The following is a 54,275-nucleotide window of genomic DNA, read 5'->3' on the forward strand; positions in this document are numbered from 1 at the left end:
CTGTTCTGGGCACAACATTGACTTGGCTTAAAAAAAAAAAAAAAAAAAAAAGCGGGTGATAAATAAAATAGGATTGTGTAAGAGAATTTGGCATCAAGAGGTGATTGATAAGATCCTTAGACTATTTCAGGACACAGGGCACGTCTGCGAGACCTTTTGGCTCGAAGGAGCCACTGAGGGAAGAGCGTGGGCGTCATTTTACCTGAGGCAGAGACCATGGTGCGATGGCAGGCAGGCCAGCACCCAGCCCTTCTGACGCCTGCAGCCATTCCTCGGCACAGCACCCAGCCCCTCGGCACAGCCAGGCCGCCACGGTGGCCAACGGCCAGGGAAGGCGTGAGGTGGCCAACGCCCACCCTTGGCCCCTCCAAGATGGCGGCCGGCCCTCAGGGAGCTCCTCCCGGCGGGACGGCGCGGCCGCTGGGCGGCGATGGCGGCTGCCGCGGCGAGGGGGAGCGGGCGGCCACCGCCTCAGGAGAGCGGGCCGTGGCCGCGGAGCCCGGCGACGTTCCCCAGCTGCCAGGCGGCGAAGGCAGCCGGGCGAGGCCGTGAGCGAGCAGCACCGAGCAGGGGCGGCCGGCCCCGAAGCGGCGCCGCGGAGGTCGGTCTCGGCGGGGGCGGGCAGAGGCGTCCGGCGGCTGTCGGCGCGACCGGGGAAGCGCGGCGAGAGCTCGCGGAAAACGGATGGAAATTCACGGAGCTCCTCCTCGCAGGATGGGAAGGAAGGAATTCCCATGTAAAAGAGGGATTTCCCATGTAAAGGAAGGATTTTCCAGCGGCGTCGCCGCGCGGAGCCGAGCGGCTGGAGGGGAGGGCAGTCATCACTTGGGTTGGCGAAAAACCCACCACTTCGGAAAGAGCTGTGTAACAAAAAACAAAACAAAAACCAAAACGAAAACAACATACTGATCTAAACGTGGGGAATAACTATTTTAACCTAGTGCTGGAGAAGAAATTAGCTTAGTGTTTCACATATTTACCCTACAGTCAAAACAGTCTGGCCTTAGGCTGCTGGCAGCAAAGCTCAAGAACAGTTTTTAATCAAAGGTTTTGTAAAAATACAATATTGCCATTAGACCCCTGATTTCATGCTAACAAAACACGTATTTTGTAACCTGTTCTTTCAGCACCTTAAATGGTCGTGTCTGTTTTCCAGTAACACAACTTTGTTACACGTCTGTATTCTTTACAACATTCAAACGTTTTTTCCCAAGCCAAACCAAATCCTCAAATTCTGGATGGCTGATGTTAGTACTGGGGACGAGTTTTGTCAAGCTGTCAGTAAGATCTTTTCCAGGTAACGAATGCCCCAAAAGGTCTTTCTGCACTGTTTCCTTTTTGAAATGCAGCTTGTTTTATCTAGGGGTCTACATTAAAAAAAACCAACAAAGTCTCCACCAGGTACAGTGACTGCTCCATAGCAAAGTTCCCAGCCTTTAAAATGTCACCAAATAGTTCAAAAGAATAATTTTAAAGTGTGACAGTTCACAAGAACCTTTTTTTGGCTAAGTATATATTTTGTTCCCATCAATATTTATTTTGTGGTACACAGCAATTTAAATATGATTGGGGAACCTGATGTGAATTTAGCATTCACTTCAAAGTTTTTATTAGTAGACATTAATTTCGCACGAAGCAGGTTGTGTTGATTAGCAGCATGGTTACCACTCAGCCTCAGTTACACCAAAGACCCATTTACCTTGAGTGATGCAAACACCTCTACCAAAGCGGACAGACTATTAACTTCATCAGGTTCCTCCTCTTATGCCAAGCAGAATAAGAATTAGCTAATTACAAGTGAAAGGCTCTGTAAAACAAACAGAGACTCTAATGGGAGCACTAAGATTTGCTGTGATACTCCGTTTTAGTGAACGTTAATAAAATTAAATGTGTAACTTAAGTCTACGGTCCTAAAAGCCATTATTCTGTCCAGGTAGAGAATCCCTTTTGCCTAAGCACAAGTGTTTAATAATTCATTTTTAATTAAACTGTCAGATTCTGATATCATAGTTTTCCTGTTTTTCACGTAATTTTATGTATTCCACAGAAATGTGTGTTCATTTATATCAGAAAGATTTTACATTAGATGTCACACAGTCTTTTAAAGCACAGGCAGTGCCAACATTAAGAAATGCCCGACTGTTGAAGACTCTCTACTCACGTGCTGTAGAGCTTTAGCAAAGTGTGTAAAGCACTGGAAATATTCGTTACAATGATTCACAATTACAGCAGTCATAGCTAACTTTTCAGCTGCATGTTTTAGTAATAGTTATTCATATTAATCATTCCTGTGGAGTGTGTACCAAGACTACATTTCTTACAGGGTTTTTTTTGAGTACACTCTGATTTTCAAGAAGTTACACATGCCTATAAAATTCACAACCCTCACAGGACCACAGCCCTCACCCAAACTGTACGGACAGTCAGCGCAACCGAATCGAGATTTTGCTGCAAGGTGTAAAAACTACACGTAGACTTTATCTGCAACAAATGCTTCTGCCACAATCCCTTCAGGTTGTTACCAGCTGAAAACAGGCAGAGACAAACAGTATATTCATAGTACATTAACACTCAGCGCTGCAGCTTAACTGTAATAGCAGATTCAAATCCTGTTGTATGAAGAACCAGGCAGATATGACACATTTTGGCCCTTTGATGCCAAAAAGTCCAAAAACAAGGCAAAAGAGATGCAGGCCATATATAAGATGAGGTGTAAAATGGTATATAAAAAAAATAGTAGATGAAAGCCAGTATTATAGCTCTTTATCAAGTTAATTATTAAATTACCTGCAAGAAAGCACAGATGAAGGCTAAATTGGATAAAGACTAGATGGTGATGTACTGAATTCTTATCTCCCTGTCAGCGCAGAGCCCACAAACCCATACGCAGTAGCTGCTGCTTCTGCTCAGGTATTGTGCTGGTGAGGCCCTCACTGCAGGTTAAGGGTGTCCCAAGCTAATTTATGGCAAGCTGGCCACAGAGCACTCGCTGGAATATATCTCATACTAATTTCCCCTGACAGACAACTAATGTTTCAACTATTCCTAGTAGAACTGAGCACCAGTTGAGTACAGTGATCTTTGCAGGCAGAGCTCACCACCAGAGCAAGAACTAGCCCTGCGGTACTGACACTACGCTGCTGCTATGCAGCAGAGGATCCTTCCTCCTACTGAAAAAAAAAACAGGAAAACAAGGTGTCAGCATTTAATTTTCCAGCAAGAGGAAGTACACCGTTGATAGCGTTACCGGGTGTTCCTGGTAGAGCTGGAGGGATTTTGCTGGGTAGTTACTACTCCCTTGCTCTGTACTCCACCAATCCGTGTATTCTAGACTTTTGTTGCACTTCAGTATGGGAAAACCTCACTGCTATGGCCAGGTCTGTATTAGAGCTGCCATTTGCCCTTTCCATTTATATTTTCCCCTTCTTCACTTTCCCACGTGAAGTGCCCAAGAGCTTCTCACACATGACGCAACACAAAATTCCATCATATTTCTTTTTTTCTTCTCCCTCAAACTTGCTCTTTCAGAAAGAACAACAGGGAAAATGCTTCTAAACACAAATGAAGTTACAATGAAGTGTCTTCAAAGCCCTTATAGATAAAGTTTATGTCACCCAACATGTCCCCTGCTCACCGCTCAGCTCACTTTAGGAAACAAAAGCCCCACATTTAACATTACCCCCATACCCTCTTTCTCCATCAGATAAATCTTAAGTATTATTACACTAGTGTTTCTCAGCTTCAAGATCAAATGAGCAATGTAACCCCCTCAAAAAAAGGAACAAAACCACAGGAATAAATGGGCGATCTCATATCACGCTGCTAGCGGACAATTAGCAGGGAGAAACAGAAGGATGAACGTGATCTTACTTTTCCTGGGTAAACAAAGTTTATCTGTAACATAGATTTATTGCTAAAGGTAGTTCAAAGTATCAATAGAAACTGTGCATGCCATTTGGTCTTTCATTTATTAAGGACATTGATCTTTGAAAATATGATTCTGACTAACGAGCTGTGTTAAGTGGCTCTTGGATTCCTATTTTGTTGCTATTCTAGTGGAAGATCTGAAGTCACAGAAGGTGATGAAAGAAAGAAAAGCTTCAGCGCTTTTGCACTCAGATATCAGCTTCTCAACCTAATCTCTAGGCCAAGTCTCAATTTATTTATTTACTTACTTACTTAAAGATTACAAGCTTTTTAAGAGCTTGCCTGAAGTAGACTTTGTCATCACAAATGGAAGAAGGATTGGGATCAAGGATGCAGAGTTCCCAGTCCAGTCAGGGAACTTCACTATAAAGTACTCTTCAAAAGTATTTTGGAGTGCACCAACAAAAAGACTTCACCACTTCCAGCCACTCAAGTATTTAATTCAAATAACACATCGTTTACTTGCTCTAATAAAGCAGACAGCATGTCAAAACACGCAGAAACAATAGATTCAGTTTTTCTTGGAACTTTCACTTGAAAACCTTTGTGATTAAGTTTTACCAGTTTACCTGGGTCCATCCAGCTATTGAAAAATACGTAAAGTTATTCTAATGAATCTTTCAAAATAGATCACAAAATACAGCTTTCTTCCAAAAACAGGTATATGTACCAATTTCAAGATTGAGTGTCAACAATGGTTCTTACAACAAACCGTAAAATTCATTGTAGAATAGGCACCCTTTCTTCAAAAGATTCAAGATCGTGTATTTTTATTTTTTTTAAGTGTTTTGTTGCTAGGCAGAACAGAAAAGTCATTTAAAAATAAGGTGAATCCAGCAGACGCCCAGAGAAACAGTTCCATCACTGCACAAACCAACATATGATTTAATACCAAATCTTCTGAATTCAGAGGCTTGCTCAGGACTTTCTGCAGTTTGATAGCAAATTAACAGCTCTTGTAGGCTAACGAGGCAACTTGATTAACACAATACTAGTTGATTTGCCTAACTGAAAGTCAAGTTACACCTTCTTTCACTTCAATGTGGGTTTCTCTTCAACAGCAACAGTCATAACTTGACTTCATCTTTGTACCACAGTATGTGGAAGAACTATTTAGCTTGTATTTTTGGCAGCACTCCTCTTCAAAAAAATCACTCAGCACGCATTGATTGTACTCAACAAAAATCAAGGCAATGCTTTGTAAATCCCTGGAAAAGTTCCATGCTGAATTTCTAAGGCCGTGCTTGCTTTGGGTATGATGAACAAATTGGCTTACAACGGTCCACGCTGTACATACGGTTGAAAGGAAGGATTTTTAATCTTCTCAGTGAAAGATGGTAGTTTCATCATTTCAGCTCAAATAAAAATACTAGAACTCCAATTATTACTTGATAGGTAATTTCCAATTTCAAGCCACATGTGTTTAAAATTTCTTTTTGCTAATTCGTTTATGCAGTGTCATCACAACACTACAAAGAGTGATCAAAAAGTCATTAGGTGTTTTTCAAGAATAAAATAGAAAAATACAAGATGAATGAAAAAACTCTAAACACAAAGAAATAAATCGAACTCAACACAAGGTAGGGAATATAGCAGCCTTGAATACATAATTCTCCACACACACTGATTCCTCATTACTTAACAATCATAACAAAACTATGCCAGAACAAAGACTTGCCACAATAGTTGGGTTTTTCAGAGGTCAAAAATTAAGTTAAGTTGTGAGTGATCATTTATTATTTATTTTTTTTCCACATTGTTTGCCTTCCTGGGAATGAATATGTTTTAGGTGCATTTGTTTTTTCACCATTTCACAAACCATATGCTGAGCATTGGTGATGGGAAAGTATTCTGTCAACTTTCAACCAAGTGTCTCTGTTGAGATGCAGCTGTCCCAAATACAGTACAGCTCACTTCTCTGAGTTTTTGTGAGCATTAATTATCTGCCGTCGTTTCGCCTGGTTCCTGGCCCTGTTTTCTTCATACTGGAAGACAGATAAGAAAATTAAAAAATCAGCTGTTATCACTGAACAGATCAGTCGCATTTAAAAGTGCAGAGAGCGTTTATTACTCAGGAACAGAAAAAATATCTTTGAACTGATGCATTAGAAATGCAGTTCTTGTTAATATCTACATTTTGGTTCATTTTTACTTTGGAATTAACATCTATTTGATTAAAATACATGCTTCTAAGTTTGACGTTATTAAGCTAAAGACTATTAGAACATTCTAATAAAGCAGATTCGTTTAATTTTATGGAGGAACTTATACAGCCATCTTATGTACAATAGCTACACTTCACACATGAACTAGGAAAAAAGCTGGATCGGTGCTAGTCTAGAGCACAGGTCAGGCTCGTTTCCTTTTAAAAGATAGTGATTAATCTAAATGTGTCTGCCTTCTGAAACATGAATTTGTCATCACAGACTTGGTCTATTTTTGATCCTGGTCATCAATTATACGCACAGATAAAGTAGTATACCAAGATGAAAGGAACAAAGGCAAATTTTGGTTGAATGAGAGTAACGCATTTTGGGTTTTTTTTTTACAGTTAAAAAAAAAAAAAAAAGCAACAGAGATGGGACTCCAGTGTAAAAGGGAATCACTAAAGCCTTCACAGTTTAGATACATGCATAAGATGACCGTGCTTTCAAGTATGCCCCTGTGTTAGCAAAAGCCTGAAGACTGACGAGCCTAACCTTCTTTCATTGCAGCCAAAAAGGAAACCTTTTCATGGCTTAAAGAAATGAAAAATTAAAAATCAATGCATGATTTGCTATGTATTTTATGAGAAGCAAATTATTCTTGGCCTTAAGTTAGAGAAAAAAAAAAATTGTTCAATTTTTTTAATAATTGGTACCAAGAATAAAACCCAAGTAACCCACAAATATTCAGTTCTCTATATAATATAATAAACTACTAAGCAGATTGATTTTAGAAAGGATTTGCAGTTTTTTCACTCATTATACTGATTGGTTTATAACTGAAATAATGGCCCAAAACATTACTTAATATTTACAGAATGCTTAACTTTTTCGCACGCCAATATTTCATTTTTCAATAACCCATCCATGTTTTTACATAGAATGAGAACAGTGGATCTTTAAAAGCTACATCTGTACTTATTCTATACTTGTGAACAGCCTTTCAAGGGCTTCCTAGTAATGGCATATCAATGTAGCCATAATTTAAGAAGGCAGACATGGAAAGAAACTTCATTATTTTCCAGGTCTGTGGTACAGTTTTTACGGGGGGCAGGGAATGGTATTTGACACAAGCAGATGAAATTAATGCCCACAGACTGACAGAAGGAAAAGAGGGAACCCAAACTGTCCTGGCTACCATGCACTTGAAGTTTCCCTTTTTAGATACGACTATGAAATTTATATCAAAATTATTAAGTATAATTTCAAGTGAAAAGGTGCATGAAAAGTTCATTTATGTGTTCTGTCTTGTAGGCATGACAACCACAAATATAAAGACCCATTGATACTCTTCTGAAAATGTGCCCATTAGCTAGTCAATCTACTTAAACTCCTAGAGTCTTCCATTCCTTCCCATCTGCAGATGTAGTAGAGCAGTGAGCAGGTTCTTAGCAGCAATATTTTCATTTAGGGCCTAACTCAGCAACTCATCGAGTGGTTTCAGTCAGCATACCTGACTTCAGTAATAAGTGTTACTCATGCAGAAGTGACCATTACTGCCTTGTATTCTATTCTGTGCAAATACCACTACTAAAATAAATTAAGAAAAAAGATCAGAAGCAACCTGTGAAGTGTCCATTCCTATTTGCAGTATTTGTTTTGTTAAGATGTGTTTGCTTATTTTTGTATATCCAAAAATAGACCATGCCATTTGTTAAAGCCAGATTTTACCTGACAAATTTATCAAAAAAAACTTTAAATTCGGTCTTAATTGCCCACTCCAGAATGTGCTTACATTTCAAGGCCTATTTATTGATTTGTACTACTTAGTAAAAAGCAACTCTATTTCTATCTAATGGACTTTTTTATTAAGCATTTAACTTGTAGTAAATTTGTCTCTTACCTCTTTCTTTAAGCACTTCCGCATCTCACGGTCAATATCATTGCAATGGCCAAAAAATTTCAAAATGTTGTGCTGATAAGTTAGGGAGAGAAAAACAGATTTACAATTCAAAGGCTTCTTCCTCTGAAGCTCTAAATTTCTTAGAAGCCACTTGCATTTTGCAACATATCCTGGTCTTCTTTTCCTTTTCTCTTTTTGCAAAAAATTATGCTTTGTAGCTTTTTTACCGAGTAGCTACAAGTTAGAGCTACTCCTGAACCTCATATGAGCCACTCCCACCTTGCTGAAAGTTGAAGGTACTCACCACGTTGTGTAACCAGACTAAAATAGGATACCTAAGCAGAAGCTATTAAGTCTAAATGTAGAACATGTATTTTATTGATCTAGGAATCAGTCTTAACAACTTTCACTCACGCTAGCTTGAATAATGTACAAAAAATAAATATTCTGAACTCCAGTTTGTCATACAGAAAGATGTAAGGAGATCTACAGGCATCCTGGAGGCAATGTCCTCTGTGCTTTAGTTTTCATTGTTTCTTCATGACCTAGAGAGGCAAAGGACTTGATGCTATATCATCCCAGCCACAAGAAAAACGTGTTGTTGGTCCAAAAGATGCAGGCATTAGGCTTAAATGACTGAAATGTTAGAAGTAGTATAAAAAAATGGGGGGATTAGGTTTCTCCAGATCGTGAGGTTAATAAGTAAGATGCATTTACCATCTTTGTGGCACAGCTCAACTGTGGGCCTTATCCATACTTAAGTGTTATTCAGTTCCTGAAAAACTGCAGGCATTGTCCTCACGAAGACATTCCCCAGCTAACCTGATGATATTCACCACAAAAACCTGCCCTCTTAGCCAGGATTTCCTGAAGCAATTTCATATTATCAGCCACCAAATCACTCTCACAATGCATCCTTCTACAAGCACTATTTTTTTCAGGGTGATGCTTGCCAACATGCCACAGAATCTGGTAGCAGAGCATCCAAGCAATTCAGAAGGCCTAAAGGAGTGGAGATTTTAGTAGATATTTACAGTTATGCAATCAAAAGAGTCAATTTGACCAATCTTTTAGAGAACTAATGAATTTAAAAAAAAAAAAAACAACAAAACAAAACAAACCTGGAAGAACAAAACTGATGAGAATGAAATAATTTCCATATTTTAGAGGAAAACCTATGCACATTTCTGTAGCTGATGAGAAGCTAGGTGGATTTATACAATACAGGAACACTATTAAGAATTCAAACAGGGGACAAGATTTCAGCCAATAGAACACGAGTGAAAGTAAGAGTGGGTTAATAAAGATTATGACAAACACTTAACTATAGCAGTGCTATAATTAGCTTGTTTATACCTCTCTGCTTTGTAAAGGGCATCAGATGACACTCTGAAGCAGTTGCATGTGATAAATGGTCACTTTACTACAAGCTGATCTTGCTTTTACAACATTTTAATTTTAGATAATACAGATTTAATTTTGTATTCTACTCCCATACCTGCATTCAGGTATTTCAAGGGTGAGCGCCCACACTTCAAGCTAACTCCACTCTTACTAGTGCATTCAGTGAGTTGAATTTACATTTATTTAGCCAGATTCCCAAGCTGTCAATTTTTTAGTACAGATTATGAGGAAAAAAGAATCAGTTTCTCAAAAATAATTACACCAATTACAGTGATATGATTGCAAGACAACATGCAATAATATTTCTTTCAGCTGACAACTATAAAAAGTCTCTTTAAAGCCTGCATTTGGCCCCAGAGTGGTGGTGGTAAAAAAAAAAAAAAATCAAAATAATAACATCAAATAGGAATCCCAGTAACCTCTCCTCACTAGATGCAAAACTTGATACAATACTTGATACAATAGGCATGTTCACAACAATCAAATTGACCGTTGTGAAAATGCAAACACAGGACACCCAATTAAAAAATAATGCTTTTCTTCATACTAATTTAAATTGTACATCGAGGTTCTTAGGCCATTTTGGCATTATAACAAAAAAGCAGGTAGTCACTGATAACTGATGAAGATCACTAACTTTTCAGATTTCAGTGACTTCAATTTTAAAAGAATATTTCAGTACACTCCCCTTGAATTTTAAATGAAATGGTATCGCTTCCTTTCAACTGAGTGTGAAAGAAGCCATCTTCACCCTTTCTGTGCTGAGACTGTTAGCACAACAGTTGAGCACAAGACTGACAAAAGTAATTCCTCTTCATGTAAAGATAAACTTCAAACAAAACCAAAAGCATATAATCCTGTGCTTGACTATTACTGCTGCTCCTAGGCCCTTCGTAAGTCAAACTGGCAATAGATTCCTTTGAATCACTTGCTGCCAAGGAATTCAAATACACCTTTTAGTTCCAGTTGCCTCTTCAATGCTAAGTAGTCTAATAAGCTACATTATACAAAAAGCTTATGATGCTTATACATTAACATTCATTTTTATCAAACAGTCAACCATTACTTTCAAGTAGTAAATTGTTTTTTCTGGATTCTCTGGTCAAAGCATAGAATGCCCAACTACGTACATACCAAAAGGCAGGACAAATCTGAGCCTATTTTCTTTCCTGATTGGCTTTGTTTCAAAATGATGAAAAATGAATCACAACATTTTAATTTTATATTGCCTATAGAAGTTTTATTCTCCACTTAACTGACAGTCATTTTATTTGGCAATCCTTTTGATACCATAGTAGTTAAGGTACAAGGAAAGCCTTCTCACTTAATTCTAGCTACTGAACACTTGTAGCTATGTTACAACCTTCCAAGTTTCCAAAATAAATTAAAAATTAACTAAAAAAGAGAAAAAAAAATAAAGTCTCTACAATCTCTCAAATTACTTAACACATTTTTAGGCAAATTAAAATTTCAGAACTCAGAAGAAAAGCATAACTCTTACACTTAATAAAACTTTCAGTTTTAAAGCTTGAGGATGTTCTGCACAAGAACTTTGTACCTTAGGTTTAAAAAAAATGTAGACAGTGCATAGGAAGAGACAAGCAATGGTATGGGAAGTACCGGATAGGAGATGGCATCAACAGATTCCAGCACACTTAGATTTCAAGATACTGTACTACAAGTGCCAACAAAAAACAATTCAATGTTGCTGAAGAAACCCAGTACAGTATATTCATTGCAAGTGAATTTTAGTATTAAAACTCTGCTCCCTTCATTGTTGTAATATAGAAATCATAAGAAAGTGTGGTAATGCAAGGTTTTTTTATATGTTATTTCAGCTACTTTAAAATCTGCAAAAATGTTTCATGCAAAATATCTTCTCTCACATTTCATGTACTATCAGCCTTGGTTTTCTTTCTGTTATGACTTTTGCAAACAAAAATTTAGAGTTCTGCTCAAAAAAGTGAAGCTGTTGTATGTATTGAATAAGAATTTGTGAATAACTGCACTATAAAAAAATTATAAACATCACACCTGAACATGGAGGTGAAAATATTGTAGATTGCATGTAACGCAGTCAACCATTGTTTTCACATTCATATTCAACATTTAAATATATTTTTGTCTCAGTGGAAACTATGAAATTGAATTTTTTATGCACTAATACAGAAATATATCTGTACAGAACATCTATTTAGAGTACATGAGAGAACTGGAAAAGTAATTAACAATATTGCAACGATGCTGCAGATAGCTTAGCTTCCATTGCAGAGCCTGACTCTTCTACATCTATAGGTTTACTACAGAGCAAATTAAAAAAAAAAAAAAAAAAAAAAGACTTTTAAACAAGTGAGATGAAGATTCTATCTTCTTGAAGCAATGAAGAGCCTTGAGAAGCCTGAAGACAGTTTGGGATTTTATATCTTTGGGTAGGTGCCTACTAAGAAGATGGAAGTCAAACAGTCATTCACACTTAGCTCTCCAAGCACTGAATGTAAGGCATGCTGCATGTCCAGACCCCCGTCAACACATCTGCTTATAAATAGACTGAAGCATCTGCCCAGTGGACAGCTGGAATATGAATATGCTGCAAGCGTACAAAAAGAGGGCATTTGAAGTTGCTCTTATGATTGTTTTTTGAGGCACACACAGTACTAAAAGGTGCAGAAATTATTTCTGTTCTTAAAATAGGTCCATACTTGTCAAGCTGTAGCAGAGGAAATTTTAAGGCATGTTTTATTTCCTAATGAAATCATTGGCAAAATTTTACACACAGTTGTCAGATACCTCTTCAGTGAAAACATACTAGCTACATTTCATGGCTGTTCTGTCTAGAGGAGGTTTTTCTCTCTATGATCATATAATATTCTCGCTAATTTATCTGACACTCATTTCCCCAACCCACCCACTCTTTTCTCCGCTCAAAACTCCTTACCTCCTTGTGACACTTCTTGAGCAGACTGATAATTAGATTACATTCTTCAGTGTGCAGATGAGGAGACAGGTCTGGATGCATCTTTAGTTAGGGATAATTTTAGTAGTACAAGGACAAGAATCTGAGAAAACTTCCACCTGCCAACATTAAAATGCAAAAGTATAACTAAAAAGTTTGAGTTAGCCACTTAAGATATTATCACATAGTATTATTTTTTTAAAAAAATATTTTAGATCAAAATGCAGCTTAATATATATATAATTTATATTACGCAGTTAAAGTAATTAAAACTAGCACATCTGTTCTTCTACACAGCCCAAGTGTTAAAAGTTAATGATAACTTTATATTCTTTGCTGTCATGGACAGAAGCATGCTTTTGGGATTTTAATTTTCAGGGACTCCCTAGTAGCGTTAATCTTTCTTGAACTGCAGATTATCTTTTCACATTCCTACTTCAGTTTTTTCGTTTCTAGCTTTAAAAAAGCTAAGTATATGTAATTTTCTTTCTACCTTCTACAGATGGATCAGAACAGGAAGCACAATGATATTTCATTACAGCACTCTGAGAACTGACATTTTTGTTTAGTTATCTAGATGCTTTTTAAAAAATCCTGATCCAAAGCATTGATGATGCTTTAAAAAACAGTACTTAATGAAAACAGTAATGATGTTTTTCTTATTTATGCCCAATTGGAATGTCCCTTCCTGCAACTTCACATTGTTGCCTGTTGCCCTTTCACTGTGCTCCTCTAAAAAGCATCTGGATGTGTCTTCTACATGAATCCCTCACTGCTTCGGATAGTGGAAGGCAGCATTTGGGTTTCCCTCGAGTATCCTATTTTGAAAGCTGCCTAGCTCCTTTAAACTTGTCGCATATACCAGCTCTTCCACCCTCCTGACCCTCTTAGTTTCCCCATTGCTGGACTCGGTTTTTTTTATCATCTGTTAGCCTTTGGGACCCAAAGATGAACACTGTATTTCAGATGTGGCCTCAAGACTGCCACGGAGAGGGGAATAATAATTACCTTCCTTGACCTGCTACTATACTTCTAGAGTGACCCAGTATGCCATGAACCTTTCTTGCCGCAAGGGTGCACTGCTAAATCATGTTTTAACTTCATGTCAACCAGAACCCGCAGGTCCTTTTCTGAAGGGTTCTGTCGGACAAGAGCAAAATTTCATTCTAGAAATAAATTTTTATATTACCTCCCATTAAAAATTATATTTTTATATATATATATATATTCCCAGAAGTAATTTTCAAGATCTTTTGTTGAAACGGATGAAAGCATCTTATGATAGTGGCTGAAATAAGATGACATCTTTGTTGTGGAAGATTACTTTACCAGGGAGGGAAGAAAAAAGTCCAGTTCATACCAGGACAAATGGGCTCACCTTGACAAAATTCTACTTGTATGACCCATACTGCCATGGAATTAAAGAGATGCCTTTTTTGGTTGTTTACTTAGTATTTTGTGTTCCCCCTCCTCCCAAAGAGATCACCTTTGTAGCTGCAATACATCAGGCAAATACCACTACAGCTTGTACAAAGTATTAACACTCCAGCTAAATAGGCAAGCTAAATACTACTAGCCAGTGGTCAGATTTTACAATTGCAAAATCCCAATATTCAGCTGGCAGCTACAATCTACACTGCTATTCCTAGAACACTCAAGTAATATATTTGGCTTGAAGAGGTATGTACACTAATTTACCCAGTATTTCCCATCACGTGTGCAGCTTAACAAGAGTTACATTCCCACAAGCAAACAAAATTTTAAAAATCCAAACAGATTTGAAAGACTCTTGAGACCCATGAGAATATGTTCCACATTGTGTTACAAACACACGTAGTGATTTCTTTCAAAAATCTCCCCCATACTATCTGGAAGTCTAATATTACGCTACATATATTCTTAGCACAGAAGAAGTTGGAAACCGTACAAGTTGCTTAAGCATTCCATTCAACAAATTAACAAATGAACCTTTAGAAATATGACAGCAGGAGCACGACTGTAACAGCAAAGTGATTAAGAACCCTGCTGTGTTATTGCCACCAGCTTTTGATTGCATGCCACACAAAGTCAATATGTTTTAAATTTATCAGTAGATTTTTTTGATAGCAGTAGAGTTAGCATTCCCTTGAGAGGGTGACCTGCTCAATGACTGCGCATTACTTTAACGTCTGTGAACCCAGCTGATTATTAAATCCCTCCATCATTCAGCCTCTGACCGCTCTTCCTAAAACTGTCATCTGAGATGGCTGTCTCGGAAGGAGCAAGCAAGACTAATGTTCTAGTGACATAGGTAGCATGCACATCAGCACAGGCCAGAAAGTCAAAGGGAGCATTTCAAGGAAAGATTAATTCTTTCTAAACTAAGATTAGTAATTACTGCCATCGTTTACAAAATTATTCTCAGATAAAGAAGATAAAAGCTACCAATGCTACAAATAGATAGGTGGCAGCATATTTCATCAATTAAAAGTCTTTTAATAACACAAGTGAATTTTCCAATGGCACTTCTTGCAGGACAGATGCTACAAATCAGAGGTCCTAACTGTCACACCAGTTCATAGATCAGTAGTCTTGAAATTCATTTTCAAATAACATTGAATAGTAAAATCTTGCAAGTTCAATTACCAGTACTGAGCTCATGTAGGCTATGATGGATTAAAGTAACAAAGCCGTGGTCATGGAAGACTTAACTGGAGCCTTCAAGTACTTTTGAAGTTCATGACCAGTGTTATCAGTGCTCAATATTATATTTATATTTAGGAGTGTCAGATTAGACAGTGATCTATAAATGATCAGAGAAGGCTAGAATATTTTTGCTGGAGCAGAATGACTGACAAACAAAAGAGTTTCAAGAGTAACAAAAATATGTGTGAAAAAAGGACAGGATGAGCTATTGGGTTCCTTAGTTTCTTTTAAATAATGTTTTAATCTAAAATAAAGATAGCAAGTTGCCATCTCACCAGAATTTAAGTCCACATGGACAGAATTTTATATAGGTAGTAGCTCATAGGGAATCTGAGTATGAAAAAATACTTGGGGGGGGGAGGAGGGAAATAGCAAAAAAAATTGGGAATAAGCAATGTAAATTGCTCTGAGAAATCTACAAACAGAAATGCTGGATAAAGAATGTCAAGGTAAACATACAATTGTTGTAGAAGAAATACTAGCAGTAAAGTAGAACAATATGAAGAAAATGCAGGAATTGCTTTATGAGTAAAACGGACTGCAAAATGCTAAGCAAACATTAATATCCGAAGCAAGTATTTGGAGAGAAGTATTTAGATGAACTCTTTACATAAAGGCACTGACATATTTCACTGGGTTGCACAAAAATGGTCTGCCCTTTAATGTGTTTTATATGAGATTTTGAATTCTTTGCGTTTTTTTTCTTCCTTGTTAAAAATTACGCTACACGTGTATCTAAGTGTTTTGGTTGAAATGCCTTAAGAACTAACTGCAAATTTCTATAAACTATTAGCCTCTGAAGGTAGAAGACATGGATAAAGATGATTGATCTTTTAACTTCCTTAACCAGTTTCTAAATCTATGCTATCCTTCAGGGAAAAAAAATAATTAAGAAATTGCCTCATTCCATATCATGTTCTGTGTAGTTTATCTTAAAGTGGGAAGAACAGGGGATGTTTTAGCTTTTATGGTTTCCAACATAAACCAGATTAAAAAAAAAAATCAAAATAACAAGAAGTGATACTCATTCCTTATCTAAAAGCCAATCTATACACACATTCAATACATTAAATATTTATATAATACGAATGTGCAAAAGGAACCTATGTATTATGGAATTTATCACAATGAAACTGCAGATATCTAACAAGTAGGCAGAAACCAAAAGGCTGTCCCAAAAGAGCAGGCAAGAACACTTGTACGCATTCACACTCCTGTTAAGACACCAAAATCCAGCTTGTTTCTCTCCATGTGCTCGTTTCTCCTCCTGACCTCCTTATGGCAAATAGCAGTAAAAAGACCTAGCTGTGTGGAGAAAGGAGGTGTTTGGTACATTCCCACTTCTTTCCCAAATGAAGCACGAGATCAGTATGTCAGGAATCCAGAGAAGCTCCCTTCTTTTCTCAGAATCTCCCATAAATATGAACTAAACAGTTCCCTGATGCAGAAGGAAAACTAAATTAGGTTGCTTTAGTCTTGCTGATTAGCCAAAATCTTAATATTTACATGTTTGGTAGACAACAATGAAAGGAAGGTTTGAATCTAGATCATTGCTTTCCCAAGATGCTTTTTTCCATATTTCATTAAAACATGTTAGAAGACCATTTCTTAAACCAAATTGTTCTAATTTTTTCATTTAAAAAGTTGCACACAAAAGTAATTTTTTTCAAGTTTTTGAAGTCAACAGCAAAAAAACCCCACGAAACATGAATTCACATATTGCTCAGAAAAATGACTTCTTAAAACAAAATGCAAATCCTTGTGTACCAACCCTGAAGATGAAAAATTGCATATGAGCATCTACATTGCTAATCATTAGCTCCTTAACCAGAAACACGGAGCTTTCTACAGTACAAAACATTTGCTTTTTGTTTGCTGCAAACATTCAAATAATACCCACAAGGCGGCAGCATGACCATGCAAACGAGAACATGTACTAACAGTGGAGGGCAGGGCGAACAGATCTGCAAATTCCTATAAAGCCACTGTATCACTCATCATGTGTAACATTTACTTCTGCACTTCATTTCACTGTCTAATTTGAGTAAGACCAGACAGTTTGGTTTTCTCAATTACATAGTATTGTTCTGTTTGGATTTGGAGAAAAATACCAGCTCGTTGTTTGCTCAAGTCATGGGTATTTTCTGTAAGATTATACAAAGTTTTAGCATTAAAAAGGATTCAGCTCCACACCTCACTGGTTGGTGTTACCTGAATATATCATTCATGTCACTTCAGCAGAACTTTCGCGTTCCTAGTATTATCTTTCATACACAATTTATAAATATTTTTCATGACAACAGCTTAGAATACTCAGATCGTTCATTCCGTGAAATGAGAAATCACAATTTATGAATGCCATTTCAAAAACCGAGGGAACTCTGAACTAAGGACTTTGTTTCTAGCTTTCAGTAACATGGTTAACATCTTCCAGATCAGGATATTACAGTATCATTCAAGACTGCTTTCCTTAAGGTTGTCATTAGGCACACTGAGAACGAACCCAAACTTTACAATGTTTCCAAAAAATTTAGCCAGACACCTTCACTTTATAATAAACCAAGTTTAGCTAAATCTTACAAAAATTAGTTCAAACCTCTTGAATTTCAGTCTTCAAAACTATGCACTAGTTTTCCAATATTACATACTAGAGCAGGGGCAGGGGGGAAATAATTTAGATACATATATATGAAGACTTGTAAGTAGTAAGGAAACGTGAATGGGGGAAGAGTTTATGTCTACTTTTAAAATGTTTTTATATTATGTAGATTGTATTTACTTTCCCTGAACCATCCTGGTTTTAACTGTTTTTTCACATGACCACTTTCTGCCAACAATTCAACATCCCGCACATCAGCAGAATGAGTGCTCACCTGCTACGTTTAGGAGTAAGCAACTGATAAAACTACATCATTCCTGATTACATACTTGGTAAAGTAAGTTAAGAAGGTGTCAGTCCTACTGAATAAAGAAAGTTGAACAGCAACTTGAATATCAAGTCATTTTTACAGCTTTATTTCTGGCTAAAATAAATGATCAAGTAAAGTACAACAGGGCATTTTCACCGCCTGGCAATTATTTAAGGTCATATTCATACAACAAACACCACCATAGTTACAGGACAATTAGTGTAATATTTTAATTATAATACGCAGCAAGTCACACTGCACAATATAACATTACATTACGAAAGATTACTGAAGCAGTCTCTCTCTATTCCTGCTGTCTCTGAAGATGAGAATACACGGTCAAAGCTTCATTTTATTACCGTTGCATTCATTTCTTGATCTAGCAGGTAAGAACACTATAAATTTAGTACTGCTAGCAGAATTCTTGCTTACTGTAGAACTGCTTTTTCCCTTCTGAAAGAAAGGGATCAAGGGGATCACAGTCTCCTGATGGAAAAGACAGGACTTTATCCCTTGAGCAGCAAGGCCCCTCATGAAAGGCAGAGAGCACTGAACAGAAAGTAAACACAGCGTAACAGAGCTTTGCTACCAGGTGAACTGTTATCAACAGTTATGGCAGGAGAAGAGGCCCACTGAATTAACCGACATTGTTTTCAGAGTGTAGTTTCTCAGTGCTCCCAGGAGTCCTTAAAATAGCGATGGGACACACAGAGACGCAAGGAAAAGCAAGCTTACAGCAGTCGCGATGGAGAGCCCCGTGGTCCCCCTCAGAACAGCCCTTTTGAAAGTCCTCCTTGAGGCCTGAAGGAGGATGCGAGGCAAGGAGGGGGTCCCAGAAGCCGGCCCCGAGCTCGGGTAGGGCAGGGCAGGGCACGGCTCCTCCAAAGCCAAGCGGTGAGGCCGGGAGGGAGAGCGGCGGGGAAGGCACCTCCCCACAGGCCCCTCTTTTCCTTCGGGGCTAGGAAGGAACAACGCCGCCCGCTCGAGCCTAGACAAAGCCTCCCCTCACCGCCATCCTCGCACTTACTCCAGTCCCCAGAGGACGCAGCCGGCACCGGGAGCGACGCACCGGCCGCGCAGAGCGGGGAGGAGATGCGGGTGACCCAGGCAGGCCCCACCGGAAGCCACCTCACCGCACCGGGCAGCAGCGGGAACAGCCCTCAGGGCGCCGGCGCGCGGCGGGGCGGGGCGAGAGGCGAGGCGTCTTGTGATTGGGCGGCCGCGGCACCGTGCAGAGTCTGATTGGGCGCTTCGAAAGGCGGGCAGTGGTTGGTGGGGCGCGCGGCGGGCGGGTAAGGAAGAGGAGAAGGAGGGTGGCGGCGGCGGGAGAGTGGGGTTGTTTCCGTCGTGGGCAGGTAGAGTCGCCGTTCTCCCTTCGTCTGTGCGGCTTTCTTGGCGTTCGTGCCCGCTGTCTGAGCACCCGCACGGACATCCGTCGAACCGGAGAGGCAGTGACAGGCCGGGGTGAGGGCCAGTGCCCTGTCCCTCTCTAGAAGTTCGCACGAGGCCTTGGTCAGTGAGGGAAACTTCTTAGGGCTTGGGGGGGAAATTATTGTAAAAAGCGTTTTAACGTGCTCCCTGAAATCTGTGATGGTAATACGCTTAGGACCGATGCCAATGTCCTACTAGTCGTGCCTAGGTGAAGCTTTGTATGCCATCCAAAGGGAGCAAGTCTCCTGAGCCTGCTTATGCCTCCATTTCAACTTCTTTAACCATTCAGCTTTTCAGGTGGCTTCGTCATGGATGAAACTGTTGCTGAGTACATCCGAAGAACTGTACTAAAAATCCCACGAGATGAAATTAAGATGATGCTACAGAAATGGGGCTTTCTCTCTGAGGCACAGCTGGAAACCATAAACTTCCATCAGATAAAGGACAACATTTCTCAAGATGTGGTGCAGCTTTGTGAGGTAACTGCCTGTCAGTGACATACAGAATGCATGTTGAAGCACCAGGAAAAAAACATTCTTATGAAGAAATAAATCTTCTTTGGCTGTAACACATCATCAAATAGCAGCTTGCAGTCTGAAAAGCGTAAAGCTGAACTGGTAATACCATCAATTTTGCCTGATTGATAGGAGTGCAAGATTGACCCTTATTGAGTATGGAAGTGCATGTTTTGAGCTCTTGGCTTCCACAAAGTAGATAAAATTCAGTGTGTTAAACCTTTAAGAAATGTGTGTATTTCTAAATTGTAAAATAAAGGCATTGATTGAGATGTCTACTCATTACATAGTGCTAATTTAGATCTATTTAGTATGGATAACGATAGCACTAGCATATATCTTAGACTTCTTAGATTTTTTTTGAAAAACTTCCTTGGCCAAAGCTACTTCATTCTGCAAACTGTAAGTAAAAAAGGTTTTCTGATCGCCTCCTTAAGTACTCTGATTTTGGTGCACCAGGAATCTTTATATATACTAGGAGTCTTTAGATATGGCCTAGATAGATACAGTTATTACTAATAGCTCTTAAATTCTATAGGTTTTCTTGTATCATTCCCTTTGAATTTCATACCCAAAGATTAATTATATGGAGTGTAGATCAAACTGCAGGCAAGAAACTGTTAAGTTATTCTTGTAAGATAGCAAATGTTTCTGAAACATCTGTAAGAAGTAGTATCATAGTTTCTTTAATATTTTTTCACACTGTAAATGATAAATAAGGAGGAACCAAGCATGTTAAAATTCCTGACAGTGAAATACTAGTCAGAGTTGCGTAACGTCATGAATACTTTCTAATTGCTCATACATCATATTATAAGGACAGCGTTGTTCTTGCTGCCTCTGCAGAAACACTTAAACCTTGCTGTAATAGCTTTTATTATTGATTTCTCAAAACTGTATTGTGTGCACATTGGGACCAGGTGTGGTGTCTCTGAGGAGACTGTACGTGCTGTGGACTTCAGTGCAATGTAATTTAAACTACCAGTACTGAGGTTTTTTTGCTTACTAAACAGTATGATAGAGCATTCTGGACTTGCAGTTCACCATGCACTGTTATTCTTCTTTCCAGGAAAATTCTGCAGACATAAAGCAAGCAGCTGTCCTAGACATAATTTGTAAGTAAAAAATGAATAAAAAGAACATCTTTATACCTTTTTCTGAGTAACTTGGTAATGCCCTTAATTACATAGCAATTGTCCTAGTGAGGTACAGCTGCATCTGGTGCACACAGATTACATTTCAGATGACGAATCTTATTGGATCTGATCTTTTTAAAAAAATTTCAAAAGCTCAAAATCAACAAAAGCATGTTTGCTTCTTCTGGCATCTAAATAGATGTAAACTGTAGTAAGCCACATCAGCACACAATTATAAATGTAGAGAGATATGTTTGTCTCCAGTATGCACCAAACCCTAAAATCAGTAATGTCATGCTCCTATAAGGAGTGACTTGGGCAAAATTATAGGCACATACTCCAGGGGGAACTCTAACTGCAATATTAATTTGCAACTTGATTATATAATAGTTTAAATTGCAAGACTTTTTAACACTCTACACTTCTTAGTTTGAGTTTAGACTGGATTTCAGTCAGTTTAGGTAAAATCCTTCTTTAAACGTTGAACCTCAGAGATACCCTTTATTAGTTGTGTAAATGAATTAAAAAAGATCTTCCCATCTCTTTTAATAAAAAACTGTGTTGCTATTAGATTTACTGTGAGTGGTAGTTTAAGAATGCTGAATAAATTGTATTGTGTTACCAGAAGTAATATTTTGAAATAACCTGGTCATAAAGGTATTGTAAAACTATTTGTTCCTTTAATTACCATTTGACAATACACTATGTTATTGAGCAATTCCTATTTTTCTTAGACAATAACATCTACCCAAACAAAAGAATATGGAGTGTTTACCAGATGAACAAAACAGGTAAAATGCCTTTCCTTGCTGTAATCTCACAGTTCTCAGAAACTTACTGCAATGCTGCCTCATATACCTTTTAAACACAAGGTCTAGTTTTCAGTATAAATATCTTAAATATTTAGCTGTAGTCTAATACGGATTTTTCAACAGAGCCGTCTTTAATGTTTTTAGAATGCTTTTGATTAGGTTCTTATTATTAGAAATCAGAACTGCTAATTAAATATTAACCTTTTCGCTATATATCGGTCATGAGGCTCAAGTTTAATATACAGCTTTTCGTATAAGGCTATGGAACTTCAGCTTTTTCTGCTTAATTTTGTTTCAGCAAAACTGTAAAATCGTCTCGGAACTATTTCTTGTAAACACAATTGTAGTTTTTTTTTTCTTGTGTAACAGGGGAAGAAACGGAATTTTTTGACTTAACAGATTTCAAAAAAAAATTTAAAAGACTACTTCGGTCAGCCTTGAAAAATGTAAGAATAAATCCATTCTAAACTTATTACACAGCTCTGCTGTCAATAGATTGTTTTCATAACTTTAGGGAGGTATTTTTCTTTCTACAGTCTGCATCAAAAATTAAATGGAATTATTTATTTGGGAATGGTAGGAACTGCATGTGAAATAGGAAAAATGTATTGCATATCTGTTCTAGCAACTTTACAATTATGCTGGAATGAAATAAAATGTAAATTTGCCTTAAAATGTGACAGCCTTCAAGAAAGGCAATATGTTCATGTTTTCTATCAAATCTTTGCCCTATTTGAGTGTACACGTTGCCTAGGTAAGTTGACATTGCTTTGTCCTGTTACACAAACAACCAAAATCAGGTCAAACAGAGTACAGAGGGAGTTCGAAATAGCCAGTAAGCAAAACAAGGAAGTTCAGTTACTATGGCTTAGATTAGTAGCAACATTGTATCCGTTTCCTTTTAGTTCAGATTTTGAAATTATATTTTGTGATGTCTGTGAGAACTTGGCTCTGGTATTTCATTACGTTATAATGACTGAAAGACCACTGTCAATAGCAAGAAACGGTTTCTAGGCTACATAAATGAGCATGGGAAGAAAATAAAAAAAATGGGAGGCATTATCATGTCACTCTTTTACTAAACAATTTGCAGAAGCCTTTTCTTGCTTTAGTTCGCCAGCTTCATTTAAGCAAGGTAATAGAAAATGCTGCTGGCTGGTTAGCTAGTTCACGCAAAGGATTCCCACTGATAACAGCAGAGGGCAACAAATACAAATCAGACAAACAGATAATTAGCTGCAGTTCATATAAATCTATTGTATAAGGTTTTGCAATATTTTCATTTAAAAAAAAAATCCACAAAAACTTTGAGAAATTATGTTGGTCCAACAATCTAAACGGTTTATGTCCTAGTTGGACTAAAAGCTTGACTACATTTGCCTCAGTCAAAGGGAGGGTTGTTTGGGGTTTTTTTAAAGGAAGTTTTCCCATTCTAAAATCACCCAGATTGAGTAAAGGTAAAAAGAAGTAACTGAGGAGCAAATCTACAAGAACAGGGAAGGGAGTCGTCTTCAAATTTCTCATTGTGTATTCTTGAGCAGCAATAAATACTATATTCAGGTCTAAAATCACAAGTTGATCAAAAGTTTAGTTTCTCAAAAATTGGACATATTGGAAATATTGCCACTAGCCCTCCATCTAAACAGATGCTTTTCTGTTGTGTTGTTATTTTCCCAAAAGACAGAATCAGGTTTTTGTAATAAGCTGTTTTTATTTTCACCCTTCAGAAGAAAATGTACATCAACAGGAACAAAAGTCATGTTAGAGTTTGAAAGGTGATTCCTCCCCGCCCCCCCCTAGTTTGTGAGGAATTTGTTTCAAATACAATTGTGACCACACTACTGGGATTTGTTTCTTAGTCAAGCAGTGGTGTATTAAATTCTGTTTGGGTCTTACGAGCGCAGGGTTAAGAGAGAACAAAATCTTTCTGGGCATTTGAATGTGCTGGTAAATCAAAGCTTTTCTTTTTCTGTTTAGGTCACCATCAACTTTAGAGAATATGAGGATAATGCAATCTGGATTAGAATTGCCTGGGGAACGCCGTATACAAAACCAAACCAGTACAAAACCAGCTATGTTGTATACCATTCACAGACTCCCTATGTCTTCATTTCTGCCTCAGTGCTCAGGAGCAACTTGCCTCTGCTGTGTCAGGTAAAGAATAAGACTCTGTAGACCCTGATTTCACTGCAGTCATGCAGAGCTATAATTGTGTTATGTTTTAAGAGAATGGGTAAAGATTTGTCACTTAAAGTAATTTAGTAATTTACATAGTAATTTTTTTCCCTTAGCTCGTGATAAAATTGGGGCAAAACCCAATCTTTTAGACCTTTGAGAGGGTGCATTGTGAATAAATTCAGTTCATTGGGATTTTTGCTGATCTTGAATTGTTCTAATTTCTTAACCAAGCATTAGGCGATATTTAGTTAAATTGTCTCATAGAAGTTGGAGAATATTACATCAACACTGTTAACTTCAAGAACTAACTGTATAAGCTCATCAGAGAATGCTATTAATTAGTTTTAAAGGACATTTTCTGTCAACTTATGGTGATCAGTGTTGGTAGTCTTTAATTTTTTATCTATTTAGCAGACTTCCAGACATTAATTATTTTATTAATCTGTTTGTTTATTTTATTTATTCAGCTGATAGGGCTATAGGCTCATCTGGTTATCCTGTGAATTCTTTTAAATATTAACCTAAGCTTAATAACAGTGTATTCAACTTCTTTTTTCAGACATGATAATCCTGCTATTTAAAGGACAGTTACTGACCTTGAAACAAAAACATCACAATGTCTAGAAATGTTATATTTTTTCCATATTATAAACATAGTGATGATTAAGACTGATGTTAAAACAATTTCAATTTCTATTTAAAGGCCCTGGTGGTTGCTTCCAATTACCAAAACATCCGTGAAATGGAGCTTCGAAGTCATTCTTTAAACTCCCTTAAAGATATTGTATTTAAGAGATATAGCCAGGTGAGCCACTTCACACGTACGTCCAAAGATAAGCATTGCTTCTTGTTTCAGGCCTAGTTCTCACCCCCAGTAGGTGGGGAAAATCACCTCTTCCAAGAGACCATCGAGTTAAAATAATATTGAACTATTGTGGTGGGTAGCCTTTCATTAAGGTAACATTACAATGGGGATGTAATTACTTGGTATCCTGCCTGTCCTCTATTATTGTAATGGTTAATTCAGTCTAAAAATTGTATGAACAATTCAATCCCAGGATTTTCTAGTATCATTTCACTAGGCTTCCTAGAGCAATGAGTTGAAGGCTATTAGAATGGGCACTTACTCTGCTTGTCCATGTAAAACTTGTAAATAGGGAAATGTTCACAAATATCATTGGACAGACATTCTATTCTCAAAATAAAGTTGGGCTTTCTGACTTCTAGTAACCGTCAAAAATTGGAAGAATACTGACTTTCAGAATGAGAAGTAAAAAATCTGGAAAGTTGTCTTCAGGTACAGCCTCTAAAAGTGGAAGTGAAATAAAACATTTTTCTCCCCCCCGTCTCTCCATTTAGAACTTCCAAACTTACTGTCCGAGACCTCTGACAGAAAGCAATGTAGCACCAGAAACCGGTACGTATATTTTAAATTAAATGGCAGCTTGAATGTCATTACTGCTGGCTTATGAAATGAGGTTCATAATAGGAAATTTACGTATGTTACATTGATGTTACATTATCCATCCCTGGTGGGGTGCCATAGTACTGGCTGTCACTAGGAGGGGTAATTATTTCCCTGTGACTGTTGTTGGACACAGTTACGAAACTAAAAATACTCAGTGCCAGGTATCTCCTTTTATATTTGCTTGGGTTTTTCTCTTGGTAAGAACTGAAAATATAAATGATGGAGACAACTAGCTTATGAATAAAAGATTATGATGAATTCTTTACAATTTATTTTCAGAATTTCACTGGAGTAATCACCTGGTTAGAAAAACAGTATCGTACCAGCTGTCAAAGTTGTCTTTCTGTTTTTTCTATTTTCTTTCCTACTCTTTCCACCTGCAGTAGATTTACGGATAATTCAAGAGAACATAAATGAGAAAGAAAGAATACAGAGACTGAATCGGGAAGTTTTTGGTGATGGTCCCCAACCTAAAATTGAATTTGCACAATATAAGGTAGTAAAAGCAATGAACTTGGTGGGGGTTTTTTTAATTAGTTTTAATGTAGTGGTAGCTGCATGAAGTTGCAAATTGAAGAAATGCTAGATTTAAAATTTTTTTTTAAACTTTAGGGAGGACATTTTAAAATAAATGAGGTAAAAGTATCTTAAGAAACAGATTTGCATTGAGATTTGGTCAGACTACTAGACGACGCTTCAATCTTTCAGCCTTGTAAACTAAGCATTTTGACTTGTAATAAAGATAGACTTAGACCAGCAGTGTATTGAAGCATGAGAAATTGAGGTTATTTGAAGTACATACAAAGCTCACACTACATATCATGCTATAATTTAACTTCTTGAATGATGCATGGATTTTATCTGATGAACAGATATATATCTATATATATATATATATGAACTTCTAAGAGATACTTAATGTTTTACAATATGGCTGAACAAGCCGCCTCTCAGCAGAAAACTGTTTACCACATGGTGGCACCCTCTGATTTTATTAAAATATTCCTCCAGCTTGATTCATGTTAACATTACAAATACAGACAAATAAGATCAGTCTTATATATTGCATTTTTAACATAATGTTTAAATAATAGCATATAAGCAATGAAGATATTTTATTTATACTCCCTGGGTAAATTTTGTCTTAACAGCTTGAGACGATGTTTAAAAGTGATCCTAAAATGGATGTTTTGGATAAAAAAGAACCGTTCAGATGTCTGGTCAAGTTTTCTAGTCCACATCTTTTAGAATCGCTGAAATCCTTGGCACCAGCAGGTAAGTGTTCCAACTCTATAAAATGGAGAAAAAAATCTACAGTTAAATGGTTTTTGTCATCTTACATTCTGCTTGTACCTTGCATAAGGGAGAACCTTCATAGTTTGTTTAGAAATAGATAGAAATTTAGTAGAATGAAAATGTTATCGCTATAAAAACTTATGTCTACATACAGTTTGTTCTTAGAATTACTGCTTTGTACATAGATGCTCAAGCTGTGTTTTTTAGTTTTATAACAGTTATGAAAGGTAAACATTGGTTGAGTTAAGCTATAACTATCTGTCTCTCCCTCCAGGTATGGCTGACGCACCACTGTCCCCACTACTTACATGTATACCACAAAAAGCTAGGAATTATTTTAAAATCAGAGAGAAAAAAAGTTTCTTACCAGGAAGTTTTGTAAGCCCTTAATTTAAAACTGATTCATACAGAATTATATAACTCATTTATTACTGGTATTCATCTAAATCATCATAAACTTTAAAAAGGATCTTAAAAAAATAACTTATTCTTTGATAATCCCTTAAAGTTTTTTTTACAAACGATGGCTGCTTTGAATTATTTTTCCACGTTTGTCTTTAACAGAAGAGTTAACCCTTTCCTTAAACAATAAAAAACCATTAGTTGCAAACTTTAAACAGAGATCGTGGTTATTTTAAATGTAAATGTGATGACTGCTCTGAACTGTATTTTTAATAGTATTTGTGGAGTTAAAGCTAGCTAAAGCTTAGTAAAGGTGCAATATGACAGCTGTAGCTGTTCAGTTTACTCTCATAGCTGTAGATGGCGAAGATATTCTAGGTGGCTGCCTTACCTGGGCTCCAGTTCAGCCGAGTGAATAGTCCCCTTCAAATAAGTGGAACTGCTTGTCTGCAGGTCAGGTGTGGTTTTTATTTTAGTAGATGAAGATTATATTCAAAGACCGTTACAGGGCGTGGGGGAAAAGGGACTCTTGGAATATAGATGTCAGCAAGAAGTTTCCATCCAGCTTCAGTGGATGTTAATTCAGATCAAGAGTTTTTACTCGCCAAGGGCAACAACCAATAACAAATAATTAAATAATAAAAAAAGAAAAATCTGTCTATTGGTATTAAAGTCTTGTGAAATTTTATCTTAGAGGGATACAATGAAAGAAGCAACAGTTTTCTTTTGAGGAAGTCCATGTTTAGAATTATTTCAATTAAGATTTGATCCTTTGCAGTCCTTGCACATTACCGCTGTTTTGTTCTTGGGGACATAAAGATTGCAGCATGGAGATGGCAACAGTCACTAATGCAAACGACAGCTTTGGAACTCTTCAGAGTTGGAAAATTGTAATTGGTAATTATATAGGTATTTTTTATGTAACTCACTGCATCATTTTTAATTTGAGATGGATTTGATCTGAAGATTCAGTTATAATATACAAGTGTTTCTTTAATTCTGTTATCTGGAAACTGTGTGTATGGCATTTCAGATTCCCTTCAGATATGTCAGTGTGCAGAGGCAGTCTGTATAACTTCATGGCACAGTGTAAATATTTTGAGAGGTTGCATGGGAATGTTTTTGTTTTCAAACTGTAAATAAATGTGTAAATTACAACTTCTCATAGAAGTTTGACTTAAAAACATGGTGTAACATTTACTGATTTTTGGGCTGGTTTGGTTTTCAGCATCTCGGTATAGCTCGTACATGAGAAGAAGTTAGTTTAGGACTGTTAGTGATACATTTTTAGGACTTCCACTGGTGTGATCTAAATATTTGTTTGACAAGGCACTTAACATAATGTTAGGACTGTGAAACAATTCTGTGTTTTGTAATAGACAAAAACCATTAAGGCTTGGCTCCTACTGTCTCTCGTTCATGCCCTCACACAGCCTTCTAGACCGTTACCTCTCCACTATGCATTACACTCTGCAACTTTTTTTCTTCCTAATGCTCTCTCCCAAATAACTTAAATGCTGGAGATGATAATGATTTACTGTAAAGTTTTGAGACACTATAAACCCCCGTGAGTACCTGCCGCTAGGCCTGTTTCTGGGAAAGGAACTCTCCATCCCCTTTTTAACAAATGAAGAGCTGGTCTCTGATTTTCAGATACGCATTTCAAGGCTCTTACAGGAACTGCGCAGCAGTTCCAGGCAAGCAGGCATGTATATTTGTTAATCACAAGTGTGTATTTATTAGTCACAAGCAGCAGAAGGCACGTAGGTGGGAGGACAGGAGCTGTACGATGAACGCGAGGGAGTCACGCCCATCACCCAACTCTTCCCCAGTTAATGGTATCGCACGTTTTTTCCTTTAACTGGCCAAACTCTAGTGTTGTGTCTCTGGTTCTTTAAGAGGCGAGTCTACACCGGTGAATCGACGCGGCACAGGCGGTGTGGGGGACGCCGCAGCCCCCGCTTCCCCCAGAGGTGTGGGAGGTGGAGGCCGGCTCTGGCACCGCGTCCCGTGCTCTGCCTCCACGTACCGCCTGCACCGTTTTTCCCCTTTTTGCCGTGAAATCGCTACCCGCGCCCCGAGCGGCGGCCGCCCCTGGGGGGCGGGGTCGGGCCACGCCCCTTCTTGAATATTCATCAGCGGCAGTGACTATTGGCGGCCGCCCCCGGAAGTGTGGGGGGGTGGTTCTTGAGCAGCTGACAGCAACATGGCGGCGGCGGCGGCGGCTGGGCGGCGTGGCGGGGGCTTGGGGCGGCCCCCGGCGCCGGCGGCCGTCCCCGTGGGGGACCTGCCGCCCGCCGGCGAGCTGGTGCGTCCCTCGGTGACAGAGCTGTCCCAAGTGAGGACCAACATCCTCTGCACCGTGCCCGGCTGCGGCAAGGTCCTGCCCAACAGCCCGGCCCTCAACATGCACCTCAGCAAGGCCCACCCGCTCCAGGTACCGCCCGCCTCCCCCCGGCTCGCTCCGGCGGGATCCGCAATGGCGCGGCTCCTCCTTCCGCGCCGGGACGAAGCCCCCCGGGGCCTCGCCCCGCCGGGCCCGACCGCATGGGCCGCCCTCCCCGCCCCGGCCCCGCTGCCCGCAGGCCCCCGCCCGGTGAGGCGGGAAGGCCGGGGGCCTCGGGGGGCGGCGGCGGCCCGGTTGGGTTTGCTGGGGTTTGCTCGGTGGAGTGTAGGAAGCCTGAGGCGGGTGGGGAAGGGGTATTCCAAATGGGAATAACGCAGCGTTTCTGGTTGTCTCGTTTAAATCCCCACCCCCGGGTAAAAAGCTCGCGTAGGTATGTGTATAAATACACCAGTCTGTGCCCAGTCTGACCAGTCGTTTTGAGAGCTCCACCAAAATTACTTACAGAAAATAACGAATTTTGCAGCAGTGTTAAGCATAACAAAAGCAGTTAAAAGTTTTTTGTGGCTCAGTTTCTGTTATATTTATTTGCTGCTTGTTTGTCTTTCTGCAGCGAGGCATTACAGCCCCGCTTGCGAGGTGCGATGCAAACACGCTGCTTTTCCTACCCTTAGCAGTTGGCACGCCGTCGTGATCCAAGCGCCGAGGGATGTTATGCTGGGATTTTTGTTTGTTTTTTAAAAATGTCTGTGAGCCAAAAGAAACCCTAGATGGATGCCATTTTGGAAGCAAGCCCTTATTACCATAGTACTCCTGAGAAAAACACAGCGTGTACTGGGGCTGGGGGGGCGGGGGGAGGCCCGCGGTTCAGCGAGCATATCTTTGAGTGTGGGCCTTTCGGAAAGATACCATCACTTTTCTCAAAATCAGAGTGGCAAGTGTGTGAGGACAAATCCTGTTCCTGGAAAACTTGAAGCCCAGCATTCATAGCCGCATGCTGAAAATGCAGCCCCAGTGGGCAAACAATAAACATACTTGTTTTGTGAAATGGCTAATTACAGAATCAAGTGTGTGTTATACACGATCATTTGCGATGAACAAAAGGAAAGAATCTCAAGCATACTTGCGATCTCCTATCTCTGTTTTATTTCATTTCCTAATATGTGCTACATACACTTTTTTGTGTGTTATGTATTATATTTCGCTTGTACGTATGAGTGGAGGTACAACAGAAGTTGGAAACGTTCATTCAAGTCCGGCAGACAGTCGTTTCGGTTGGGAGCTTGTGCACTGAGCGCATGTTGCAGCAGCGAGCGCTGCAGCTACTGGGAAATAAAACTCCTGGTCGGGGTGAGGAAATGCTGCTTTCTCACCAGTTGCCTAGATAGCTGTTAACGGTGGGTGCCTTGTGGAATTATAACATATTTCATACACCTAATTACTAAATCTTGTGATAGATTGGGTAAATACTGAAACACAGATGAATGCAAATTTTCAGGAACATCTGACTTATTCCAAGGGCGTTGTAATTAAGAGTAAAATGTTATTGAGGCTTAAGGGAGGCTAATTTTTCTGTATTGTATCTTAGTTAAAATATCTTCTGTATTATGCATGGCTTGAGAATGCATCTTAAATGAAAGGCTAAAGATAGGACAGTAAAAAGATACAGATCTAGGTGTTCGTTACTGTTTCTCCAGAAAGAGAGGGACTTGGAGTAATAGTTTAGTATTATTATTTCCTTTTAAGAAATAATGAATTCCCAAGACAAAAAGAATTTAGTAGATTGCATTTGTTAGTGAAACACGAAGAATGCTATCGGGGAAGAAGAGTTGGTGGTAGTGCTAAAGAGAAGGAAGGTTAACTTGGTTAATTTTCATTAATAAAAGTAGCACCAGTAGAATCTTTTGATATCAAAAACTATGAGGTATTGTCATAGAATCATAGAATCGTTTAGGTTGGAAAAGACTAAGATCATTGAGTCCAACTGTTGACCTAGCACTGCCAAGTCCTCCACTAAACCATGTTCCTAAGTGTCATATCTACACGTCTTTTAGATACCTGCAGGGATGGTGACTCAACCACTTCCCTGGGCAGCCTGTTCCGGTGCTTGACAACCCTTTCAGTGAAGAAATTTTTCCTAATCTCCAATCTAAACCTCCCCTGGTCCAACTTGAGTGTTTCCTCTTGTTCTATCACTGTTACTTGGGAGAAAAGACCAACTTCACCTCACTACAGCCTCCTTTTAGGCAGTTGTAGAGGACGATAAGGTCTCCCCTCAGCCTCCTCTTCTCGAGGCTGAACAGCCCCAGTTCCCTCAGCTGCTCCTCATGAGGCTTGTTCTCCAGACCCTTCACCAGCTTTGTTGCCCTTCTCTGGACTTGCTCCAGCACCTCAGTGTCTTTCTTGTAGTGAGGGGCCCAAAACTGGACATAGTATTTGAGGTGGCGCCTCACCAGTGCCAAGTACAGGGGGATGATCACTTCCCTAGTCCTGCTGGCCACACTATTCCTGATACAGGCCAGGATGCTGTTGGCCTTTTTGACCACCTGGGCACACTGCTGGCTCATGTTAAGCTGGCAGTTGACCAACACCCCCAGGTTCTTTTCTGCCAGGCCACTCCAGCCACTCTTCCCCAAGCCTGTAGCGCTGCATAGGCTTGTTGTGACCCAAGTGCAGGACCCAGCACTTGGCCTTGTTGAACCTCATACCATTGGCCTTGGCCCATCGATCCAGCCTGTCCAGGTCCATCGGTAGAACCTTCCTACCCTCAAGCAGATCGACACTCCCGCCCAACTTGGTGTCGTCTGCAGGCTCACTGAGGGTGCGCAGTCCCCTTGTTGCTGCAGAGGAAGGGCATTTCCATAGCAAAACAAGACTACCCTGTAAAAACAGAGTCAAGTGCAGTAGTACAAGGTTATAGTCTCGTGAACTGAGAACAAAAAATTTGATCAGTCCTGGTTTGTAACAGGAATAGCTGCGGTGGGAAACACATGCAAAATCTGTTTGGTCATACGAGCATTTAGTGTAACGCTGCTGCGAGAAGGGCAATTCTAAAATATGTCAGAGCGATATTCTCTGTGACTGCTGTAACATAGGAATCTGTTTCAAATAAGCTAAAATGAATCCAGAAGAGGTGTAAGAGGTGTAGAAAAGGACTGCTAAGGATGATGAATGGCAAGTGTGTCTGACAAAGGGGCATTAGAAGAGTTTGGCTTGTTTGGCCTAACAAAAGAAGATATGGTGAAGTGTTGATATACAAATGTTTGTTTTCTGGCTCCTTAGCTTAGCTAAGCCAATAAAAAATGAGAACAGTGGATATAAACTGGCATTTAGTATATTAGGCTTGAAACTTTTTCTAATTATTTGATCTTTTGTCTGTATTTTTTATGGAGAGAAGGGGAAGGCTGCTGTCTAGTTTAAAAACAAAGCTAGAGGTGTTCATCTAGAGGAGAGGATTCTGTGGATTCCTGTGACAGCAGGAAGGCTGTAGTCAGTGGTGGACTGGAAAGGGCAGCTTACCCTTGGGGTAGGTTACCGAAAGGCAAATACTACACTACCATAATAGTTCTTTATAATAAGAATAAATGCACTTCACTCTGTGCTATTTAGTAAAGAAATGCATGATCTTCTGCTGCAAAAAAAAATGTTTTAAATAGTTGCCTGCAGTCTACTGTAACTTATTGTTTTAAATTAATCCTTTGGACTAAGTCTTTCTGTTGCAGGAAGGCAAATCACTAAGTTCACCGGGACTAAATTGGTAGCAAGGATTGTTACTTTCCATTTTCCATCTTGTTGCCACAAGCCCTGCCCGAATGTCAGTATTCCTTACAGTACAAGTGTCTGCATTGTAAGAAGTTAATTGAACAAATCTCTACCAGTAGTTGGGGTGGGTGGCTACTGTAGAAACATAGGAAGTAAAATCAGACATACAAGGAAAGAACTTGTGAGAATGTCTGAAATATGACTGGCCAGACAGGTTTTTGAGATGTAGGGTTAACCATTTAGAGCCAGGAGGACTTTGAAAATGGTCAAAACAAGATTACTGTTTGCATAGGGTTACTTATATGTGTATCTCTCGACTTCTCTCAACAAATTTGTTGTGATCTGTTCCTCCAATGTCTATGTTCCAGCTGTTTAAAAAGCATCTTTTGCATGTTTCTGTAGTTTTTGTAGTTTCTGTAGTAACACAAGTAACACTTGGTGTTACTCTGTTCCTTAGTATTTAACTAGTTTTAAATAACCTGACTGCAATTTACCTGTTAAGTGCCTGAACATGTTTCCCATATTGCTCTATCATTTGTTGGCTTGTGACATTAAATATAACACACTTTGAATAACTTCTTACTTAGGAATAAGTAACTCCAATTGCCACTTACTAAGCATATTGATTTTGTCTGCAGGAGGAGAGACCAAACATAGTTTTGATTTAAAGGCAAATCTCTTTATCTCCTGAAGACTTTGAGACTGGCATCTGGTCAAAGTTTTTCTGGGTAAACTCAGAGTAAAAAATTTTAACTGGGGATAGTGGGGCTGGAACAACTGGATTTCTTTGAGTCATGTTCCTGCTTTGGGCAGTGGCTCTAGGAGGTGCGAAGATAATCACAGTAATTATTCAGCAGAGATAGAACAAGCCTGTTTATGAATGGTTTGTCCATGGGGAAAACTGCTGTATGTAAAGGTGCTTAGAAGGTTAAAACATTACATGAAAACTCCCTTTTTAGAGAATTACTCCATGTTTCCTTGATGAAACGGCAGCCGATCATTTTGGTCAAGAGGCTCTAAACTTTGCTTCTTTGAATATGGTACATAATTAAGAAAAATGAACTGGCATCAGTGTCAGCAGGTAGCAGTGTTGAGTGTGGAAATATAACTGAAACATTGCTTGAAGGGATGACATCTTACACACTGTGTTTTAGATTGAGAGATGATTTGAGGAAAAAACAAACCATTGGAGTGTCCCACTCATCTGCTTCATGGTATTCCTGAAATGCAAATGAAATGAATGCTTCAGAAGCAAGGCCCGAGTAGCTCAGCGCAGAGTTGTTGGGTTGTGACTAACTGTAGCTGGGTAAGAAGTGGGGTGTGAGCAGTGAACCCCTTTGTGTTCTGGCAGCTGCGGTACATACTTTCGGTTTGCTTCACATGGGACAACTATTGCGCTTTATGGATTCTTCGTGTTTGGTCTGACCTGTGTAAACATGAAGCAGGTGGAGATCTGCCCAAAGAAGGTAGTTAGGGAGTGACTGACGTAAAATCAGCATTTTACCATTTGCTGTGCTCACTGTCACTGTTGTCATGCTCAGGAAAATCAGGTGCAAAGCTCAAACAGGGCGTGCTCCAGTAATTCTTCCCTGAATCATCATCTTGGGGATGCCATTGTGGACTACTGTAACTGGCTCTGGGGACTTGGTTGGCCTCCTACTCGGTCTCAGGATGTAAGGAGACACAGCTACTCTGAGCATCAGATTTGTAATAGTTCACTTTTAATTTTTTTGCTTAGACACAGATGCCTGATGTTTCCACTGAGACTCCTTGAGATAGGATCTGTCTAGAGGGATACATCTTGTCTGGTTTCCCCGGCTTTGTCCTCAGTAGGAATAGGTTCTGTGTGGTTGAACAATCCAGACAATCCCACTAGTGTGTCTTTTTTATATGTGTTTTTGAGGTCGTCTTTGAGCACATTATGTTAGTTTCTTCTGTTGTGTGCATGTGACGGTCAGTGAGGCAGACAGCATGGAAAGCGCAGGTATACCAGTTGCTTAATGTTTGGAGGTTCAGAATTAGCAACCAGTTATGAATTTCGTAGACTTAAGTGAGATTTGGTTTATGATCTGAATTAAGTGGCAGAGTGTACAAATGGAAAGTGCATTTTTCATTTGATTACAAGTAAACTCTAAATAGTGCCAACAGAATTCCAAGATCAGGGAAGTGTTGTGTTACACAGTGTATGACTAATTTTAATGGAGCTTCGAGTAGACGGTGCTACTAACAAGTAAAGCCACGTTGAACTGGCAGTGTACTGTCATGTCTGGTGGGAAAGCTTTTTGGCTCAAGTAATACATAAGGTGGTTATAATTGGCTTGGGGCAGTGAGTATCTTGGTGAAAGTAAATAGCACAGTACCACTGCTCCGTAGAGCTTGTTGTGATTTCACTTGGTAAATTTTGATGGTATGTTTGGAAAGTAGCGTCTGCATAGGTGAAAAATTCCGTTTGAACTGTCAAATCACTTAAGAAAGTGCCTTCAACTCATTGAAGTGTGTAAACTCAGTAAGCCAAGGTGGATGTGTATTCTGAATGTTGTCTTTAACGTGCAAACCTGTAGAATTGTCAATTTCTCAACTGGTTCTTTTTCAGGGTGGAAAACTTAATGCTCCAATAAGGAAGGGTTTGAAAACCTCACAGAAATTCTACTGCTGTCCTATTGAAGGCTGCCCTAGAGGACCAAACAGACCATTTTCCCAATTTTCTCTTGTAAAACAGGTATTCCTATTTCCTAAAATATTATTTTCATACTGATTTGGTCCTGACTGTCTCTATCCTAGCGAGCGTACACTTTTGCATTCAGATATGAGCGAAGCCTCTCTAGCATACGTCCAGAAGTTGGAGAATTGCATGCATAAACTCCGCGTGGGCATATGGTTAATGAATTTGCATGTTTACATGTTGATATTGGAGAACTTGAACCTTTTGATCAAACAGATGTCAGTATGTTCTGCTAAACTAGAAGACAGCCCCTCTCCACAAATTAAAAAGATGGAGAAAGATCAAAGGGGGGGCGGATCACAGTAGCAACCAATAAGGGTTTAAATTGTGGCTGATGATCTTAAACTGCTTTTTCAAGTGATCAAGAATTAAGAATTTTTTCTCTGCTTTCATATCAAAATGCATTTGTTTACTAGTTACTTGTTTAAGAAAACATGTAAGACTTGCTTCTGCATGAGTGAGTGAAAAAAGCATTCTTCTGTTGGTTACCTGTGATAAGGTGAGGAGAACATGGGAGAGGAGTGTCTGGCACTTGGTGCCATAAATGAAAAGGAAAAATTTTGGTGTTTGCTCTGAAGTTGACCTGTTTGACTTGAGACTATTTGCACAGTTGTAGATCTCCAGGAGCGTGCACATGTTGCAACATACAGTTACTACTGGCAAGTTTCACCTATAGATTTATTAATGTCCACAGGAAACCTACAATAGCATTAGGACACAGATGTTTATCTGTGTTTTAAGATGCACATAGCGCAAGCAGATTTGCAAAGTTTAAATTCTTTCTGTTGATTTCTTTAAGCTTGTAACTTTTTCCCTAATGAGACTTTAAAAAAAATTTCTCTTCAATACTATTTAACAACTAAAAAAAAATGGAACTAGTAATGTCTCCCCTAAACATGATTTTCTTTTTTTTTACGTTAGCTGAAGGCTAATATTTACTTTTCATTGTGTATTCTAGCACTTTATGAAAATGCATGCTGAAAAGAAGCACAAATGTGATAAATGTAGTAACTCCTATGGTACAGAATGGTATTTGAAACGGCATGTAGAGGTCTGTGGCAAGACGTTCCAGTGTACTTGTGGGTGCCCTTATGCCAGCAGAACAGCATTACTGTCTCATATTTACAGAACTGGCCATGAAATTCCTGCAGAACACAGGTAAAAGTGAAGTAGTTAAGTAATTAAATTCATCACCAAGTCCTCTGTCTCCCATGTGCTGGCTTTTTGTTTCCTTTCTGTTCATTATATTGAAAATAGGCTCAGGTTGTTGTAGCTGTAAAGCAGTTTGCAGTTTCTTTGTTCTGTTGCTTTTAGTAGTTTCTGTTTTGTTGAAGGCAGAGATAATTGCCTAATCAGTAAGATCGAGTTTCCCCACATCTAAAACAAAAAGTACTGATGACACTGCACTGCATGGCATAAATGCTAGCAGTTCTTGTTGCATCTGCTTTTACAGCTCTGTGAGAGCAGAGATGATTTGGAAATGTTTATAGCTGGTAACTGTGGGGTGGAATGCAGTTCAGTTTATTTTCTTCTATAGTCTAGTCAGTTGCCTTTGCCAGTATTAATGGATTTTTTAAAATTTAAAATTTAAATTATGCATGTTTAGATTTATAGTTGTCTTAACGTGTACATGTATTTCGTGAAGGGTAACCTGTTTCCTGAGGCGTAGCCTGTCTGTCTTGGAGATTCAGCTGCTGCAAAATTAAGTTTTGTGTGAAGGAGCACTAATTGTATCTTCAGCTTCTATGAGAGCTACATTTACCTGTACGCTGGTTTTAAGAGCGCTGTGCCTTCAATAGTCAGTCTGAGTTAGTGTCAAAGTAACAAATTAAATGTGTCATCAAATCAGAGTGCTTAATGTACAAGGGGGAAGAAACCGTCTAAACTTCCACCTCCATTTAGAAATAGGTCTCCATAAAAGATGTAGCCTTTTTTCTTTTTTAAATGTGAGAGTGAGGAATGAAATTTTACAAAACTGAAGCTCATGGAGTCTTTATGTTTTAATCAGGATTAGTTGTCTTCTAATGTCCAACCTCATCTGTGACTTCCATTTATATTTTTAATGCAATGACTCAAATGAATGGAAGGCAGATGTTTTGTGCTTGAAAGGAATATAAATTATTGATCTCATGTTCACAGGGATCCTCCTAGTAAGAAAAGGAAAATGGAAACCTCTGTGCATAATCAGCAGTTGGCAGAGAAGGCAAATGAAGCATTCATCAATACACACAATAATAATCCTGGCACTCAGGAATTGGAGTCCTCTGAAGTGAAACTAGTGGCCTCTCTTGAAGGTTCCTGCAGTTCTAACTTCACAAACCAAATGCAGCCAAAATGTACACCGAAGATGCTTTTACCAAAGCCTAAGGTGGCTTTGGTTAAACTTCCAGTGATGCAGCTTGCTCACTTGCCTATATATGTATCTGCAACAGACTCTTCTGTCAAACCTGCTGTAGTGGCTGTTGATAATCAAGGTTCAGTTGTAAGTACCGTTCATTTATTGCCTCAGTCTATAGGAATTCTGATTCCAGCACTGGAGGCAGAAACACTTGTATTTAAAGATAGTATGCCTGTTTCAAAAGTGATGAATTCTGGTGATCGTGAGCCAGTAAGTACTGGTGTACAAGTTGACTTGGATAAGGTTACGTCAAATAACACCGGGCAAGAGCTGGGGAATGTTTGTCACAAGAATAAAATTTCTTCAATAAATATACAGACTGACTTATCTTATATTTCACAGAACTTTGTACCAGCTGCAGCCTGGACTCCCAGTTCTTCTGTATCCTCTTGCTCTCAGACAGATCTGTCATTCAGTTCACAGGTTTCGTTACCCATCAGTGTACAGACACAGACGCTGCTGCCTACTTCCAAACTGACTTCATCCATAGCTGCTCAGACTGATGCTTTTAGTCAGGTTTGTTTTCCAACGTGTGGTGTTTCTAGAGAGACTCAAACCAGTAGGGCACAGGACTCTATTGATGGAAGAGCGCAAATGGACCAGGCTGTAATGTGCAGTGACATCTTTGACAACGTTCATTCATCATATACTGTTTCTACTCACATTGAACTTCCAGAAAACAACTTACTGCCTGCAAATATAGATCAAACCTTGCTGCAAAGGAGTAATAGCAAGAGCCCGAATCAAGATACGGTGAAGTCTGAATCCCTTATCAGCTTCAATTCACAGACTAATATACTTCCACCTCAGAACACGATGGATAATCAAACCCAGACAATGGACCTACTGAGTGATCTGGAGAACATCTTTTCAGGAAACATGTCTGGCCAGACGCTGGATAATCGGGGCCTTTTGTCTGAGACAAGTTCTAATGCTGACACGCATCTGCCATCTGGTCCATCACAGAGCACAGGAATAGACTTTGACATTGAAGAGTTCTTCTCAGCATCCAATATCCAAACTCAGACTGAAGAGAGTGAGCTTGGTACCCTAAACTCTGAGCCAGTTCTGGAGTCACTGGACATTGAAACTCAGACTGATTTCTTATTTTCAGATAGTGCCACTCAATCATACAGCTGCCGAGGAAATTCTAACTTCTTAGGTTTGGAGATGTTTGATACACAGACGCAGACAGACTTGAATTTCTTTTTGGACAGTAATACCCATCTGCCTTTAGGAAGTATTCTGAAGCAGTCTAGTTTCTCCATGAGTACTGACTCGTCTGATACAGAAACCCAGACAGAAGTATATCCGGCTACTAAAAATGTACCTACTCAGAATATTGAAAGCAAAGTCCAGCTGAGTAGCGCTGAAACACAGACTATGGATAGCTGCTTTGAGAATCTGGGGAGTTTATTCCTTACCAGCAATGAGACACAGACAGCGATGGATGACTTTCTTCTGGCTGACTTAGCCTGGAATACAATGGAGTCCCAGTTCAGTTCGGTAGAAACACAGACCTGTGAAGAGCTGTGCTCCTTATTCCAGAGCTCTGACAAGCCCAGCCATTGAGTACTACATAATATAACCGTTTCCTGTGATTTGAAATTAAGTTATTGGGGTGGGAGAGATGGTTTGACCAAGTTATCCACTTTGCATTATTGAATGTAGCTATCGTGAGCAGTTGGCCTAAGAGACTTTTCATGCTGAAGGTACTTTATGGAATATGTAACTTTACATAAGCTATGTATGTATAAATGGAGGGGCAGAGGGGGGGCTGTAACATGTTAATGTACATTTGAACCTTAAAAAAAAATATGCGGTGCCTATGTTTTTTCCTCAGACTTCTTTACAAAGCTGATACTGCTTTCATTTAAACAGAAGGACTTTTAAAGTTGTTCTACATAGATATATCTCTATCTATTCCTGACTTACATATAGAGTTCCAGTGTGCTGGACCAAAACTCTGACCTGTCCAATTCAGATGCTTCCCTGAACTTATGGGGAAGGATTCTATTAGTGGAAGCTACTTCTGTTTACTTTTTTAGTAGCTTGTATTTTAAATCCGGCATGAACATAATAAGCCGTATTTTCTTTTACTTTATGCCTTCACAGCTCTTTCTCCTGCATAAGTTGGTATTTTTCAAATACCTGTCCGACACACTAGACCCACATAGGCTCCTGAATTGTTGAATATATTTATTATTAAAAATATGTAGGTTTGTTGTTTTTTTTTTCCCTGAGTGGCACTGATGCCCTTTGAAGGGTAGGAAAAGAACTTGGAATACATAATTATAGGAAAAAATTAGTATGTCGTCCTTTTAGCTAGTGAAATAAGTGGGACTAACGTTTTTAGAGTCTTCAGGAGGGGTTTGCTTAAATTATTTCTGTCTGTAAGATGCAAATGTTACAATGTGTGTGCCTCGAAGACTGGAATAATCTGTTTTCGCTGAAATTCTCCTAGCTTTATTGAGGTATAAGTTGAGAAATGTTACAGTGGTTTATACCTCTGTTACCTTAACAGAAATCTTTGGAAGTGGGGAATTAAATTCCCTAAAATACTTGCTCACTTAGACTTCTGTTTGTGGACTTCCTGCTTCCAAAAACAACTGGAACACAGAGCGACAACAGAGTCGGGAGATCAGCTCACGGAAGCCCTTTCAGAACAGCTGTATCTTTCTTTTGCACATTGATCTGCAGCCCTCAGTTCCTGCAGCTTTTAGAGAGTTTTTCTGGGTATAGTCAAATTCAAACAAACTGATTTTTCAGAGAAGAAACGTATGACCTCTTGGAATTTTTTTTCCTGTTCATCTTGCACCTCATACCATTGTTTGCAGTATTTTTCATTTGCATGAAAAAAAAAATTAAGCCAGTTGTGAATGTATGTTGGAATTTGGCCTTAACTAATTTTTATCTCTTACTATACCTGCGAAATGTAGGCCTCTGGTTTTCTCCTGGCCAGGTTTTAGTTTCTGTTACCTTAAATGAAAAGAGAAACCTCTTTGTGTCAAGTTCCTGGGCCTGTAACAGACTTTACTCCTCCATCGTGAGAGGAGAGGTATTGGCTGCGTATTTACTAGGCAGCCCAACAGTAAATGTATGTCCAAGCCTTAGTTTTTGAATACTCACTTTGTGCTTCCTATTCTTAACTCAAAGATGTGGGAGTTAAGTTACTCATCCACTGCAGCTAGCTTGTGTTGTTGAAAATGAGCAAAACCTTTCATTTTTTTTGTCTTTTCCTACCACTCTTTAAATTGCCGTAGTCAACACGCTAATATGGTAAGCGTCTCTACTTTTACTGGAAATAATCTCTTTAGATTTACCCTGCGATTCGTATTTTCCTCCTGAAAAACTCCTGAAGCCACAGTTATGTTGCCGGTTTAATTTTTCAGCATTTCTAGGTGCAAGTTCAGACCGTTCCAGTCTTTGGCTGAAGAAACTGCAGAAAGGAATCTTGCAGATTCCCCCAGGAGTACAGTAATTTTGCTCTGGGGAAAGTCCCCCCACGTTTTCACAGTGTCGTGAGTTCTGATCTTGAAGGTGGGATATATTGAAAAAAGGAAGCCATTACTTGTAATTAAATTTTTTTCTGAAGATATGACTGAATCGTATTTACCTACCTACTTTGTAATTGAGAAATAAGATAAATTACAAAATTGGGTTAATTTATTTTACTGTAGTATTTTTCTGGTAGTGTTGCATCTTCAGGTTTTAAAGTGGTTTTCCTTCTCCTTTCTTCCCCCTGGCTGGAATACCAGAGAACGTTTCTTCATACATAGGCTTCTGTGTTTTCCATGTGCGAGTTGTCGGTACTGACACATGAAAGAGAAGCAGTCACTACAAATCTGGTCACTGGACTACTACTTTAAAGGACTCTGTTTGGGAAAACTGCATTTTTCACAGCTGTAGAAAGCAGAAGTGAGAAACTGTTCATTACCTCTGAATTTAGAAAGCCGGTCTTTTTTCTGCAAGAGAAGGAATCTTAGGTGATGAGTGGAATTACAGAAGGCTTTGAATTGTAGCCATCTGAGAAACCAGCTAGCAATTCAAGAACTTGGAAACTAATTTACAAATCAGAATGAGAATTGCCATGTTCTTACGGTGTAAGCCAAAGCTCTTAACATCCGTGACTATCAGAAAAACACTAAGGTTTGTGTGGATGCAATGTTACACTGTAATCGTTACTCGTTCCTTGTACTTTGTAATTAAAAGTATTTATGAGGTTTGTGTGTTTTATCAGAACATGCAAATACCATTCCCTTCCCTCATTCTATGGATTTAAAATAGTTTGAACTTTAATTAGGTGCACACAGTACTACAACATGAAATTTTTTATTGAAAGTGCAGTATTAAGAAATCATTAAATGCATCTGCACTGTCTTAGGGAAGTGGCTCATTCTGACCAAAATTAACTCCTTTCTTCACAAATTTGGTTCTCCATAAATTATTCATAGAAGTCAGAAACCAGTTTGGATCCTGTGTTGCTGGCGTATGTCACTCACTTTGGATTTATTAAGTATTTTTATGAAAATGTGAAGACTGCAACTAGTCTTCATAGTTTGCCGAATCCAACAGTAAATGTAATGAAACCTGATCTGAAGTACTGTTGCTGAACACTACTAATTTTTCAAATTGAACGAGTTCTTTAAAATGGCTAGTATTCTATTTTGGCCATTGTGTTAAAAATAAACTTGAATCAGAACTATTTCTTGGTAGTACTGAAATGATACTTATCTCCCTTTTTCTGCAGTTTGTCTCTGATTTTTAAGGCAGTGTCTATTATAAGTATTGGTCAGGGGTGACTTACTGCTTTGCTTGTTCTCTTTTGTATCCTTTACTGCCCTTTGAACTGCTCTACAAAAAGTAACATCAGATTCCCCATAGCCTTTTAGTACAAATTTTTATCTGGAAGTGATAATAATGTTACTTGTACTTAACTCTTTGCGTTTCCTGCCTAATTCTGTTACACCGCGATTGCTTGATCTGGGTGCCTGTGTGATGCTACTCTAAAATTGAATTAGTAGTTTTGTAGTTTTCCTGGAGCTTTTTTTTCTGGTATATAAAAAACCAAACAAATGAAACAGCGAATTTGAGACACGCGTTCCATGGGAACATAAGCACAAAACAGCTGAAAAATGAGAGGTCTGTCTTGTTGCCCTCCATGTTTGTTTGTCACAGTGTTAACAGTTTGTATGACAGTAGATGTAGGTTTCTTCTGCTTTTGGCTTCATTTGCATCTGTTTCCACTAATACGCTTGTAAATGCTTCTTCCTGCTTTGGGTAGGGAGGGAATCCTCCCCCAACTCTTCATGTCAGCCTAGAGAAATTGGTAGTTTAAAGTCAGAGTTCACTCATGCCGCATACTGTTAGCTATGCAAAGCTGCTTGTGTCCAAAAAAATTTCACTTCCCAAAGGATATGAAATCTTAAAGAAAAAAAATACTCGCAGCTGTAAATGAAACAGCTGTAAAACAAGCCTTGTGAGAGCTCCTCTAGTTTTGAACCATTCAGTCACTGTAACTCAATGTATGTAACCAATACTTGTTACAAATTTTCATTCTAAGGCACACACAGAGTCATTTTTTTCGGTGGAAAACAAAAGGCTGAATTTCCCTGTTAGTCATACGTACCTCGATTGTGTAGAGGCAACAGAACAAAGAGAGATGACTGGTTTAAGTCCTTGCCCTGCCAGCACATGCTCACGTGCTTAGTCAGACGTGAATAGGTTTTCCTGCGAGGCTGGGTACAGATGGAAGTGGTGGCAGGATTGAGATCGTAGGCTGGTAGGGTCTTGTAGTAGTCCTTCAAATATAAGTCGACAGGGCTAACACAGTACTGAATCAACAGAGGGTGCTCAGCTTGCAAAAGAATGTGTTACTGAAGTGACAGCCCAGAGGTGAACCAAATGTACTTGCCTTCATCGTTAAGGTGGTACAGCTTCCTTTGCTTTAATCTATTTTTGATGTATTGTTTTTTTAAACATGACTTTAATGTACAATTTACTGTTCCAAATCCATTCACACCAAAACGTTCTGGGTCTTGCGAGCTTTTTCATTCACGTTTGGTTTAAGGTGCTGCTGTGCTTGTGTTCCTAATGGCACGGGCCTATTGCAGACAGACTTCCATTAATAACTGTGTATGAACACTAGGAGGATAGGGTTGGTCAGTGGTAGCCAGCTTCCACGCGTGATGCAACCGTGCATCTTCTCTTTCTTTGGGTTTTTTTTTTTGTGTCAGTTGATGTGAATTTAAATGTGTGCTGGAAGGATTTGCTGCTTGGAGCATGAGTGAGTTTTGTTGTTTAAAACGCCATTGCTGTGCAATGAACAGAATCAAGGAACTACGTCGTTCCACTCTGCGCTGCCTTGCAGTCAGGTTGAGGGTGTCTTTGTACTCGTGCACATGACTCTTCCACTTCACTGAAAACGCAACTGGACAGCCTGAAACAGTGAAAACTCCGGAAGGAACTGCTGAGTTGAGTAACAGAAGTCCTTTACTTCTGATTCTTTTTCATATACTGGATTTACAGCAGTATCTTCAAGGAAACTAGCAATGGAATATAATAGATGACTTGTGATGATGTAAACTCTACAACCTCCATTCACAACAATAATGCTTTCCGTGCACGCTTCAGGCACCCGCATTGCAGAGCTGGATTGACAGTACTTCTGTCTACAGATATTGCAAGTGCATCTATGATAAAGCTAGCTATGAAAATAGCCATATTTTTTTCGGCTTACAGAATTCAACACCTGATTGTGATCTAATTTGAACTTGTAATTATTTGGAATGTATGAGTAATAAATCTCATGGGCGAGTCTTTCCCAAAGAATGTGTGAGTTAATCTCAATAAGGCTGAGAATTGTCCTTAAAATACTTTTTCGTCTCCTCACTGGTGGGATTTTGATTTAGTGGACAAACTCGGTTTTCAAAGGATGTCCGTGTTTAATTCTTGCTGTTTAAGCCAGTAAGCTTGCAATGAGCAGACAAAAGCAAGCGTTCATTTCTTAGACCTGTTTTACAAGTGACAATCCCAAAGAAGGAATGTTGTCCTAGTAATTGTGAAACTTTTAAGTATATTAATGCATGCAGAGAAAACCTTGTGCCAAAATACTGTTTCATATTTCCCTCTGTTGGAAACTGGTGTGTTACACAAAGCTACTAGTAAGTTATTCTCAAGTATTGAAACGTTTTGTTCACAAATGAAGCACTTCGTCCTGTAAATTGTACATATTTTGGAATAAAGTTAACTTCAATCAATTTTTGCCTTCTGTTTTAATGGCTGTGATCTCCAGCCTACAGAGGCAGGGGAGGGGTATTCAGTGCCTATTGGCAAGTACCACCCATTGCTCCTTAACGTCTTACCTTTTGAAAGCTAGGTATCTTTTGAATTGGTAAAAATTTTGTGAATTAAAACTGTCTTACAATGTCAGTCCTTGACCTCCAGAGGCTGCAAAAGTTTTCCTGTGTGGTCCTGCTTCTCAGTGAAACCTAGGAAGTTTAAACTCACAATAGAAATCTAATCAGAACGTCAAAATTCTACACTTCATAAACCTGAAAAAAATCCCTTCGAGAGGTTCTCTGCTGTAAGTGAACCTGTGCGTGGAGTTTCGTGCGGCATCGGGTACGTGCCGGCGGGGCTGGATTCTTCTGACCAGCAGCCCCAGGCTGGCTGCACTAGTGGTGCTCCATCTCAAACCTCTCAGCACCGCGTGCAACATTTGATCTTTAATTACCTTGTTTGCACAATGGAATATCTCTACGGTTTCAGCTCACGGAATGCCCTTCTTCTCCAGCAGGCTCTCCTGACAGAAGGATTACTTTGCGGTTGTCCCCTACCTCGCCGTCCACCCCTCCTGTAATTGTCAAGGTGTCTGGAGTCATAAGTAACATCAAGTAGAAATTCATCTGCATTATGATGATTAGTTTTCAAAGTATCCAACTAGAAAACGAAGTTCTCTCTAACAGCTTACATCATTTTGCGATATATAGCTGAGAATATAATTGTTGCCACTATGAATATTTCTTAAAAAAAACAAAGCTAGAGTAGGTCGATTTGGAGCATGGATCACACTTTGTCTCTTTTCTTCCTGTACAGTTCCCAGGCTTAGTAACGATCCCACCATTTTACTTTAGTTGGAGGATATCAAATGGCCATTTCTACTGTTACCTGTGTATCCTGTATGTGTGATTCAGAGTAAGTGAATGCGCAGAGGCTCCTTGGCTGGAAGTTCTTCTGTGCTATTACACGCAAACGAAACATTCTCTGGCATGTGGCAGGCTGCTGTTTTCAGTCCCGAGGGACTCTGAGGTAAGTGGTTGCACGAGGCAGTGTTCAGCCCGGGTCGTACGAAAATACACAAGGTATTTCCAGAGGGGAGTATCTCCTGAGTATCTAGAAACTAAATTCCTGTTCAGAGCATTTAAAATTATGAGAGAGTCAAATGTATAAGATGCTGACGATCCTTTCAGCAGTAATAGCCCTATTCCTATCGCAGGGACGATTCTGCTCAGTTGAGGCTGGGTTATTTCAGGCTTTTCATTATTCAGAACAGATTTGGCCCGTGGACAACAGTTGGATACTTTGATAGACTGATCCTCGCGAAACTTTCACAAACGGTAGAGAGTCTAAAAGGCAGGACAAACTTTAACTCTTGATTGAGAACAGGTTGAGAAGAAGATAATGGCTGTTTAGAAGGGAAGCCTCATGTATTTTTTAACTACCTTCTTGTTTGTGTCGCTGAGAAGGCACTTAGTTCTTCTGCTGGCAGTGAAAGCATCCCTGACCAGTTTGTGTTTAGTTCCTTAATTTCCTTCACTTCAAGAAATTGCATGCTGGCAAGCTGATTGTTTTCTGTCAAAACAATGGAATTAAAGATTTTCTGGCTCCAGGATTTGACAGCGAGTCCTCTGGAATCAGTCCTTTGGAAGTTTGAACTTAAAACAAAAGGGGAAAAACGTTGATTAAACTTTCAGGTGTTCCATCATTGTATTTTCACATTGTTGTCAACAATTCCCTTTTCGCTTGTTTTGTTTTGGCACCTCGAATACAGGAAGCACTTCTAGCTGATCTAGCCCTTAAGTTTATTTCCTTTCCTTGAACGGGAATGGCTTTTTTCTTGAGAGAATTTACACGTAAACAAGAAGCTGCTGTTTCCTGTGGCAGAAGAACCCAGTGTATTCAAGGGCACAAAACTCGATTAACCTCATGATGGTTTAAGTGTTGTGTATTCGTTTCTTTACGTTCTAGGCCTTTAGTTAGCAGCTTTTCTGGTCTTCTGCTACAGGTCTTGTAGCAATAATCTGCGAGCGTGGTTCTTAGAAATATTATCTTGTATCAGGTTGCAGTAAAACCTCTGTCTAATCTGTCTGATTTGACAGTTTCAAAAACCTCAGCAAAATTCTCCCCTGGCATGAAACACTGGGAAACTTGTAAATAAAGGTTATAGTTTTCCCTGCAACTTTAAACATTTTTTCTGTAGTCCTGAGGAATTTACTACCTGTCTGCAATGGTTGCAACTTAGAATTACTATAACGAACAAGTCTGGCTTTACTTAACTGTTACTTGGTAATGCAGTTCATTTTTGGGTTCACTGAAGCAGCAGTATTTTCAGTTGTCTGAATGGCAGAGACGATCTTCTCTCCTTCTAGACTATGGAAAAGGTTATTAGTTTCACAGATGTGTATATGTTTGAATTTTCTATTTAGTGGAAAATGGAACTGAAACAAGTATATGTGGATTTATTTATCCTGGGGCCATTTGTGAGGGATGCCTCTTTTGTAGAGCTTGCATTTTATATCTAAATATGAAAAACAGAATTAGAAAATATGTTACCATAGGGGGAAAGGTACAAAGAAGGGAAGAAAACGGTGTGTTAGAGGGTGTCTCTGTTCTGTCAGAACGATACTGCTCTTGTGTACGCGTAGCACCAGAACTGAATAGCAGTTAGGACAAGTTCCTACAACAAAAAATCCCTATGTTTCCAGAAATTAACCACCAAGAGAGACCTTGACTCCAGAGAGTCACTGGCTGAGATTTTCAGATATCCAGAGTAGTGAAAGAGAAAAGATGCATATATAGAACATAGGATCAACTGTAATGACCTCTTTTTAGTAGACCTTTATAACTTTTTAATGGGTTCTTTGTAACTTTCCCTCTTGACTTGCAACAAAACGCCAAACAGGTACAAAAAGTTACTGCTGTTTCAGATTGAAACGTTTCGCTTTTGTTCGTCAGGAAGAGTTGAGGGAATGCAGAAGACGGGAATCCTGCCTTGTGCCGTTTCTGGCGCGGGTGCTTTGTTGGCCGTTCAGTAGGTGGCACTCCTCGCCCCAGTACACACCTACCCTCGCCTGAAAAATCAAATTTGCTGCCAGAAAAAACGGTGGCCCAGTTCTGAGCTCCAGTGCGACAGCTCTCACACTCTGCGCCTCAAGCTGATGTGCCGCTCTCCTTAAAGATATGCTAACTACATTTATGCACATGTTTATTAGTAAAGAAATAAATCAAAAATACATTGAATGTCTCCATCTGTTTTAAAGTGGAAAACACACGCTGTTGGGAGCCTTGCACTGGTATTAGTTTTCCCTATTACAGATTTTTATTAAAGCATCAAAAGAGGGGAAGGGTAAGCTGCAATGAATCTCTGTCCTGAATGCTGAACGGAATTGCAGTTACCCATGTGTCTACGGAAAGACTGCTATTTCACTTGGTTTTGTGCTAAACAAAAAGAACACTTGATCCAAAAGTCCCTCATTTAGTATGAGACAAAACACGAATAAGTGACTACCAGAACACAGAATACATATGAAACAGAAAGAAGCAAAGAACACATTAACAGGATTAAAAACTGAATCTACTTACAACCAGTAAGAAAAAATAATTGTAAATAACTGCCAGTCCCACCACTGTCTGCTTTCCAGGTCACTTCCATTTCTTTTAGGTGCCAAATTAGCAAGGAATTGTATGTGAATGTTTGTCTGTGAAGTTCAATAGGATTTAGCACTAAGTTAAGAGTATCATTAAATGCCTGGTGGAGTAGGCATGGATTTTAGAATGTTCCTAAAGTTAGGCATTGCTTCAGCGCTCAGCATCATCAAATACCTAATTACCGTGTGAGGCTCCCACAGTCATCAGAGTGAATCTAAATGAAGAGGTTGCACTTCATCCCCAGAATAAGCTATTTAAGGCTCTAATGAATCTATCTTACGGGCAGGAAGAATCTAAACCTACCTGAAAGTAATTGGCGGTCATCAGCTTATAATGCTATTAATAGCATCTACAAAAACTACAGATATCCACATTGCTCACAAGGAAATTTTATTTTTTTTTCTTGCAGTATAACAAGCTTTAAAAGGAGCATGAAATTACAAAATAGAAATGTTAGGTCAGTCTGGACAGCAGCGCAGCTCCTGGCACGTGGCTGACTGCTAAGGGAGGTTGTGCAGAAAGCAGCAGAACCTCCTGCGTTTTTTGATTCGTTTCCTTCCTTGACCCCAACATACCTCTTCCTGACATTACTGGTTGAAGAGCCCTGGATGTCATCATGTTTTGTATGTTGTTTTTGGTTCGCCTGTGGAATCTGCGTAGAGGCATGGCGACTGTTCTTTTTAAAAGCAATAGGATTAGAAGCAGTTGCAATACTTTTGTCGGTGTAAGAGCACCGTGCCAGCGTAACTGCTCAGGACCTTCTTGCAGGAGCGAGACCTTTGCATGGCTTGAGATAAATGACGATTCATTAATTTCTGGGTTTTGTCCCTTTGCTTTATCATTCGCGACGTCAGCACCTTTTTCACCCTCTGCTCTGTTGCTTTAATATCTCACCTACCCTACAGGAAGCAATCTCGGCTGAAGCACCACTGAGCATCTTCTGAGAGATAACAGCTTTTGTATTCTTCCAAGAAGGGTCTGGAGTATCCTTGGGAGTGGCGTCTTTCACAGGTGGAAGTACTTGTGAAGACTTAAAGTAAAAGATTCAGAGCCATTTGGATCAAGCCCGTTAATCTCTTTATGCCTTACAGCTACTGGATTTTTCACATCTTCCAGGTTCCACATACAGTGTTCTTTTTTATCGGCGGGTTCTTTGTTTCACCTTGGAATGTTTAAATGGTGTAGGTTGGTATGTATTTCCATATTAGTGCCACACATTGTAGGACAACAGTAAGACTTACTAGAATGGGTTGAAATCTCTTCCTTTTCTGAAGCTGTGGCATCATCTGTGCTTAACTCGCCTTCTGATTTTGATCGATTTCTTCTGGTCTTGGCTTCTTGACCTACACTGTTGTCAAGAGATGGCAACATGCCTAAGCAAAAACCGGTAATTCTTGGAAGTTTCACTTGCCTTCCATTTCTTGGCTTGTTTTTGCAGCTGTAAGCAGGCAAGTGGATCGGGTTTACCTCGGCCTTGCACCTGATAAAAGGGAAACATGTTCCTGTGGGGAAATGGTGGGGCCTCTTTGTGAGGGGGAAACACTGTATTGGCCTCGGGAGAGCTGCCCAGGCAGTGGAACCCTGCAGGGGAGCTCCTGAGGTCCCTCCCAACCTCAAATTATCCCGTGGGTCCTGGGATTCGCATGGATATGGCAGAGCCTTTGTATGCGGAAGCTGGCGGCTGGCCTGAGGTGGCTGGAAGCTGGCTGGTGGGGAAGGACTCTGAAGCCTAATGGTGGGCTGGCATCTGGGAACAGTCAGCCGAGAATGGCAAATGGGAGAAATGACAGAACCGGGCAGCTTGGAAAGCAAAAAAATGGGTGCTGGAGGGGGCACAAGGAAAGAGAGAGCCTATACAGCGGTTTAAAAACATGAGTAGGAAGATAGTAGTGCATATGAGAAAAATAGAGGTGAAATGACCAAATAGGAGAAAAAAGAAAGAAAAACTTTGAGAAAGGTGAAGAAAAGAACACATTAAAAAATGAGGACACAAACTGATCTTACAATATAAGAAATCTGAATAACCTCTTCCAATGAATCACTGCCTGACCAATAGATCTTTAAATATGAAAAAATACAAAAACAAAAATCAAGCATACAACGAGCATATTTTTGTTTCTAAAATCACAAACTTGCCCTACTGAGACCATTTGCAGTTGCTAGAAAGTCTTGTGGTTATTTTGTAACACGGCATGAAGACTGAGTCACAAGCACTTGTACCAGGAGATGGGATTTGGGGACATCCTGAAGTGCATTTCTTCAGATATTTGCATGAAAATCTATGTTAAAAGTTCTAGGACTGAAAGTGTCCCTGTCCTGCTAGCTGTTATTTAATCCTTGTTAAAAACATTCAATCCTTTTAAAAACAGCAGAACTATTTATATAAGAAAAATACTTCAAAAGCTCTTTATCATCTTCTCCACAAAATGCGATGTATCAGTTTGGGTTTTTTTTTCCTTTCCACTGTAGTCTTAATTGGGGCTTTTTTTAACTTATGCTGTCTCCAGAAGTCTTAAGCCAATCACTTAGAGTCAACAGAGGTGGTTAATGCTTAACTAATAAAATTGTGTGTGAGCTCCATCATACAGTAAGGCAGATTCACAAGGTCATGCACTGAGGTGAACTCCTACAATTCTATTTTCTTCTTAATATTGTATCTTCATTTGCATCCTGATACTTAAAAAACCAAACCAAACGAAACCAAAAACCCACAAACCCCAAACCAACCACAAAGCGACCTTTCCAAGGGTCACATCTCTGCTTAGCAGAAGGTGCAGCCCTTTGGAAATTATTCACTGATCTTAGTCTGATGTCAAATGTCCTTGTCACAACTCTCTGAATGGCACAAGTTGCATCTTAATAGATAAAGGCTGCACGTCCTGCTTAGGTGAAGGTAATATTCGGTACAGATATCATTGTTCTTTACCAGAATACTTAATTTTATATATATACACCTCAGGCATATTACCTAATTCTAATCTGTCACTTCTCTGAGCTGTGACTAAGATATTTTCTTGGGGAAATAAATAAAGTCAGAGTTAATCGTTAATGTGAAACAGCGTGGGAAGGTATTTTTAAAGGATAAGCATGAAAAACAAGCGTATCATGCAAGGCTTACAAACTGTCAGAGTAAATACCATTGTCGGATTCATGTAGTCACATATGATTATTAAACTCTGGGGTGATTTTCTAATGTAACACCTCCATAGTTCGTCCGCTTCAGAAGAGCTGCACAGATACAAATGAGAGTAGAAGCTGACCTTTCCGATTCACATACTGAGTCACAACTTCATCCCGAAAGCTGATGTAATCGTAATGCACTTCGCCTTTACATCCATTTTATCTTCCTACAATTCTCAGTGCTAAAAATAAACCTGTTCTGGAAAGTTAAAGTGCCCATGTGACAGTGGCCACTTTGGATAAGCCCCAGCGCTCAGACGCTCCTCCCTATTAATGGTTCCATTGTAGTTCTGCCTAATGCTCCCCAGCGTCCCCGGCATCTGCTTTCTCTAGATTACCCGGAGTCAAGACAATTGATAAATGCAGCAGAAGAAAAGCTCCCAGCTCATTGCCTGCCTCGCTTTTGCTTTTTTTTTTTTTTTTTTTTTTTTTTGTGCAAATCATTTCATTCTTAACACAAGAGGGGACCAAATGTCTCTGTTTGGTGTGTTGGAAATTCTCAGGCATCAGATGGATTTTAAAGATGGTTTGGCACGGCAGAAATGTCAGGGTCACTCAGTGCTACCTCGGCAGAACCAGAGGCTGTCTTTGAAATTTTTGATGTCAGCTGGAAGATGCAGAGATGGGTCGACAAAAAGTTATTAGGACAATGTTATTAGGACAAACTTTTACCCTATGACCATGCTATTTAAATCTGCAAAGGGAGAGGAATCCGTAGGAGCTAAAACAATGCCCGAGGGCCATTTCCTAAGTCAGTCGACACCAATTGCAATGTAAGACCTGAATTTCTTACCCCATAATACAGCAACACTGTACAGCTCTACAATTTACATTATGACTGCTCTATTCCTGCTGGCACCTTCAAAATTGTCTTGTCATAAAAACATTCTTTTCCAGTGAAAAGATAATAGATATTTCTTTAAAGGGGCTACCTAGGTCAGTACTAATGATTTCTTTATCATCAGCTTTGTTATCAACAGTGTTATTTAGTAAAGAGCCTTGGATAATGTCCTTGATACAGCACTATAAACAAACAGACAGATTAGACTTCTAAACTTACATGTTCGAAATTTTGTGAACTAAATGAGGATAGAGAGGGGGTGGTGTATGGATGCCTACCACTGCATATATTAAGCCATAGTTTCCGTATGTGTGGTACTGCTTCCTCGCTTCCAAGGATTTAAGTGTTTGCTGTGTACAAATATTTACAGTAGGCAAAACCAAAAGAACTTCCTTTTACAAATGGGGTCTGGTGCTTCCCATTTTCAACTCTCACCACAGTTTCCACATCACAGAAGGATGCACAAGGCTGCAGGCTATTTGAGGGAATGTCTGTGTGTGTGTTTGTTAAATTTCAGGGCTCGCAACTTTCGTTTACTATGTCTGTCTGAAATTCATCAGATGAGGAAGACCCGCCTCAAAAGTGAAAGATGCGGGTAAGAGTTCCCACAGCTTCACCCTTGGCAAGTGAGCACGAGAGTAAAAAGAAAGCAGCAGCAGCAGCAGGCTTCCCATGGTAGATTCAGCAAGAGGTGTTGGGAATGGTCAAGAGAACAAAAGTGAGAAATAACCTTTGTTGTGGACGCTGGTGGAGTTTACATGGTGGCAGCGCTCAGCAGAAGCAAGGCTGAGGTGCCCTGTGTGTGACAGAACTTGAGGCGTCTGGGGGAAATTGCAGGTGAAAATGTGAGCACCTCCAGGATTAGCTGGTGAGTTGATCTTTTGATGATTTAAGTACCATTTAATTCTGATTTTTTAAAAGCCTCTCAATGGCTTT

General features: G+C 39.3%; 3 protein-coding genes across 6 annotated transcripts; 2 read left to right on the forward strand and 1 right to left on the reverse strand.

The window, feature by feature from the left end:
* Positions 1-3,797: 3,797 nt before the first annotated feature.
* Positions 3,798-19,093, reverse strand: CMC2 (C-X9-C motif containing 2). 2 transcript variants are annotated; one of them, XM_063334683.1, is made up of 4 exons: positions 18,661-19,088; positions 12,314-12,450; positions 7,975-8,046; positions 3,798-5,912 (listed from the first exon to the last, which is right to left on the reverse strand). In XM_063334683.1, the coding sequence occupies exons 2-4, from the start codon at positions 12,392-12,394 to the stop codon at positions 5,838-5,840; spliced, it is 228 nt and encodes a 75-aa protein (XP_063190753.1). In that variant the 5' UTR covers positions 12,395-12,450; positions 18,661-19,088; the 3' UTR covers positions 3,798-5,837. The 2 variants fall into 2 exon arrangements, with proteins under 2 accessions (XP_063190753.1, XP_063190752.1); XM_063334682.1 differs by having other exon boundaries at positions 3,974-5,912; positions 18,953-19,093.
* Positions 18,652-27,151, forward strand: CENPN (centromere protein N). 3 transcript variants are annotated; one of them, XM_063334679.1, is made up of 11 exons: positions 18,652-18,780; positions 19,646-19,835; positions 20,941-20,986; positions 21,742-21,798; positions 22,189-22,265; positions 23,797-23,973; positions 24,701-24,802; positions 25,357-25,414; positions 25,849-25,961; positions 26,617-26,740; positions 27,036-27,151. In XM_063334679.1, the coding sequence occupies exons 1-11, from the start codon at positions 18,737-18,739 to the stop codon at positions 27,149-27,151; spliced, it is 1,104 nt and encodes a 367-aa protein (XP_063190749.1). In that variant the 5' UTR covers positions 18,652-18,736. The 3 variants fall into 3 exon arrangements, with proteins under 3 accessions (XP_063190749.1, XP_063190750.1, XP_063190751.1); XM_063334680.1 differs by lacking the exon at positions 18,652-18,780 and adding an exon at positions 19,254-19,437; XM_063334681.1 differs by lacking the exon at positions 18,652-18,780 and adding an exon at positions 19,279-19,389.
* A 2,195-nt stretch (positions 27,152-29,346) lies between these two features.
* On the forward strand, positions 29,347-45,648 carry ATMIN (ATM interactor). Its single transcript, XM_063334685.1, has 4 exons — positions 29,347-29,600; positions 35,863-35,988; positions 36,950-37,149; positions 38,131-45,648. The coding sequence occupies exons 1-4, from the start codon at positions 29,370-29,372 to the stop codon at positions 39,959-39,961; spliced, it is 2,388 nt and encodes a 795-aa protein (XP_063190755.1). The 5' UTR covers positions 29,347-29,369; the 3' UTR covers positions 39,962-45,648.
* Positions 45,649-54,275: the final 8,627 nt, after the last annotated feature.

The sequence above is a fragment of the Chroicocephalus ridibundus genome, chromosome 4 (assembly GCF_963924245.1).
Source record: "Chroicocephalus ridibundus chromosome 4, bChrRid1.1, whole genome shotgun sequence".
Classification (NCBI taxonomy): domain Eukaryota; kingdom Metazoa; phylum Chordata; class Aves; order Charadriiformes; family Laridae; genus Chroicocephalus; species Chroicocephalus ridibundus.

Bases quoted from the DNA above. Each gene is read 5' to 3' on its own strand.
- CMC2 (XM_063334683.1), bottom strand. From the start codon at position 12,394: ATGCATCCAGACCTGTCTCCTCATCTGCACACTGAAGAATGTAATCTA. The intron at 8,047-12,313 runs GTAAGGAGTTTT...CTAACTTATCAG, and splicing joins TCAAGAAGTGTCACAAGGAG to CACAACATTTTGAAATTTTT. The intron at 5,913-7,974 runs GTAAGAGACAAA...TCTGTCTTCCAG, and splicing joins GGAAGTGCTTAAAGAAAGAG to TATGAAGAAAACAGGGCCAG.
- CENPN (XM_063334679.1), top strand. From the start codon at position 18,737: ATGCGAGGCAAGGAGGGGGTCCCAGAAGCCGGCCCCGAGCTCGG. The intron at 21,799-22,188 runs GTAAAATGCCTT...CTTGTGTAACAG, and splicing joins TTACCAGATGAACAAAACAG to GGGAAGAAACGGAATTTTTT. The intron at 26,741-27,035 runs GTAAGTGTTCCA...CTCTCCCTCCAG, and splicing joins GAAATCCTTGGCACCAGCAG to GTATGGCTGACGCACCACTG.
- ATMIN (XM_063334685.1), top strand. From the start codon at position 29,370: ATGGCGGCGGCGGCGGCGGCTGGGCGGCGTGGCGGGGGCTTGGGGCGG. The intron at 35,989-36,949 runs GTATTCCTATTT...TGTGTATTCTAG, and splicing joins AATTTTCTCTTGTAAAACAG to CACTTTATGAAAATGCATGC. The intron at 37,150-38,130 runs GTAAAAGTGAAG...TCATGTTCACAG, and splicing joins GAAATTCCTGCAGAACACAG to GGATCCTCCTAGTAAGAAAA.